We start from the raw sequence: 72,089 nt of genomic DNA, 5'->3' as shown, positions 1-72,089 counted from the left end.
GTTACATGTGTAACCCTTCCACCAGGTAGGTCTGGCAACAACCATGGCCGGGTTCAATATCTTGGGCTATGTCTACACTGTCGGGTTATTGCGCAAGAATGGCTGTTCTTCCGGAAAGCGTCCATACTGCCCACCTGCTCTTGCGCAAGATGTACAGGATGGCGTGGTAAGAGAGGGCTTCTTGCGCAAGACCTACACTCTTTTTTAACAGGTGTAAGCCCTCTTGTGCAGGAGCTCTTGCACAAGACATAGTAGATGTAGCTATAAAAGAAACTTTTAATGAAAGAAAAGTCACATGACGTTATCTTGGGAAAATACCACAACAGAGTTCACTTACGCAAACTCTCTCCGTACCCCACTTCAGATGCCCCACTTACAGCTCTGTCCAGTCAGTGCAGACCCTGACACATCATCCAGATGACTCCCCTCCTTGAGCCTGAGGCTAGGCCACCTTTGTGCTACTCCAGGTCTATGTCTACACTGGCAGCTTCTTGCGCAAGAACTCTTTTGTGAAAGAGCTCTTATGCAAAAACTCTTCCACAAGAGAGCGTCTACACTGCCATGTGCTTTTGCACAAGAGATGTGCTTTTGCACAAGAACATCCATGGCAGTGTAGACACTTTCTTGTGCAAGAAAGCTCTGATGGCCATTTTAACCATAGGGGCTTCTTGCACAAGAAATTCATGTTGGCCTCTTCTGGAAAAGCTCTTGCGCAAGAGGGCTTATTCCTTGTGGGGAGAGGAAAAACTCTTCCGGAAGAAGTCCTGTTTTAAAACGTTATACTGTAACTATACTTCTGGAAGAATGCTCATGCAGTGTAGACAGCCAGCAAGTTTTTGCAGAAAAATAGCTTTTCTTGCTCAAGAAGCTGCCACTGGCAGATGTAGCCCTGTAGTTCATTGACCACTCCTGCCAGCTGGTCATTCCTGCCATCATCCACTCCACCATCATCCATGGCATTTTATATCTAAAATAATAGTGAAGTCATTTTTTAGCGGGCAGTATCTACAGAAATGATGTTTTGTAGCCATCACAGTTTTGAATCAGGACAGCTTGGTGTGTGTGTTTTTTAATAACTTGTAACTGAAATTGACTTGGTCAGTTCTCTTCAGATTGTACATATCAGCTCACTTTTGCCTACAGAGAAAGGCCCCCAGTCCTTCAGCAGGACCTGCACAGACTCATGTTTAGGCCAGGTCTACACTGTGGGAGAAAGTCAACCTAAGATATGTAACTCCAGCTATGAGAATAGCATAGCTGGATTCAATCTACCTTAGGTCAAATTTCTGCAGCACACCCTCTGCAGGGGCTTGATGGGAGAAACTCTCCCCCCAATTTTTCTTACTCCTCATGACTCAGTGAAGTACCAGGGTAGGCAGCGGCACCATCAGTGGTTGATTTAGCAGGTATTTACCAGACTCGCTAAATCGAACCCCGGGGGATCAATCTCTGTAGCATTGATCTCCCAGTAAGTGGAGATAAGTCTTTATATTAGGGTCCCACTATTGTCAACAGGACTCTCCCTAGTGGTATCAAAGGCAGTCAATTCATTTCCTTTTGCAGGACTGACAACTAGTTCTGGCAGTCTAAACTTTGAGATTTCTCAAGACCCTACTATCTAAACTCCATATTTTTATAAATGGCTTCTTTAGACAAATCCTCAGTATCAGGTGGCTAGAAAAAAATATCACTAATGAAGAGCTTTGGAAGCAAATGAAACAGAAACTGATAGGATCGGGATTATGGAACAAAAATGGACGTGTCTAGGACTATTTTCCCTATAAGCTGCCTTTTAATAAACCCTGCTCAGAGGCTCAAAGCTCCCACGCAGGCAGGGCGCTCAGTTGACTGGCGGGGGTGGGGGGGGGGAGAGGAAGAGGGAGGAGTCATCTGAGCAGCTTGAAACAGAGCTGCCTGTTTCCAATGGAGGAGTTCAGAGAGCAGGTAGGGAGGGGAGATAAGCAGGAGGAAATAAGTGTCTGGGAGAGAGTTGTAGCGTTGGGTCGTGTGGGGAGAGGAGGAGGGAGTAATTGGTTGGGAGAAGAAAAAGGGGAAGGGAGTTTGTGAAGTCCCCTCTGCACAAGGAGAGGGAGAGGCAGAAACCCAGCACTTTCCTCAAGCCTCCTAGGCTGGGAAGGAGAGATAAGGGGCTGATTGTTTGGGGTAGGTGGGGGAAAGAGAGGGTGGGTGGGTGCTGGCATTAGGGTGAGTTGGAAGTGGGGAGTTTGTGCTGTATTCTGACTCCCAACTAGATTGCTCATGCAAGTTTGAGAAGCAGGATTTTAGTCTCAAATTTCAGTGGGGAAGGTCTAGGTTGGATATTAGGAAAAACTATTTCACTAGGAGAGTAGTGAAGTACTGGAATGGGTTACCTAGGGAGGTGGTGGAATCTCCATCCCTAGAGGTTTTTAAATCATGTCTTGACAAAGCCCTGGCTGGGATGATTTAGTTGGGATTGGTCCTGAGTTTGGATTCAATGACCTCCTGAGGTCTCTTCCATCTCAATGATTCTATGATTCTATCATCCGAAGGGGCTGGCCAGGGGTTGGACATGAGTCCTACAGGGCAAGGGTGGGTATGGCAGTGCCATCACAATGGCCTTGTGCAAAACTTCAGCTTATAGGTCAAATGAAGTTGGGAGTCATGACCTCACAAAGAGCCCATGACACAGCAGATAAGAGAGTCTCCAGGGTGGGGCAATCTCAGAGACCCTATGTCTTTGCTGCAGGACTGTCCTTGCTGAGATTTTTCCTGGAGGACAGAGAGAGAATTCAAGCTCATCTACATGAGTGTGGGGAAGAGCCTTTTGGAATTTTCTTCTTTCCCACTGTAACATTATGTGATTGAAATACAAATAGACAGATCATTGTCGCAACTGTTATATGTTTGCAGCAAATCTGTACAAAGTATGCCAAGTGAGGTGTCTATGTAAAGCTTAGGATTCAATGGTTATGATTATGTCATTTGTATGCCAGCACCAGTTTTCTATATGAAGTTATGAGTCCTGGCTATGTAGCTGTATTTCAAATGTTTGCTTCTGAGAAGTGCTCCAGTCTCCATTCCCTCAGCCTCCCTCTGACAGCTAAGTTCTCAGAATTGCTCCTGTTCAACCCAGTCCTTCCAGGTAGGGCAAGGAGGGAGCTGGAGCAGAGGGGGCTGGTGGGTTTCTAGTAGTAGTAATGTCATGTGAGGGAGGCTGTATCCTTTCCCCAACTGACTAATGGTGAAGCTGTAAGATGACAGTCCCTGCTAATTGAATCCCACAATTGTCCCCAGGAAAAGTCCTGTCTAGGCAGCAGCAACGTAATTTACCCCCAGCCCATGTGCCTCAGCCCTGCCAAGTCAGTTTGCGAAGGTCCAGTCAGTCCCCATCTGCAGGAAGTTGCTAGTAATGGGGGCCACTCTAAATGGTGATTCTGGTGACATGGACATCAGAGCACTGGGAACTGAGCTGAGGCCCTGTGGGCCAGGAAAGGTTGTCAGACAGCATTCAAGGATTTCCTCCCCTTACCATGGCCAATGGCAGCTTCTACTGATGATGGAATATTTGCAATTAAACAGCCTTGTTTAAAGAGCTGCTTCTGAACTGCACAGGAACAAGCTGCCTGTGGAGGTGATTTCATCTCTTGTCCCAACTCTGGGACTCAGGTTTGTTGCTGCCTTAATGGCAATACAATAGAAATTACTTTCCATGGCCTACAGGTGAAAGACTGCAGGTCCCACTCCCAAATATTAAATAGGCATTATATTTGCCCAGCAAGAACTATAGTCATAACACATATTCAAAAATTAACTGTATTGTCCTCTATTTGGCTTGTACAACCTGCTGGTTAGAATGCATTCATTCAAGACTGGGAAAACAAAATACCTAAGAATACCCAGCAGGCCTAAATCTAGGTAAGTTCCATTGCCAGCTTCTCACTTGCTCCATATACACACCTATTTGGGAGTCTGCATCTGCATTGCTGAGGCGTTTGGTGTTATCTTTCCAGATCCATTAGATATGTCTTCTAAATCAGACACTATTTGGCTACGTCTACATTGGCACCCCTTTCCGGAAAAGAGATGCTAATGTAGACTTCGGAATTGCAAATTCCGTGGGGGATTTAAATATCCCCCGCGGCATTTGCATTTACATGACTTGAAAGTAGGAATAAGAAATCCTCCGGAAAAGGGCTTATTTTCCGGAGAATCACATCTAGACTGGCACTTTTCTTGAAAGTAGGAATAAGAAATCCTCCGGAAAAGGGCTTATTTTCTGGAGAATCACGTCTAGACTGGCGCTTTTCTCCGGCTTATCCCCAAGCCGGAAAAAAGCGGCAGCCATGTAAATGCAAATGCCACGGGGGATATTTAAATCCCCTGCGGAATTTGCAATTCCGAAGTCTACATTAGCACCCCTTTTCCAGAAAGGGGTGCCAATGTAGACATAGCCTTTGAGAGTCAGCCTCCAAGGGGCCAACATGAGAATACTCAGGAGGAGAAGAGAACCTCTCTACAGAACCTTTTCTGGAATCTTCTGAATCAGACTCTGAGAGTCACCACTGCTCTCCTAGGGTACGTCTACAGAGCAGAGTTATTTTGGAATAACATCCGTTATTCCGAAATAACATTATGCGCTGTCTACACAAAAGGCCCATTATTTTGAAATAAGTGCTGTGTAGACAGCACCAAATTTTGAAATAAGCTATTTCGAAATAAGCTATGCAATCTGTGTGGCTCAAATTGCATAGCTTATTTCAAGGTATGTGCTGCTGTGTAGATGTATCCTCTGAGCCCAGAGCCAGATGCAGCCCTCTCATTCTGAGACATGACAGTTTGAGAGCCTCCACAAGGAGGCATCTCTTTTTTTCATCATAATCTCTGGTAAACTTTTAAAAATCTTGTACAATGACCCTCACCCTTATCATTTTGGCAACTGTCTGTTGTCTCCCAAGCCCTGTAAATACGAACACTGGTCCCCGGTTTGTTTACCCCTCAGCTAATATGGACCTTTTAAGAATGCTTCTGTACCTATGCCTCTTTCCACACCTAATTATGCCTGCTGAGAACCAGAACTACACTCTGGAAAGCTGAAGTATCATTCAAAGTCGCTCACAAGAGCTCTTGCATTTTTTATATAGTTTCTAGCCATTCTTTCTTTTAGACCCCTGAGGAAAGCATAATGTTTTCCCCAATTCTTTTCTGAATAATGTAGCTCCATGCCTAGCTTCCTGAGCTAAGAGAATTGTTCATAACTATTTTCAGATATTTCATAAAGAGTTACTCCTGCATCACATGAGTTTTCAGCCTTTGCTTTTTTTTTATTGGCAAACCTCTAAAACCACATTTTTCAAGATTGTGAATCTTCGTGTTTTCAGTCACAGATTTCTCAGGGCTTGGTGTGATGTCAACTTCTTAGGAAATGGAGGTGCATTTGCATTGTTGCTTTTCACAGGAATCTTCTGTTTTAGTTTTAGTTTTGACATCTCTAAGCTTTGGACTGTCCTGATGCTTTTTCTGTGCTCTTCTGCTGGTTTGTGTTAGGTTGTTGTCAAAGGTCTCATGCTGATTCCTGGTTCTTTTGTTGGCTCTGTTGGTGATGTCTCTGTTGCTCTGACTGTGACACCACCAAGAGAGTTGCACAGGCCTGATTAAAAAAACAGATGTTCCAATTTTACATCAAATAAACATTCTATGAAATTCATACACAATTTCCCACCCCTTAGCTCTACAATCTCTCTTTGTCACCCAAACCCATTCACACCTATGTACTTGCTTAAATACAAAGCCATTTAAACAACCAAAAATATAGGCAAAATATATTTACGAGGGTTTGTCCATCTGTCATCTGTTGACATTGGAGAATTTTCCTTTTTAGCTGTATTTTTTTTAACTTTTTACTTTATTTATACTAGGGTTGAAAGGTCTCTCTTATTCTAACTGAACTGTGGGGAAGAGGAGAGGCTTAGTACAAAACACATGAAGCAGTCTTATAAAATTTAAAAATAAAACATAAATAATGATATTTTCCTTCTATTTAAAAATAATATAAAAATTATGGCTTTACAAAACCCATGTTAGCTTGTAAAACAAGCACCTTCATACAACACTATCACTATTAGTATGGGTTTTTTTCCCCTACTACTAGTGTTTCTCCAGAACAAGACAGACATTTTTAATCTAAACACTTTCCCCCCATTCATTCCCCCCCTTTTTAATAAACTGCACACCTATCCATGCACATACCCCTAAATCATGGACAATTTAAACATTAAAATGAATTTTTTCAAAACTATTTAAAAAGCTACACAAAGGACATTTTGCACAGATTAAAATCCCACTGTTTTAAGCATTAAAACCAAACAGTTTGCAACAAAATACTTGTTAAAAACCTCACACTTTTGTACCCATCTTTCCCTGAGGATTCACGTATTTTTCTATACAAAAAAAAGGACACATGGCACATGGTTATTCTGTTTCCTCCCATATTTATTTGGGCCTTTTTTGTTAATATTACTCTCCAAAGGCACAAGACCCCTATACAACTTGTTTAATAGAAAATTTTTAAAAAACCCAACCCAGTGTTAAACACAACTGTAGTTTAAATGGGGTTTTACCTTGCCCGTGTGAGATACAGAATGAAGTCGCTGTTTCCATATGTAGTCCCCTTACTAAAGGTGCTTCTGCTTATTTTCTGGGAAGACCCTGTGTGCTGCAATCTAGCCCCACAGGCTACAATTCCCGTGAGCCCTGGGGGAAAACAGAAAGGAAGTGACTTTTGTTTTGGAGATCTGGAGTCTCTCCACATGTGTGGAGGAAGACTCAGCAATCTGTGGACTTTTCCCTCTGTTTTTGGAGCAGAAAGGGAGCCAGGCAGCTGTGGAGGAGTTTGATCCAGTTCAGGAGCTGTTATATTGCAGTTACAGACTGGGACAGTGAGCCTTTGGAACTGGGATCTAGCAGACTGCTTCTGATTGCCCTAGAGGGGAGGCCCTTTGACTGTACTTGTGGCTAGAAGCTACTCTGCATCCAGCATACAGAAGGAGACTGTGAGTAACTGGGCATCTTTGGGAAAAAGCTGCCTGGGACAGACCTCAGAGATACAGACTAACTCAGGGTTCAAAGAGAGGCAGAGAGGCCAGTCCAGTGAACCAGAGCTGCTGCATAGCTGGGACCCACATATAAGCTACCTACAGAGAATCTCCATTACAGCTGCAGTTCTTCAAGCGCGCCCACGCAAGCAAGAGTCTGGGACTCTGAGTCCAGGGGTGTGCACACTCTGGGGTGGGATAAATATTGGCAGTGCAAATGGCAGCAAGATAAGTTCCTTTTTCTTCTGTGTACTTTGTTAATTGATGTCATTCACTGTTAATTTGTTAAATCCTGTTTCTTTAAGTTAAATAAAGGTTGTTCATTCTAATAAAGTCTATTAGATGTATATTATTTATGATTTGTAATTGTTGTTCTGGAGTTAGATCCAGTTTATTGCTGGAATAAGTTATTGCTGGAGGTTCTCAAGGCACACCTGTAAGTGTGTACAGGGCCAGCCAGGTGGAGGCACCGCCATTGCACATTCTTTATGAGCAAGGTACTGCAGCAAGGGGGTGGATAGGTTTTCCCCAACTAAACAACATCACTACTGGGATACTCAGGCTCCCCTTTTATGTCAAGACCATCAGGCGCCCAGGCACACTTGTGAGTGTGACCCGCTGCTGAGTAACCCGGGGAGGAAAAAGGGAGGTACACATGCTAAACAGATCACACTGTGATAAAGATGTGTATCATTGTTAGAAAAGACAACATGTAAGAAAGAGTAAGAATATTTTTAGAGTTATAAAGCAAGCAACATGTTTTGTCTTGCAGTCCATCAGCAGCCATTCAATGTGGCTTCCATTCTAAAAAGACAGCCTCCAAAACAGCTCAGTATTATTTTGCTAACCTACCTCTTTGTTTAAAAGATAAAACAATACAGACTTCAATGTCTGTAGTTAGCAGGTTGATTTGATCACTACAGCTCTTAACAGACACCCAGTTAGACTAGAAGAAAATTTGACCTTGACACTTGAGCTTTCAGCAGATTCAGGAAATGTGGTTCTAGAACTCCTGCTAAAAACTGATCAGATGTCTCCATCACGTGAGTCTATTTTCAGTGTTCACTAATGGTCCTACTTCTTATTGGCAATGCCTGCATCCTTTTAGCTCCAGGAACATGTGGTGATCAGCATTCACCAGAAATTACAAGTTATCAGAAATTCCATAGTTATTTCCTATATTTAGATTTAGGTAACAATACCAGAGACACTTGAAAGGACAAGGTCAGGGAAAGGGCATGCATCCTCCCCAATGGACTATATTTACTACCACAAAAAGGACAATTACGTACATTGCACAACACCATGCTGCGGGATGCCCACTACCCATAACCCTATGAACTTGGCAGGAGACAGAGACTCTTTCCGCTCCGTGGGCGGCATTCCCAAAGACTTAAATTGATAGAGCTTTAAAAACACCCATCCACATCCTCAATCCGGGGCAATGTGGGTCATGCTTATTATGTGTTTTGAAAACTATGTAATCCCTTCCTGGCACCTCCCCCCATCCCAAATTTGTCCCCCAATACAGTATGCCTTTGTACTTTGCTAACCTGAAAGTGCTACAACTTGTGTATATTCAGGGCAACATGGGACTTGCTTAACCTATGTATCTTACGTGCTATGTAAATTCAGGCTCTTACATGATGTAATATGATCTTGGGCAATATGTAAACAGTTTATATGCACTGATCTTGCGCATTCTGTAATTGATCCTGTGCATCATGAATACTGATCTCTGTACTTCCCCTCTAACCTGAAACGTGTCCCCAGATTCCCTACACTTTTGTTGCCTTTTAACCTGTATTGTGATATGACTTTGAAAGCATTCGCTTCAACAAAAACTTTTTAATCTGTTGGTAAAGATTCACTTTCACTGCTGTCCGCTGTAGTAATGAACTATTAGTGCTTGTGCTGGCTTTAAAAGTTGGACTATGCTTTATATGTGTCAGTCTACTTGTGCCTGTCATTCTTATGGGTCGTATGTGATAAGTTTCAACTACTATGCAGCTGTTGTCCAAGCATTAGTGTGAAGAATTGCAAAAGCAACTAGTGATTTTGGATACTCAAGCTGAGTTGCCTTAAAGGGCTCGATTTTCAGAATGTGGCTGCTCTGAAACTCTGAAAACCAAGCCCATTTAATAAAAAATAAATAATACCTACTTATTTTTATTTTATACTGCTTTTCAGCTGCAGATCTCAAACTGCTTTACAAGGAAGTCAGTATTTCAGGCATCTCAAACTGAACACTCAGACATGTCAGGTTTTGGTAAAATAAATGAGAAATTAACTCATCATCTATGAATAGATGAGCTTCCCTCTTGAAAAACACATGGTCTTTTCCATTGTGTGAAAAATAATGTAGTTGTTTCTTTCTTGTTCAGCATTATTTCCACTTGAGCACGTTGTGCAAAAATAACAAATAAGCACAAATAAAATCACAAAACTAAATGAATATCATCACACCTTTGTTTTGTTCAATTCTGCACCATATGTCCTCGAGGACTAAGTATTTAAAAAAAACATAGTGCATGCATTTCAAAGCAAGCCTGATTCTTTCTTTTTTATTTTTAAAAAATGTTAATTACCCGCTACAACAGACCATAGAAAGTCATCCATTTGTGATGTTCAAAGAACTTGCCTACAGAAAAGTCAGAGTTCTTTTGAAAAAACACAGGTGATCAGTAATGCTGATTAATATTTACTGGTTTACAACAGCAGATGCTAAATAACAATCACACGTACAGCAAAGTGGAAGTCAGAGTGCTTCACAAATTGACAGTCCTTGAAACTTTACTACACGGGCAACTTTTCGGAAGGCTAGGGGGGGCAGCAGCCGTGCACTCTGGGATGTGGCTTGCTTTTCATCCCTTGCCCCGGAACGCCTTTTACCAGCCAGGTGTGAGAGGCATGCATAGAATGCAAGCACTTTCCCTTCACTTTCTTAGTATCCAAGGAAAGGGATGAAAAGCAAGCCATGTCCCAGAGTGCATGGCTGCTGCCTCTCCTACCCTCCCGAAATGACATCCTTCGTTTACTTGATTCTCCACATCTTTCCACCAGACCAGTGGCTCATTTCCAGCCACAGTGCATGGAATACGTGTGAGCTCCGGAAGCAGACAGTGTAGAGGAAGGTGTGATGAGGTAATTTATAAACAGAAAGAAATATATAAAAAAGTTTAAACCACCAGTAAATACACTGAATTAGCGCTCCGTCCTTCACTCTCTAGGTACACATAATCCCCGCTGAAGTAAGTAGGAGCTTTGTGAATAACCAACAGGATTGGGCACTTGAGGGCAAAGATTGGGTTGCCAGGCTGCCAGGCAGATATGCATGCCCTCATACAGCTGTGGAGCCATTTGGAACAAGCTGCTCAAACCTAAAGGCTGACATCGTTTCCCATGGGCACTTATGTGACTCTTCCTGAGGTGGAGGAGAAAGATTAGCATGGCAGCTTATTGTTTGGGCCCACTCCTCTCATGTCCCATCCCTCATGCTCACAGTGTGCTGCCATACAGGCTATCCCTGTGCACATGATGGCTACACCAGGCCCTGCATGTGCTCGTTCAGAGCAGCCCTCCTGGATTCTTTCCTTCCTGCCCCTGGGATTTTGGACCAAACTTCCAAATATATTTAGTTGCCTAATTCTAACTGAAATCAGTTGGAGTTAGGATTTGGGCTTGGTTCTGCTGGTAGGGAGCCATTGTACCTGCAGGGCAGGGTGCAGGTTTGGTGCTAAAATAATTATTTTTGTCTCCCTTCATGTAGTCTACCCTGCAATTGGTTGTAGTTAATGCTGACCTTGAGCATATCCTCCTTGGTTACTAACCTTAGCCCTTACTCAACACCTTAGTCAAGACAACTCAGTTTGTAGTCACTAAAAGACAATGTCTAACACCAATGTTTCAATTAAAACAAAGAATGCATGTACCACACTGGGATAATGCAACTGTTTATAATCTTGTCTTCACTGACAGCACATCTTCACTTCTCCTGTGCTGATTAGACCAGTCATAGATGTGCAAAAATTCCCTCTCATTGTACCCAGTGAAAGCCAGGACAATGCAGATTTAGGGCCAGTGCCTGCCACCTTTCCTCACACAAGCAGCCTCAGTGGTGCCAATGGAATTGCTTACTGAAATATGGGGTTCAAGATCAGGGATGAGAAAACTCCTGAAAAATGTGTGGACAATGAAACTAGTGTTATTAATTCTATAATTACTTCTATCCAAAATGATAACCTGTCTGAAGAGTTCCTTGTAGCATTAAGGCAAAATGATGCACAGGCCGAATAGTCTGTTTAAATAAATCCATATGTGTATTGAAATACTACTCCAGAATGGATTAGTGTATTAGGAACATTAATTTATTTCAGTATTCTCAGCAGCATTGCATAACTCATTCTAAGGGTGCAAGGGGATCTCTTTTGAGACATCTTCTAAAGGGGCTATGCTTCACTCCAGCCCCTTAATTAGATGCCTCAGACTATTCATACAGCGTGTAATAATATTTTGTGCAATCAACAATGAGCCTCTGTATCTGTGTTTTACAAGGTCATGGTGAAAAGGGTGCAAAGAAACTCAAACAGCTATGTGAATAACATAGCTGGAGTCAACGTACCTTAACTTAAGTTACTGTGGGGTCTATGCTATGGGGTGTTGATGGGAGAAACTATTCCATTGACTGTCCCTACTCTTCTCATCTGGGGTGAAGTAATAGGGTAGACAGGAGAGTACTCTGTGGTTGATATGACAGATCTTCACTAGACCCGCTAAATCAACTGCTGGTGGATCGATCACAGAGTGTCAATCCCCACTGTAGTGCAGATGTAGCCCTAGATACAGTTTATAAAAATGGAGAGCCCCTCACCTCCCTGTTTGATGCTAGACCCTTCCTGACGCTGCTCCTCACATCTCTCCTCTCTCCCCACCCTGGCAGAGGTGCAGGATAGAAGAGTGGAGGTATGCAGTGGAGACCTCTAGGACAGTGGAGTGGGGGAGTGGAGGGACAGATTCACCAGGCAGCAGCAGGTGGGGGAGGGGAGCAGGGGATGGAGCAGGGGAAAAGGCGGAGTACAGGCAGGGCCTCTATGCCCCAAGTGTCTGACGGTGGAGTGGCCAGGGGTTTCTTTCTGTGGTCTATTATATCCACCACCCATGTGTTATCCAACATCCACTTACCATGAATTTGACTGGTAAGGTTACAATCAAAAGTGACTGGTAGGTAAATGGGCTTAGGATTTGGGATGGTTGCCTTGCCACAGAACTTTATGTTCAGCATCTTTTTAGCTTCTGAATTGCTGAGACGGAATGCCAAGGAATTGGCTGTGAGCCACCATTACCTAAAGTAGTTTTTCATCATCTTCAGATCAGCAATAAAAATGTGCTCAGCTTCCTTGTATGTTGCAGCCTGTGTTATTAGTGCTGGGTTGTCAGCATGGATGAACTTGTAGCATGTCATTTTGGTCACCTTACTTATATATATGTTAAAAAGGGATGGTGCTAAGTTGATCCATGTGGCAGGCTATTGTGCAGGCTCCACTTTTGGCTAACCTGGGCTCTGAGATGTCATGAGTCAAAATGTGTGGTTAGGAGGATGCATAGCTTCAGTGATAGGCTGTTGCGAGGAGTAAGGGAAGTTGAGAAGAGTGTTTCTCCCATCGACCTCCCATTGTGGTGATGACCCAGAAGATTGATGCAATGTATGTTGACTCCAGCTATGCAATTCATGTAGTTAGAGTGTGTATCTTGCGTCGATTTTCTTCACCAGTGTAGACCTGGCCTTAGGTTCCTAAGGGCAAAATTTACAAAGTATTAAGATGCCTAAAGATGTAGATTGGTGCCTATGCAATTTACAAAAGCACATAAGAGAGTTAGATGCCTAAGTCCCATTGACTTTCAGTTTAGGTGCTTTTGTAAATTCTGCTAGTTGCCTATCTGCATCTTGAGGAATCTAAATATCCCTGTAAATAAGGCCCTATATGTCTTTTGAAAATGGGACTTAGGCTTCTAAGTCGTTTGAAAATTTTATCTTCATTCTTTTGAGTACAAAATTCAATGTTAGTTTCCTCTTTGCTCTACACCCTTAAGTGTTTGCTAGAGATTTTCTTGAAATGCTTAAACTCAATCAGTCATTCTGTAAGATTCCTGAGAATTGTTTTTATCACTGACAGACATGGCAGTGATTCAAAGCTTTTACCAAAGCTTCTGAACAGAGATATACTCTCAGAATTCTTTTTGGGAAATTCTGTGGTCTGTGTTACACAGGAGATCAGACACAATGATCAAAATCATCCCTTCTGGCTTTGGAATCTATAATCTATGATTCCAGTGGTAATATATTTCTTTATGGGAGAGAAATTATTTGACATCAACAGAGAGTAATTTTAAACAGAATTATTATACAACAATAGCAGAAAGCAATTTAAATCTAGTGTTCTCATAGATGTGGTCAGTGTATGGCTTCCATGGGGTTCCAGAAAACAGATGTTCAAATAGTCAGCCAGACCGTTCATCCCACAACTCTCCCAAGACATTGTCATATAGCCTAATTTGGCATTCATGTATTCATTGAAGTTTATGGTGTTATTCTTGTTATATCTTGGGGTGAGTGAAAGGAGATTCAGCCCTGTAATCTTTGCTGCAGCACCAATACTTTAAAGATTTGATTTTCAGAAGTGATGATCATGTGTATTTCTACCTTCAGGGTTTCCAGTTGTCACCCATCATCTCAGGATCAGAGTGCCTTTCATGTAAAAATCAATTAACAAATATCAAAGTCCCTAATGGACTTCATGGAATATCTGGCCAGTTTCCCATTTTAAGGTATTAAAACTCACTTGGTGAGCTTGTATATTTGATTTGTTTGCTAGGGTTTTTGTCATTGTTCACTGAGATTATTATTTTTTAGAAGTATGGGTGGGGGGCAAGTAGAAAAATATAAGCTGAGCAACCACAAAGCAAAAAGGCCATCCTCAATGAGGGCTGGCTCTTGTACTTATGCACTGGGTGTCTGTATGGACTTGTGGGGTCACTGCAGCTTTGGAGCTATAATGTGTAACCCCCGCGGATTTCCCTATTACGATCGCTGAAATTAACATGCCCCTTCCGGAAAAGGGGCCAGTGTAGACGTAGCCGCTATGTCTAGACTATGGAGTTTTTCCAGGGAACTTGTCTGCTCTTCTGACGTTTTTTGTGGAAGAGCAGAAGCACTTTTTCAAAAGCCCTGTGTTCCTTATGCCACGAGGAGGAAGGGCTCTTCCGAAAGAGGAGGTTTTTCTGAAATTTGGCTCAGTGTAGACGGGCCAAATTTTGGAAAAGCCTCTTCCAACAAAACTATCGGAAAAAGGTACACAAATTATGGAGCGCAATTGGCGTACCTTTTTCCGATAAAAAGTGGCAGTGTAGACATAGCCCGAGAAGACAGGATACTGAAATACATGAATATTTGGTCTGACCCAGTATGGCTACTCTTATGTTCTTAGTAATGCTTGTATTTGGACCAAAGGAAGATGAATATGGTCAAAATAGGCATATCTTTATAAAGTTGGATAATTACTTTTTGAATTTAGCTTCAAGTGTATTATTAGCAATTATTGTTGTAAGCTGTGGATGGGATCAGGTTTCTGCTCCACAGTAATGAAGAGCTTAAAAATCATTTGAAAATAAGCCATCCTGTACAATATTTGCTTTGCTGCCTACCTGTTTGGAACTGACAAGGAGAGAAGTGTAACACAGCATATGAGTATGAAAGCTATATATTATTTCCTAGTAAACACAGACATAGCAACACCACAACAGTACCAATTGGTTTCCTAATAGTAAATAAACCATTCTCTCCCATTGTCAGCCAGCAGTGGAATCTGATACTCCCTGCACTCCAGTTTCTGATAATAGTGTTTATTACACACCCTCCAGAGGCTGTTACCAGGCTGATCTAACAGACATTAACATCAAGCTATCAACTTGGTAAATAGATTTGAGATGCTTTATTGCTACTCGCTGGTTGTGTAGTAACACCAGCCAGTTTTAGTGCCAGAAGACGTTAGGTCATGGAAGGTTTCTCTCCAGAAAGCAGGTATGTTGTATTTTCTTCTGGGTTTGTTATGAAAAGGAATATGGTGGCTGGGCACAATAAGAGCTCTGGAAACTAAAGGCCATCTACTCAGCTTTTAAAAAATATTGTTTGGATAGTACATGCCCTAAACAGTTTACAGTCTAAGTCAGGCAGGTTAAATACTTTGGGATTATGCAGGACAACATTCCATTATATGAAGGCTTGAAGACACATTTGGTTTGGTATTCAATATAGGAAAGGTTGGAGAAAGAAGTAGGAAACAGAAGTGATCTATCTGTTCTGTGGAAGGGACAGAACCTTATCTGGTATAAGACTACACAAGCTCCATTGTCTTCAATGGAGCTATCACAATGAAAACCAACGGAATCTCTAGCCCATATGTTCCAAACCATTGAATTCCCTTTTCATATTTACACACATTGACATGGTTATATAAATAATAATACTACTTATGGACAAATCTAGATGTGACTGTTTAGTTGTAAGATGCAGACTACTGATTCTAAGTGTTTTTAAAAGGGAGAAAAAATATATTCTCTTATTCAAACTATTTCTCTTTGTTAAATTAGATTGTAGGTAACTCTTCACCTTGCATCTCATTCTGAGTTACCACAGTATGCAGCATTTGAAATCGTGGACTCTGACTGCTTTGGACAAGGCAATGTTCACCCATAATAAGAATTTTATATACATGCCAATAGATGGCAGTCCATCTACATTTCCTGTGCCTGTTTCAGATGGGAATTAACCGAAAAAAAAAAAGAAGGGGGGGAGAGAGAGAAAAGAAAGACAGAAAGCAAATGATTTTTTTCCTTTTATGTGTCAGAGTTTGAAAGCTAAATGTTCAAAAGCCCCGGAAATAAGAATTTATCTAAAAACTAGTCTACTGTATGCAACCACAGCACAAATTACCCCATGCTATCCTGTCAGATTTAATCTGCTTGAATCATTTTTGTAAGGACAGACAGGGGATTTGGTTGCCATGCTAGCTAGTAAACTGAGATTAGCAATGTGCTAAACGATACTGTTTGTTTAATCTGAGAATTAGTTTATTGACTGACTCGTACATAACGGACTCTGAGTAGATATCAGAAGGGTAAAAAAAGTAATCACATCCACACATTACTTGATTCATGTAAAATAATCTCTATTTGCAAGATTTGGGATCTGATTCTGCTCTAGTGTGCGCCAGGGAAAGTCAAGAGTAACTCCAATGAAATCATGCCAGTGTAACATTAGTACAAGAGACAGCAAAAGCAGATCCTTTGTGTCCTGTTTCATCGCAATTCAGGGCCTATAACATAGTTTAGGGAATTAAAAGTCGTTCCCCCACCATTGAATGGCTTAACCTTTGTTCAACCTCTTATGTTGCTGAAATAATTTTACTTTCTTTACCACATCAGATTGCTATACATATATTGCTATACATATTGCTATACTACGCACTTTGCCAATGGGCATAGAAAATTGTACAGTAAAAGAATCAGTAAGAAAACCAATAAAATACCATCAGGGCTAACTGGCAAAATAAAAGTGGTGGTTAGGAGCAAAGAATCATACTTTAAAATCTGTATGTGAAATCCTAGTGAGGAAAGTGGAAAGCAACATTAGCTTTGGCAAGTCAAAGTGTAAAGTATAATTAGGTAGGCCAAAAAAGAATTTGAAAAGCAACTAGCAAAAGACACAAAAACTAACAGCATTTTTTGTTAGTATATCAGACGCAGGAACCCTGCCAAAAAATTAATGCTTCCACTAGGTGACCAAAGTGCTAAAGCACTCAAAGAAGACAAGGCCACTGCAGAGACACTAAATTAATTCTTTGCATTGATCTTCACCACAAAAGTTATGAGGGAGATTGCAACACTGAGGCATTCTTTTTAGGCCACAAATCCAAGGAACTGTCCCAGACTGATGGGGTCAGTTAAGTGTTTTTGGAACAAATCGATTAAACAAACAAACAAACAAACAAACAAACAAACAAATGAATAATAATTAATTAATAATAAATAAAGTCCCAGGACCAGGTGGTATTCACATAAGAGTTCTTAAGGAACTTAAATATGAAATTGCTGAACTATTAACTGTGTTATGTACCGTATTTTAGCGAATATAACCCGCGGGTTATATTCATTTTTACAAACCCTGCACCCCTCCCCCGCCCATGGGCTATGTTCGTACTCGGGGTATACAGTGGTTTTTTTTTTTACTCACCTGCACAGGAACTGAGAGTGAGCGCTCCCCTGCCCAGAGGCTGGTGCTTCCTGCGGCTGTGCAGGAACCAGGGGGTGAGCGCTCCCCTGCCTGGAGGCTGGTCTGGGGTGTGAGTGCCTGCAGGAACCAGAGCAGTGATGCTGACTAATTTCCCTCTGGCTCCCGGCACAATAAATTAGCAAATATACCCCTGGCACAGTTTGAAAGAAAAGTCTTGTATACCCCATAGGTTATACTCGTGTACGGGGTATACAAGACTTTTTTTACTCAAATAGCATATCCACGGGGTATATTCGGGTGTGCGATATATTCAAGTGCAGGGTGTAGTCTCTAAGATATGGCAATCTATTACTTCTATCAGACTCTGTGTAAGATGACTGAAGGGTAGCTAATGTAACATTAATTTTTAAAAAAGGTTCCAGGGCCAATCCTGACAATTACAGGCTCGTAAGCCTAACTTCAGTACCGGGCAAACTAGTTCAAGCTATAGAAAAGAACAGAATTATTAGACATAAAGATTAACATAATTTAAGGCACAATCAATACAGCTTTAGTAAAGCCTCACCAGTCTATTAGAATTTTTTTAGGCTACGTCTAGACTGGCCCCTATTACGAAATAGCCATGCTAATTTCCAACTTTGGAATAGGGAAATCCGCGGGGGATTTAAATATCCCCCGCGGGATTTAAATAAACATGTCCGCCGCTTTTTTTCCAGCTTGGGGAAAAGCCGGAAAAAAGCATCTAGACTGGCGCGATCCTCCGGAATAATTCCCTTTTCCGGAGGATCTCTTATTCTTACTTTCAAGGGCTTTATTCCGGAGTATCACGCCAGTCTAGACGCTTTTCCCCAAGCCAGAAAAAAAGCGGCGGACATGTTTATTTAAATCCCGCGGGGGATATTTAAATCCCCCGCGGATTTCCCTATTCCAAAGTTGGAAATTAGCATGGCTATTTCGTAATAGGGGCCAGTCTAGACGTAGCCTTAGTGTGTCAGCAAGCATGTGAATGAGAGTGTTCCAACACATGTAGTGTACCTGGACTTTTAAAAAGCCTATGAAGAGGATTTCACACCAAAGGCTCTTAGGCAAATCAAGCAGTCATGGGATAAGAGGGAAGGTGCTCTTCTGGATCAGTAACTGGTTAAAAGACAGGAAACCTATAAATGAAAAAGTGGAATATAGCTGGGACCTGTGTGGTTCAATATATTAATTAATCTGAAATAATGAGATAAATATGAGGTGGCCAAGTTCCAGATAATACTAAATTATTCATAACAATTAAATCCAAAGCAGACTAAGAAGAGTTACAAAGGGATCTCACAATGTTACTGGGCAAGAAAATGACAAATGAAATTCAGTGTTGACCAATGCAAAGTAATGAATATTAGAGATCATAAGCCCAACTATATATATAAAATGATGGCATGTAAATTAGCTGTTGCCACTTAAGAAAGGGATCTTGGAGTCATTGTGGATAATTCTCTGAAAACATCTGCTCAGTGATCAGGCCAGTCAAAAAAAAGCTAACTGACTGTAAGCAACCATTAGGAAATTGATAAATACAAAAATAAAATACCACAATGTTAAAATATACATCTATGGCACACCCATACCTAGAATTCTGCATGCGGTTCTGATTACCCCATCTTTAAGAGGAGCATTGCCAGCAGATCCAGATATGTCATTATTTCCCTTTATTCGGCTCTGGTGAGGCCACATGTGGAGTATTGTGTCCAGTTCTGGGGCCCCCACTACAAAAAGGATGTGGACGCATTGGAGAGGGTCCAGGGGAGGGCAACCAAAATGACTAGGGGGCTGGAGCATATGACTTATGAAGAGACGCTGAGGGAGTTGGGTCTGTTTAGTCTGCAGAAGTGAAGAGTGAGGGGGGATTTGATAGCAACCTTCAACTTCCTGAAGGGAGGTTCCAAAGAGGATGGAGAGAGGCTGTTCTCAGTAGTGACAGATGGCAGAACAAGGAGCAATGGTCTCAAGTTTTGGTGGGAGAGGTCCAAGTTGGATATTAGGAAAAACTATTTTAGTAGGAGGGTAGCCTGGAATGGGTTACCTAGGGAAGTAGTGGAGTCTCCATCCCTAGAGGTGTTTATGTCTCGGCTTGACAAAGCCCTGGTCGGGTTGATTTACTTGGGATTGGTCCTGACTTGGACAGGGGGTTGGACTTGATGACCTTCTGAGGTCTCTTCTAGCTCTATGGTTCTATGATTCTATGATTCTATGAATGTGTTAGAGGACTATGAAATAATGAATGTAGTAGAGAAAGTGAATAAAGGAATTTTCTTTACCCTTTCATATAGCACAAGAACTAGGGGCTATCCGATGAATATAGTAAGCTACAGGTTTACCACAATCAAAAAAAGCACTTTTCACCCAGTGCAGAATCAATCTGCAGAACTTGTTGCCAAGGGATGTTTAAAAGGCCAATAGTATGACTCGGATCAAAAAAGAATAAAATGCATTCATAAGGATAAGTCCATCAATGGCTATTAGGCAAGTTGGTCAGAAATGCAACCCCATGCAAAATTGTGTCCATAGTTCTCCAGTTGCCTGAAGCTGAGACTGGACAACAGGACGGATCACTTGAGATACATCTTCCTGTTCTGTGCGTTCCCTGTGGGGCACCTGGCACTGGCCACTGTCGGAAGGTAGGAAGACAGGAAACTGGGCTAGATGGGCCATTGCTGACTCATTATGGCCATTCCTATGCTCTCAACAGGAGCTGTGTACAATCCTACTGAGTTTGCTAAATTGCAAAACAAAATGACACATTCTTATTGAAGCTGTTCAAGGGGGAGGGATACTAAACCAGCAAATGTGTTTCAATTAGAAATACATATATCAACCCCAAATCATCAGGTTCAAGTGTAATTCAGATGCAGCCAAATAAGTTCCCAAACAGAAAGACACCAGCGGGGCAATCCATGGAAGAGTTTCTGAGTGGATCCCAAAGCTTGAGAAAAAGCACTTGATATAGAAGGGATCTGCTTGGCTGTGTCTAGACTGGCCAGTTTTTCCGGAAAATCAGCCACTTTTCCGGAAAAACTTGCCAGCTGTCAAAACTGGTCACTTGAATTTCCACAAAAGCACTAATGATCTCATGTAAGATTGTCAGAGTTTTTGCGGACATACTATGCTGCTCCCATTCGGGCAAAAGTCCTTTTGCGCAAAACTTTTGCACAAAAGGGCCAGTGTAGACAGCGGAGATTTTTTTTCTGCAAAAAAGCCCCAATTGCGAAAATGGCGATCGGGGCTTTTTTGCGGAAAAGTGCTTCTAGATTGGCCACGGACGCTTTTCCACAAAAAGTGCTTTTGCAGAAAAGCGTCCGTGCCAATCTAGACACTCTGTTCCGAAAATGCTTTTAACGGAAAACATTTCCGTTAAAAGCATTTGCGGAAAATCATGCCAGTCTAGATGTAGCCCTTGGGTATAAGTGCAGAGTCCCCTCTGCCAATCAGAAGGCATATCACATATTCATGCTATTCTTAGCTCTTAGTGCCAGCCTTGGCTATACAAGAGCCAAGCCCTGCGGCACATTGCCTTCTAAAGGGCTTTTGTCCAGTAGATCCATATTAGCAGTTCCCCTGGCTACACACCTGTTGCTCCCTGGTTCATCCACAACCCCCTTCCCTTCAATGCACTTTGGAGCACAGAACTCAACTGCACATCACACACTTGTCTGCAGCAACCCCGACTTTCCCCTCCCACACCTGACTTTATGCTATATTTCCTCTGGGTTCCATGTTTCCTCTGGGTTCCATGCCAATTAAAGTGATGTCTGTTTAGTCCTGAGCCATCCAAACTTGCCCAGGCTATTCAGAAAGAAATCATGATCTTAAATACAATACACTGATTTCCATTTGATTCTTAGCATCCTGTAATTTATTCTGTCTTTCCTTTCAGCAGCAACTGAAATATACCAAGATTAAATAGGCTTTAATCTACAGCCATTGTTAACTAGAGAATGCAGGTAGCATAGAAAATAAATTGCATCTGTTAGAAGGTCCCAGCATGAAAGCAAAGATTTCTTCTGTGATCATCCCCCACCTTCTGAATACACACTAAAATGGCACATAACATATAAGCCACAGTTATCTGTTTTAAGTTGCAATCAGCTTTATTTTTTTCCCCTTGGGCTGCTCCTAGTTGTCTGATGAATAAAACAGAGTATGGAGATGATGCTAGAGATGATACTGACAAAGAAGGCAATGGCAATCATTCTGGCAGACCAGAGAGCACAAAGCAAGAGTTGTTTCGTCCTCAATTCCCTGTTCTACAGGCTTCTGAGTGTGGCTACGTCGGACTGCCTGGGAATCCAAAGAATGGCAGCTACAAGGTACAGAATACAGTGTCAAGTTCTTTGCACTGTTCTTTCCCTTCACAGGATGTGAGCTTTTAAGTGTAATTTACTTCAATACAGATATTTTTATAAGTTCTTTTGTGCCATAGATTATTAGCTGGTCCTTTTGCAATGAGAACAGGTCAGTTGTATCCAAAGGTGAGAAGGAAGGTGAGCAAATCCACTTCTCCTTTTACAGAGCCTTTCCCTTTAAAAAGAAGTGGAAGACCAAGTGAGAAAAACTAGAATCTTTAGCTTTAGGAGCTGAATCCCTATAATCCAAAGCCAATACCAAGTGACCTACTGAAGGGTTTCTGTTTAAGCCATGACGCCTGCCACTACCTCTCGTCTCTGACCTGAAGGGATTGATTGCCAGTTTCTGGAGCATTAATAAATTTGTTGAGCTTCTTTGCTGCTAAAGTGTGGGCATGAAATGTTCCCTGTCTGAAAGAACTGAAAAGAAATCATTGAGCTTGTTTTCATGGCCTCACCTTAGGTGCTGATCCAGAGGATTTATGCCATCTCTGAAATTAATGGCAGCAGAGCCTACAAACATTGCTTTTTTATTTATTTTTTCTTAAAATAAGCTGGTGGGAAAATGAAACACCAGACTGAAAATATGTTCCCACTTTTAAAAATGTAGTTCACAGTGCAACAGAGGTAGCTGTGTTAGTCTGATTGTGGTAGAACAAAAAAAGCAGTCATGTAGCACCCACTTCTTCAGTGGGTCTGCCCCACAAAAGCTCATCACCTAATAAATGATCTTGTTAGTCTTTAAAGTGCTACGTGACTGCTTTTTTTGTTCACAATGCAGACAGTGATGTAAATATTAAATCTGGCACAAGCGTCTGGGCCTTCCCAACAGGCTTGCTGACGGGGCTGGAGGGCGGGTAAAGGAAGGCCAAAGGGGACAACTACCTGGGGCCTGGTAATTCAAAGAGGCCCAGGACTCCTGGCCATCGCTGGTGCTACTGCAGCAGCAGTGGTGGTGGTGACTGGAGCCCTGGGCCCTTTCACTTGTTGGAGTCCGACGTGATGCAGGGCAGAGCCCTGGGCCAGCCCTCCTCATCTTGCCCTGGGATCCGGTGAGTCTGTCAGCCTGCCTGCCTCTCAAATCAGCACTCCTGTAATTCTGTAATGCTGTGCTCAGGATGGAAAGGCTACAACTTCATTAATGGCATAAAATTATCCAAATAGGTCACAGTTAATCAACCATGTTACATCAGGTTAATGGGCCTAAAATTAATAGGATGTTTTGCATTCTCTTTGATAAATATTTGCGCTGGAATTCAGTGCTCAGCCTTACACATGGGATAAGAGGGATAAGAGAGTGATCCAAATACCACTGAAGCCAGTGGGAGACTTTTCATTAGCTACAGGGAGCTTTTGATCTAGCCCTGATAATGTAAGCATTGCAAGAGGAGCGCTGTAGTGTTCTAGTGGACAAGACATTGGAAGGGGAGTGTTTGTATGTGTTTGCATGATGCCTTGCACAGTGGAACCCTGGTCTTACTTGGAGGCTCTAGACAGAACTGTAATGCAAAGAAGATGAAAGCGCTTTAGTAAGGCAAAGCACTGTGCAAGATTCCTCTCCCTTCTGCCCTGCCTGCTATGGACCTTTGCTATCCCTATTATTTCAATCCTTGGCCCTTTCTGCGCAGAGGCAGTCAAGCCCATCAAACTGAAGCAAATGACTCCCTATTACTTGCACCCCACACAAAGACCACAGCAAAAGGCTCTTTCATGCACTATTGAGTTTCCTGTAGGAAAGGCTTAAAGTTCTTGTTGTAGAGCTAACTCAGCCACGTTGCCTGTCCTGTTTCTTTATGGGAACACAGGTACGTTTAACAACATGAACATTCATAGAAAAGCTATCCTTTTGAAAAGAAAAGCTGGAATAAAAGATGCAACACAGGCCTTGCAGTTAAGGCAATGCTACTCAATTATTACTTTTCTATTGTCCCCATTGTGAGAGTTTGATAGACAACATCATAACCTGGGCCCATATCAAGGGCATGGCAATTGCACTTACAGCCCAGGGTTCCAGATAAAAAGTTTAAGATCATAGGCTCCCATTCCATGAGTGCTCTGGGATTGGAGTACCCCTAAGGAAAAAATAGTGGGTGTTCAGCAGTCGCTGTCAGCCTGAAGATCAGCTCCTCCCCCCATACTCCCAGTGCCACCTGCCCACTGTGATCAGCTGTTCTGTGGTGTGCAAGAGTCAAAAAGGAGGTTGTAAGGGAAGGAGCAGGGGTGGGAAGAGACAGGGCAGAACAAGATGGGACGAGGAAGGGGTAGAAGAGGCAGAGTGGGGGTGGAAGCTTGGGGAAAGGATGGAGTGGGGTGGTGCCTGGTGTGAAACAGGAGGAGAGCACCCCCTCCCAGGATCAGAGGATCAAGTCATTATCTATGCTTAAGATGTCCACTGATGTCTTGGTCTCGCTATTGCATAGGTAGGATATATTTACATGATCCTCCTCTACCTTTGCAGAGGAAACCCAGCAGGGCTCACAAGGAAACTCATAGGGAGTTACACTTATGTGTTCCAAAAAGAAGCCTGCCTCACCCAACATTTTAATAATGGAGGAATGGTACTGCCTTGGTATCACATATGAATGAGTCACTATTGAATGCCCACTAAATGTGCCACTGACAGGTGACAAAAACATGATAGGTCCCCCAAAAGGAGGGAGTGCCTGTTCTCAGAAAACGGGTTAATTTGATTACAGTCTGTAAGTACAACAAATATTTAGTGATGGGTGTCAGGTTGTCTGGATGTGAGTGCCAAGCTCTGAGGAGATTGTTACAGACCATGGCACAAACCCCACACTAGCTGTGTGTTCTAGAATTAAATTCCACAAACCAAGTATCAAAACTGAACTCCTCAAGCACTCTCATGACCTTGACCTGGAGTTGCAGACAGTTCCCTTGGGCACTCGAGTCTATCTTACTACCCAGCCAAGTTTGCATTTCTGATAGATGGTCCCTTACCACAAAAATCACAACCACATTCAGGTTACGCTCAGTCCTAAAAGACCAGTCTTTTTCCCAAGGTCAATTGTACTTTAGCTCTCTCACCAATAGCCTTGCCTGTAATAAACAACTAAAGATTTATTAACTCTGAAAAAGAAATATGTTATTTACAGGGCGAAAGCAGGTAAATATACTCTCACAAATGAGTTACAGGGAACGTCTAGACTACAGGCTTTTGTTGACAGATACTGTTGACAAAGCTTCTGTCAACAAAGAGCATCTAGACTACATCCAGTTCTGTTGACAAAGCAAGCCACTTTGTCGACATGAGAGTGTAGACGCAAAGGAGAGTGTAGATGCGATAACACCTTCTGTCAACAGAGTTCTGTTGACAGAAGGTGTTATTCCTTGTAGAATGAGGTTTACCACCTTCGACAAAACCCTGTGGTCTAGACACACCTAGTGTAGATGCAGGTATAGTTTTGTCAACAAAAGGCCACTTTTGTCAGCAAAACCCTGTAGTCTATACATACCAACATTCCAGATTTCAAAAGGTAAGAACCTGACGTAAGGTACAAGCTCTATATGACCGGTTAGGGCTAACCCAAGTTTAGCAGCTTGAGGATCTCTTGCTTATGCTTAGAAATACTGCCCTCTCCAGTGATACAGTGCCTCCTGGTTAGGGATTTTTATTCCTTTCCCCCAGGATTCAGATTATGAAGGGATGAGGGTCTGTGCATTTCCCCTCTTTGTGAATGTGTGTGGGAGCAATAAACAAAGACTTTTGTTCACTGAGATTTCAAAATGGTTAATGTTGGGTAGGAGATGACACCTTTTGTTGCAAATTAGTATTTCACATTTGCTAATCCTTCTCTCCTGACTGAAGGGGTTTCCAATTTCACAGTAAACACTTAACATGGGATAAAGATATTGTAAGTGAGATTAATGGGTGGAGCAATTCACAAGCATTTAATAAAGTCCAAACACTGAACACCTTCTTATAAACCCAATATCTGTTTTAACAATGTGAATACACAATTGTGCCAAACTCATTTCTGCTATGCATTTGTCAGTATTTGGTGAGGCCTAGGGCTTTTGGAATGAGCTGGCACCTGGTGTGACAACATCACAATGAGATTTTTTCTATATAGCAGAGAAAGATATAACATAATCCAGTGTTTGGGAGTTGAAAGTTAGACAAATACAGATTGGAAATAAAGCACACATTTTGAAGTGAGGATAGTTAACCTTTGGAACCTTTTGATAGAATCATATGATTGGAAGAGACCTTACAAAGTCATCAAGTCCAACCCCCTGCCTCAAAGCAAAACTAATCCCAACTAAATCATCCCAGTCAGGGCTTTGTCAAACTGGGATTTAAAAACTTCTAGGGATGGAGATTCCACCACCTCCCTAGATAACCTGTTCCAGTGCTTCACCACCTTCCTAGTGAAATAGTTTTTCCTAATATCCAACCTAGACCTTCCTCAAGAATTGTAGTAGATTCTTCATCTTTGCAATTTTCAAATCACGGTTGGATGTTTTCTAAAAAGACATGCTCTAAGAATTATTTGGGGAGGCGCTACAGCCTATGTGATACAGCAGATCAGACTGCATGATCACAGGGATTCCTTCTGAGCTTAGAATCTGCAAATCCCCAACAGGAATTGGGCTTTGGTGTATGGGAACAGGTTGGAAATAGGGCACAAATGGAGGATACTCATATTATTTTCTGCTTAATTGAATCTAGGATCACAGACACTAAAATTCCCCATAGCTAATCTATGACAATACGGCAGGGCATTCAGGATTGTTTCCATAGCTTCACAGACCCTCCCCTCCTGATTCCTTTTAATTGTAACTTTAACTATGAATTTCCTGGGTTTGGTTTTAAGATAGTTACAATGTCCCCCTAAAATTGTTTACCCATAAACTACTGATGTGTACTCACAATTTAAACTCCATTTTAATGTAAAGTTTTTGTTGTGGAGATTATATAATGTGTGTGTGTATGTGTGCCCACACACATGCAATGGATGCCTCTGGTTGCATTTTCAGTGTGGATGTGATGAATGTCTCTAACACACTTGCTCCCTATACCCCTTGTGACTCATGTCCCTCATTTGGCAATAGTGTCTAGTAGCTCAGAGTCTATGGATTGGCAATGGCACCTAGTGGTGTAAGTCCACAATTAGCAGAAGCACCTAGTGATTCAATTCTGTGGGTTGTCAATAAATGAATGCACCTCCCCCACTACTCCATTAGGTTCCAGCCCCAGGCCTTGGAACTGGCAGGTTAAGTCTGCAGCATGGCCAATACTCCAGCCTCAGTTACTTCCTACTGCACTCCCTGCCTCTCCAGAAGCTCAGTGCTATAAGAGAGTTTGATGCCAGTGTACCATTGTTACAGGTATAATTGACTTGAAAAATCTCTATTATGGATCAGCAAAACTCATTTGGTCAATATCAGACTTACTCAAGTTATATGTCTGAAAACTCAGGTCGGAAGTTGTTGAATTCTTCCTCTTAGAGAGACAGTGAATAAAGGAGCTGAAATGGAGAAGAGAACAGTTATAATGAATGTCACCAAATTTCCATTTGTGACAGCTTAATTTTAGTGGCAGAGGATGAGAGGTGTGAAGTGGAGGGTGAGGAAGAGAGGTTCCATCCCAAATGCAACACCTGTATCAGCAACTTCCTTCCTGCTAAGAAAATATACTTTTTTAAAAAATGAATCATCCTTGAAAAAAATTGATAGAAGTTCACAAATGAAATCTAGTTTTTGCAAACTCTTCAAACTTAAAAAATAGCTCAGGGGTTTTGAGAACCTGCAAATTCTATCATCCTCACCGATCCCTGAAGTTTTACTTGTAGGATTTTCCATCCTGTTTTCAGCTCTGGGTACAAACAGCTACTCAAAGCCTGAGTTAAGCCATTAAGTGGTCAACAAAAATCTAAAAAGGGAGATACAGGTGAGCTGAATGGCAAGTCCATGTGCATTAGGGTTTCTCTGTGGAGTGTTGTTCCAAAATAAGCACTTGTGAGTTTAAGTTGCTTTGTCAGTTGTCTTTCCCAGAGACAAGTTAGTAAATGATTTCATTGATCTGTAGTTCTATCCAGAGCCTTATCATTCTGTGGGCCAAGCAATCGAGGCTGCTGGGTCAGGGGGGGATATTCTAATGGAAGGTAGAGGCATGATTGCTTTTACTGTTATCGGTGCCCATAAAAAGGTGTTTTTTTTATTTTTTGCTATGTTTTAAGTTAATTTGTATTCTGCCTATTTTAGGCTTTTCTGTGCTGCTCCTTGCCAGGGTTTCTGAGTGCCTCCCTGCACTAATGGATCTGCCCACAAAACCCCAGTGAGGGAGGGACGTAGTAGTACCCCTGCTCCTGAGATGGGGAAACTAAGACACAAAAAGATCTTAGGGCCGATTAAAAAAAAATGCTGAGCACTTCTAGCTCCAGTTGAGTCATGGGAGTTATGGGGAGCACCTCTGAAAATCAGGTCCTAAAGGACTTGTGCAAAGTCATGCCAGAAGGCGGTGGAAAAATTGGGAGTAGAATTCAGATCTCCCGTGGCCTGTGTCTTAACCACAGGCCCATACTTGATATTATAAGACATATACAAACATGAAGGTTATGTGGGCACACTTAATTTGGCCCCATTCCGTATGCCAAGGGTTCCCAAACTTTTTGACACAGGGACCAGTAAATCCATTTATGAGCTTTTGGAGGACCGATAACATTAATTTGCATATTTGCATATTAAGAACATAAGAACGGCCGTACTGGGTCAGACCAAAGGTCCATCTAGCCCAGTATCCTGTCTACCGACAGTGGCCAGCACCAGGTGCCCCAGAGAGGGTGGACTGAAGACAATGATCAAGCGATTTGTCTCCTGCCATCCCTCTGACATTAAGCAAATGATGAATATTCAAATAAGTTGTTTCTGGTCCTCCTAAAGCCCCCTGTGCCAGCTTTAGCAAAGGTTTTGATACTGTCACCCACAATATTCTTGCTAGCAAGTTAAAGGAATATGAATTGGATAAATGGACTGTAAGACAGACAGAAAGCTGGCTAGACCAGGGTTTCCCAAAATTTTTACTTTAGTTGGAACCTGGTTTTTTTCAGTACTGTTTTTTTGCAGCCCAAAAATATAAATAAACATTAAAAAAAGAATGAAAAATTAATTAAATTTTCAGTGTTTCACCCGTCTGCATCCTCCACTCAGCCCGAGCCAGGGCTTGGGGGACCCGACGCCACACAGGCACTCCGGGAGGCGGGAGCGGGAGCAGGAGCAGGAGCAGGTTGGGGGTAGGGTATCTGGCTAGGAGGGAAAGTGCAAGGAGGATAGGGTTGCCAGGTATCCGGTTTTGTACCAGACAGTCCGGTATTTGAGGCTTCTGTACGGGACATATAAAATGTCTGGTATTTTCTCATTAGGTACATTTTATTAGTATTAGGTGTAGTTGTAGTTAGTATTGTAGTTGCGAACTGCCTGGCTGGTAGATGTGCTCAGGCTGCGTGAGTGTGTCTACCAGCCAGACAGTTCACAACTACTCGAGGAGGGCTGTGGGGGGGGGGGCAAAATGGAATCCCCAGGGCCAGACTCACTTGTGCTTTGCTCCCCCCCGCTGCCCCTCCAGTCAGCCCCACTTCCCCCAAGCCCCTCCTGGCTGTGTCCCTACACCTCAGTGCTGGCTGCCCATGGTGCATGGGTTCGCACCCAGCACCTCTCTTGGGGCTCGCTCTGCTGTGAGAGGAGCAGGAATGGCCCACCTGAGCCAATGGAACTGCATGCAGAATTCATGCTTTTAGAATCACCGGTCAATTAGCAGCTTTACCCTGGCTGCTTTTGTGCTTTCCTCTATTGCTTTTTACAGACTGGAAATGTTGACTCCGTGCTCAGCCGCAGGGCCTGCCCCCAGTCCACAGCTGTTCTGCAGTATGCAATTGGCCAGCAGGGACAGCAGCCAAACATGAATTGCAGACCACTCAGAGTGCTCTCCAGGACTCCCACAGGTCTATGGGCCCCACTTTGGGTATGTCTACACTACAAAGTTAGTTCGAACTAACGAATGTTAGTTCGAACTAACTTTCATAGGCGCTACACTAGCGCTCCGTTAGTTCGAACTAGGAAAACCTCATTCCACGAGGATTAAGCCTAGTTCGAACTAGCTAGTTCGAATTAAGGGGTGTGTAACCCCTTAATTCGAACTAGTGGGAGGCTAGCCCTCCCCAGGTTTCCCTGGTGGCCACTCTGGCCAACACCAGAGAAACTCGTATGCCTCCCTCCTGGTCCCGGACCCCTAAAAGGGCCACGGGCTGGCTACGGTGCCCGTGCCAGGTGCAAGCCTGCCAGCACCCAGCTAGCAGACCCTGCACCTGGCACGGATCGAGCCACCCACCCGATGCCCCCCAGCCCTCCCCCTCTTCCCGGGACCAGGCTGGCTGCTCCCGGGAGCTTGCCTGGGACCGCAAGAGGCGGGCACCCGCCTGGGCTAGTGCGGACATCGTGGACCTCGTCCATGATCTCCGCACTAGGCACAGGAAAGTGGCTGGCTAGGGCAGGATAGCTGCCAGCCTGGCCACCCAGGAGCAGGTGTGCAAGAGAATCAAGGGGGTCCACTGAGACCCGCGACCCTGAGCCCTGAGCTTACAATGGCCGTCCTGGGTCAGACCAAAGGTCCATGTAGCCCAGTAGCCTGTCTGCCAACAGTGGCCAACCCTAGGAACCCTGGAGGGGATGGACCGAAGACAGTGACCAAGCCATTTGTCTCGTGCCATCCCTCTCCAGCCTTCCACAAACCTTGGGCAGGGACACCACTCCTACTCCCTGGCTAATACCACTCCATGGACCCAACCTCCATGACTTGATCTCACTTCCCTTTAAACTCTGTTCTAGTTCTAGCCTTCACAGCCTCCTGCAGCAAGGAGTTCCACAAGTTGACTCTTTGCTTTGTGAAGAACACCTTTCTGTTACTAGTTTGAAGCCTGCTACCCATTCCTTTCCTTTGGTGTCCTCTAGTCCTTCTATTATGGGAACTCATGAAGAACTTTTCTGTATGCACCCTCTCCACCCCACTCCTGCTTTTAGAGACCTTTATCCTGTCCCCCCTCTGTCTCCTCTTTTCTATGCTGAAAAGTCCCAGTCTCTTTAGCCTCTCTTCATATGGGACCTGTTCCCAACCCCTGATCATTGTAGTTGCCCTCCCCTCTCCCAGCCTCTCTCTTCCCCTCTCCCACCTCCTTTTCCCAGTCTCCCCCAGTTTTGTTCAATAAAGACAGATTCCATTTTGGAAGACACGTTATTTTTATTTTGTACATCAAGAAGAGGGGCTAGGGAAAGGTAAGTGGAAGGAGGTGAGGGAGGAATGGGGCACGAGCCCCCGATGGGGAGGACTGGGCTGGCTCTGCGGGTTTCTGGGGGTGGAAGCTCTCCTGCAGCCCCCCAATTTCCTCCTCTCCCCAGATGGCAGCCTGCGGCAAGTGCAGCCGGGCTGATGGCCGAGTGCTGTGATGTGCCCAGTGTGGGTAGTCTGGGCAATCCAAGCCAGGACTGCTTTGCAAGCGGGGCACCCCTGAGAACTGTCTGTCCGGGTTGGGGGTCGGGACCCTTTAAGCACAGCCCTTGGCTAGCCTGAGACAGCATCTCCACGCTCTAAGTCCTCCTCTGATGCCCTGCCGGCACTGCTTCCGGCCATCTTTAAGCCTGGTTCAGGGTCCACTTAATGTGGACATGCTAGTTCGAATTAGCAAAACGCTAATTCGAACTAGTTTTTTAGTCTGGATCCATTAGTTCGCATTAGCTTAGTTCCAATTAACTAATTCGAACTAAGTTAGTTCGAATTAACGTTGTAGTGTTGACATACCCTTTGAGAATTGCTGTTCTAAGTACATGGACTGAGGAGATAAAATAAGGGACTGTGGCATCATGGTTTTGCCTTTTTGTGATAAGAATATAGAGAAGATGAAAGATTCATCTGGGGAGGCTGGTCCAGGTTTACAGGGAAACCAGAGTATTGTAAACTGTAACATCCAGTCGGGTTAGAAAACTGCTGCTCTAAATACTGCTTGGGGTAATAAGGTTTAAAATTTAGATTGTGTGTTTATCTTTTATTTTCTTTGGTAACTATCTCTGAGCTTTCTTGCATACCACTCACAGAGTATGTCTAGACTACATGTCTCCGTCGACAGAGCCATGTAGATGAGTTTACTAGACATAGGAAAATGAAGCGGCGATTTAAATAATCGCCGCTTCATTTACATCAAAATGGCCGCCGCACTGTGCTGATTAGCTGTTTGGTGGCACAGCGGGGCAGTCTGGATGTGCTGTGGTCCACAAGGGAAGCCTTTGTCAACTGCCTCATGAAATGCGGTTTACCGGAGTGGTCGACAAAGGCTTCCCTTGTCAACAGCAGTGTGTCCAGACTGCCCCGCTGTGCTGCCTAACAGCTGATCGGCACAGTGCAGCGTCCATTTTGATGTAAATGAAGCAACAATTATTTAAATCGCCGCTTCATTTTCGTATGTCTAGTAAACTCATCTACATGGCTCCGTCGACAGAGCCATGTAGTCTAGACACACCCACAATCACTTAAAATCCATCTTTCTGTGCTTAATAAATCTGTTTTATACTTTACTTCATACACTGTATTTTGCTTGAAGTGCTTTGGAAACCTTGGCTTCTTTTACAAGGTTGGTAATTAAACACATACTAGCCGGGCTTCTGGCCAGGACAGGACAGTATAGCCCAGAAGTACAAGGCAGGGGAGCTGGGTGGGGGGAACTGGCAGGAGCTGTTCTATTGTCAGTTTATGAGTGGCTGGGAGAAGCGTTTGTGTAACTCAGCTGAGTGTGTCCCTGCTGATGGACATGCAGTACCTGCCAGAAGTTGGCAGCTTGTCACTGCCTGTGAGAGGCTGGTGAGACAGAGGGTTTGGCAGTCCCATTGTTCAAGGCTGCACTCCAGGGATCCTGTCACATTAAGTCCCTGCTGCTGACCCAAGGGATAGCTGTCAAATCCCTAAGCAGCCCTTATAAGATCTTCCCTTCTCAGCGGCACCAGGGTTCTGACACCCAGCCAAGAGGACAGAACGTGTGAATTGATCTGGACGATCACCTCTCATGACTTACCATAGGCTCCACAGTTTTCCCCCTGAAAAGCTCCATGGATTTCCCATCCTATTGCTGCTTTGAACCTCCCTCTCCATCCCTTTCTACTGGCAGTAGCATGCTCCACCTTCTCCAAGCCAGCCAGCGTAAATGCACTTAAGGAATTTTCTGTTGTTTTTGGTCACTGAGAATTCAGCATTCTTAGCTAGCTCACCATGTGTGTAGACAGGAGACAGGGCCCTGATGGCTGGACCAGAGAGAGGTTCACATGTCTGCTAGTGCCTCCAAGCTCATAGAACCTTGTCCTTTAGCAGGAGAGGTTTATGTTTTTAGATCTAGATGTAACCCCCTGTGATAGGTTCTACAAACCCCACACTACAGAGAGAAGAGTGAAGGAGCAGCTCTGGGCCAGCAAGCTCTGCCCAGCCATGCCTGTTGGGCATGCTAGCAATGAAGGCAGAGTTTAAAAGGATGCAGCACAGCAGGAGTCCCACATGACCAGGAGGAGACCTTGGCACAGAGCTGCAGGCTGCTGAGTGGGAGACAGAAGAGCCTACTGTAATGGGAGAAGAACCTCAGGGACTCTTTCAGCTGAGCACACACTGCAAGCCAATAGCTAGGCTTTTCTCAAGTTTGTTGCCTGTCTGAAGAACCAAGTGGGAGAGGAATGCTGAGAGCCAGTAGCTGGCCCAATACGCTCATCCCTTAAACATTAACTCCACCAAGAAAAGCCGGCTGGAGGAGAGTATTTAATTGCACAACCAAAATGACTAGGGGGCTGGAGCATATGACCTACGAGGAGAGGCTGAGGGAGTTGGGTCTGTTTAGTCTGCAGAAGTGAAGAGTGAGGGGGGATTTGATAGCAGCCTTCAACTTCCTGAAGGGAGGTTCCAAAGAGGATGGAGAGAGGCTGTTCTCAGTAGTGATGGATGGCAGAACAAGGAGCAATGGTCTCAAGTTGCGGTGGGAGAGGTCCAGGTTGGATATTAGGAAAAACTATTTCACTAAGAGAGTGGTGAAGCACTGGAATGTGTTACCTAGGGAAGTAGTGGAGTCTTCATCCCTAGTGGTGTTTAAGTCTCGGCTTGACAAAGCCCTGGCTGGGTTGATTTAATTGGGATTGGTCCTGCCTTGGACAGGGGGCTGGACTTGATGACCTTCTGAGATCTTTTCAAGCTCTATGGTTCTATGATTCTATGATTCTAGGGGCGGGCCAGTGATGAGCTAAGCAGCTAATTATCCCAACAGCTGGGAGGCAAGTTACAAGCACTGGAAGAAAGTGCAGAGGAAGGAGGAGGGGTTGGCAAAGTCATTAGGATGTGAGGTTTCTGACTGGTGATTGCTCCCTCTGGAGAAAAGGCTGAGGGTTGAAGGACAGCATAGTTAGGCATGCTACACAGAGGTAGTGATGGACTTGGAGATGGTAACATTAATGAAACTCACAGAGGTATTGATAAGAAAGAGGTGTCCAAAACTGTGAAGAACCTGGGGTGGGAAAGGGGCCTGCTGCAACACGTCAAGCAGTGGTGTGTGTTTACCGCTGCAGCCTAGGAACGGCCATGTTGAATCTACATGTTAGTGACACTGGTCTTTGTTAGGTTGCCAGTGCAAACATCCTTACTCTAGCTGCATTGGTGAAGACTGAAAAAGTCCTTGCCGTATGCTGAAATGGCAACAGACTGTTTGAAGTCAGGGCCGGCCCAAGCCCTTTTGGTGCCCTGGGCCCGGGCACGCGGCACCGCCCCTGGGCACATGGTGCATGTGCGGGCCCGCCCGTGGGGCGCAGGCCTGCCCCCGGGGCGCAGGGCACAGGCGCTGCCCAGCCTGGCCCAGCCAGCGCTGCTGGTGTGTGCGCTAGGCCATGCAGGGCCCTGTGGCCATGGTGGGAAGGGCACTGCTGGTCGGCGCTGTAGGGCCGGAGCTGCGGGAGCTGGGCGCGCCTCATCTGATGGCAGCTGTAAGGGACGCTGTGCACCCCTTACAGCTGCCATCAGGCACTCCCCATCGGTTGGTGCCATGGGCAGCTGCCTGACTCGTCCATGCCTCAGTCCGGCCCTGTTTGAAGTCATCATTTCTAACAATAGATTAACACAGTGTTGCCACCAATTTCCTAACTCGATGCTCAGCTAGTCTCGATCTAAATTGTTCTTCACATATACACCAGGTGTTCTCCCCTAATTGGCTTACGTGTGCTAAACTGCCTACACAGTGCATACTTACAGAAAACCCAATAAAAGCTTTGTGTGTTTCTCTCCAGTAAAGCCCCATAAAATGCAGAATGCAGATGTCAGACTGTAAATTGCTTTCACCTCTTGAAACACACTCTCTCCCCTCAGACAATCTCCTTTCTTGTTTCTTTGATGTATTTTCTCTTTCTTGGCACCCAGGCAAAAAAGAAAATTTGCCTATTCATTCCCTCCTCCAGTTTCTTTCCTCTCTTTCCCTCTCCCAGTTATAGTGGAAGACAGATGTTCATCCAGGGATGAACTGGGCACAGCAGTGCATCAGCTCATCATGAATATCTTTCTCAAAGCTTTGTTCCCTCTGCATTCAGGCATCCTACTGTGTCTCCCAGCTCAGAAAAAATCCCTCCCTCCTATCTATCTTAGGTAATTATAAGGTGGCCACTGGTATCTGAACATCTCACATTCTTCAATAAATGTATTCTCACAACAACCCTGATGTAGGGGAATGCTATTATCCTCACTTAACAGATGGGGGAATGAGGTAAAGATCCTCAAAAGTATTTAGCTGTCTTACAATAATCTTCTATATAACTGGCCTCAGTGATTTGGCCACAAAGTCTGTGGCTAAAAGGGGAATTGAACCTGGAATTCTTAAGTTGCTTGAATATTAAATGTTCTTAAATTGCTTGGGATTCCTAATAGCTTGAATATTGGCCCATCCTTCCTCCTACTCAGTAGTTATCCTTTTCTGACACATCTGACTTTCTAAGTCTCCTCTAGATTCTCTCTGGTATGGTTTCCACTTCCTCCATGTCAACACCTGTCACCAAGGGAAGGTCAAGGTAATGGGGCAAGTAGAGGGCAAAAAAGAGGCCTAGACAATAAGGGTATATCTACACTACAACATTAATTCGAAATACAGGCAGTCCCCGGGTTACGTACAAGATAGGGAGTGTAGGTTTGTTCTTAAGTTGAATCTGTATGTAAGTCGGAACTGGTGTCCAGAGTCAGCCACTGCTGAAACTGACCAGCGGCTGACTACAGGAAGCCCGAGGTAGAGTTGCTCTGCCCCGGGCTTCCTGGAATCAGCCGCTGATCAGTTTCAACAGGCTGAATCTGGGCGCCAGTTCCGACTTACATACAGATTCAACTTAAGAACCCCAGGTGTCCCCAAGTCAGCTGCTGCTGAAACTGATCAGCGGCTGATTCCAGGAAGCCCGGGGCAGAGCAACTCTACCTCGGGCTTCCTGTAGTCAGCGCTGGTCAGTTTCAGCAGCGGCTGACTTGGGGACGCCTGGGGCAGAGCAGCTGGGGTGCTGCTGGGTTGCTCCAGTACTGCCGCTCCTCGGCGCTACTGGACCAACCCAGCAGCAACCAAGTTGCTCTGCCCCAGGCGTCCTGATTCAGCCGCTGCTGAAACTGACCAGCAGCGGCTGAATCAGGATGCCTGGGACAGAGCAGCTGGGGTGCTGCCGGGTTGGTCCAGTAGCGCCCAGAGTGGCGCTGCGGGACCAACTGGCAGCGCCTCAGCTGCTCTACCACAGGCGTCCAGAGAAAAGCCTGGTCTGCTGGGGGGGGCGGGCACGCACTAGCTGCGCCCCTCTCCCCTCCAGCAGACCAGGGAGACGTGGGCGGCAGACAGAGACGCACCGCGGTCCCACCGCCTGGGTCCTCTGTGGCTTTGCTCCGCGTCTCCCTGGTCTGCTGGTCTGCTGGAGACCACCAGACCAGGGAGACGGGGAGCAAAGCTGCAGAGCACGTGGGCAGCGGGACAGCCCAGACGCGCCTCGGCTGTCCCGCTGCCGGTGTCCTCTGAGGCTTTGCTCCCTGGCCTGCTGCAGATCCTTTATTTTCATGTACACCTGCTCCTGGATGCGCATGTGGCCTTTGGTGGCCAGGCTGTCAGCCATCCATCTGTAGAATGGCTGCATTCCACCATCTAGTGTGGAGATCGTGGACATTGGAGGCCTCCCCCCCAAATCTCAATGAGGTCCACGATCTCCACACTAGACCAGGAAGGCACCCACCTTCTCCGGCCCCTAGCAGGCTCCTGGGAACTGGCAGACTGGGCCCGGGGAGCAGTGGAGGGCTGGCTGGCACTGGCTGCCTGGTTCATGGTGGAGCCACTGGGTCAGGGGCAACAACTGCTGGCTATGTTGCTGGCAATACTGGAGCTGGTACAGGCACTGTGGCCAGAGTCTACCCCTTTAAAGGCTCTGGGGCTGGGGGAGAGGAGAGAAAGTTTTCCTGGTTGTGCCCAGAGTAGCCACCTGGGCACCCTGGGAAGGGCTGGAGGCCCCCTATTTTGAAATAAGCATCTACACAGCTCTTATTTCGAATTAGCTATTTAGAACTTGGCATTATTCCTCACAGAATGAGGTTTACCAAATTCGAAAGAAGCACTCCACTATTTCGATTTAATTTCAAAATAGCAGTTTGGCTGTGTAGATGCTAGGAAAGTTATTTCAAAATAAGGGCTATTATTTCTAAATAACTTTGCTTTGTAGACATACCCTAAGTGACCAATACTGTTGCTTGGCTACAAAGATAGATGTAGACACAACGCAAGATGCTCACAACATTCCAGCCTGGGTCAACCCACACCTGCTACAAGTAATAATCTCACTGAGCTCAGGTTGAAGTTACTGTTTGAAAACATTCAAATGTATGACGTATAACGTTTATTAAGGATGATGAAAAGAACTTGTCAGGGCACTGCTGGCTCATTCAAAAGGAGGCTTGTTTTTCAGTTTACACAGAAAAACTGCTGCTTGCAAACTGGTTGGTGCTCAATCTAAGGGTCCTCGCTTGTGCCTTTGGGTACGTAAGCACTACCTTGGTTAATTAGGTCACAATAGCAAGGTCCCTTGTGAACTTCATTGAGATCTCAGCCCATCCTGACAGTCAGGCTTGACTACAAGAATTTTGTGAGATCTGGCATAATATCTCTTCCTGCAAGTATTATTGTCCTACCATCAGCTGCCATAGGTAGTTAGCCATTCTGTTTTGGAGGGTTTGCCTCTCACTTCATAGAAATCAATAGCTGCCTGTGGGAATGTTGGTCCCTTAATAAGTGGCTAGGTCAACTATATCTTATAAGTTTGGACAGAGTTTTCAGTAGACTGTGGGCATTAAAGAGGATTTTATTTTGTTGTAGCTTTATGTTTGGAGTTGGGAGCTCAGGGGAGAGGATGTGGAGGGCTGGGATTTGAAGAGCAGTTGTTTTAGCTATAGTGAAAAAGCTGTGTCAACGAGGAAAAGCATGGTCCATTGAAGTCAGTGGTGGATAGGGACTTAGGAAGCCTGGGTTATACTGCTTGTTTTGCCACTGATCTTTTCTGTGACCTTGTGTCACAGATCCACAGATCCAGAGCTTTGAACAGCTCTGGAGTAGTCCCTGGGAGATGCCCTTAGTGCGCTAGACCCCTTAGGGTCACATTGTAAGGTAAGCCACTTGGCTTCACCACTTCCTTGGACCAAATCTCAAGAGTCTTTGACACTTCTGCTTTATGCTGTGAGATTCCTTCAGTGAATCCACCCGAGTTGGATCCCTGAGTGAGACTCATACCCCCTGGCTGCAGGGGCTCTCAGCCAGCGTTGTAAAAGCAGTTATGTTTATTAGATGTCTGGAACGCCGTGTAGAAAGCCAAGAGAACAGACAGTTACAGCATGGTGCCTCTTGGTCAACCCAGAGTCCACTGCCCCCTCTTTTGTTCCAGTTCAGCAGAGTTTTTAGCTTCCAGAAGCCCATATTTAACAACCCCCCTTCTGGTCCTTCCTCAGTCATTTCTTCTTGTTCCCAGGCAAACACGGCTGGCGTCCATCAGAGATTGTTGGTGCCTGGGTATCAAATATCCAGGCAACTAGAGTGACCATTGTCTTCTTGGACCAAAGCCACCCTGTCCATAGGACGGTTCAGGACAGTCGCCCTAGGATGGGGCCTCTGTGGTGGCTCCCTCAACCATCCCATGGATGGGACCAGGGCATGGGGCAGCAGTAGGGGTGGCCCCCCATTCACCACAGCAATGGGAGCTGAGTTGTCCAGCAGCCTGCTCTGCTCCTCCCTGCCACACTCTCCTGACCCACTGAGCTCCATTTCTTTGTGGTTGCAGGATGCGGGGTGCAGTGGGGCAGGAGGATGGCAGGTATACACAATATTCATATAAAATATTGCAGAAAATTCCCACTTCATCACACCTTGGTTGAATACTTTACCTCTCCAAACTGTGGTCTGTCAAGTTTAGAGTATAAACTTTCAGAGGAGGGACTCTATTCCAGTGTTGGTACAGAACCAAATACAATAGAGACCCTCAATCATAGATAGGGCCCCATAAAGCAATACTGTAATGTTAATAATAATAATAATTAATAATTAATAATGAGATTGCATGGAAATGTAAAAATATCAAAGTGAAACCAATTAGTCTCACTGAGTTCCCCTTATTGGATTTTATTTTGTTTTTAAGGAATTGGTTTTTAAAATCTCATGAGATTGCATAGCAGCAGTTTAGGGTTTAATTTGGGTGAAAAAACATTTGTGATAAAAAATAAACTGAAGACAAGGAACACAGGTGTGAATCAGATTTAAAGGAACATTTGCTGGGAGAGACAGTCAAGCTGCTTGCTTTGAATAATATTCAAAACGAATATACACTTCAGCATTCCCAAATAACGTTTTTTCTAGTTTGGTCATCATTTCTGCTCTATGATTGGGTGACAAATTTTTTAAAATAGAAAGAGTAAAGAAGAACAAACCTGTAGTTTGAATCTTCAGCTGTACAAATATTTTTGCTAAGATTTGTGAAAGATTTGAAATTCACATTTTGAAGATATGCCTGAAAGTAAAAAATAAAATGTCCCCATTAGAGTTGACTAGAAAATAATAGTTTCCATCCCAGAGGAAATTCCAGTATTTCAACATTTGTTTTTATAGCAAATCACACAAAAAAGTCAAAATATCATTTTTTTTCACAGAAGGAGGAGCTCAGAAAAATGTTGATTTAGAAATGTCAACACATTTCATTCTGATACTTTTTCGATCAAAATGAAACGTTTCAATATTCCCGAATCAAAACATTTCATTTTACTATGTTGAACTGAATTGGAAATGTTTTGTTTTGAGTCTATTTGATATTAAATTACATCTCTCTCACAGTGTCTTGTGGGAGTTGTAATTTGGGAGATTCTTGTCACCATTCTTCCATATGGATTGGGCTCTCTGGCTAAAGTACAAATGTATTACATGACTCAGTGAGAGGAGACACTACAGTGCATCATGGGAGAAACAGTCTGAGCTCTTTGGCAAGACTGTAATAGAGATTGAGGGGGTCGTATACCCAAACTACAACTCCCATGAGGCTCCATCCACACCACTCAAGCAAATGCAGTTTAATGTCCAATTTACTCAAAACAAAATAGTTTTGTTCCTTTTAGAAAAACAGCAATGTTTTAATTTGTGCCTGATGTAATGCAAAATATGTTGTTTCAATCTTCGTGTTAAAAAAATCAGTAAAATGGAAATTTTCCTGGTGAAAATTTTGATTCTGCAGAAACTGCATTTTTAACTGAAAATCATTTTGATAGAAAATTTCTGGCATCAAAACTTAGTAAGCAAGGGTATGTCTACACTGCCACCCTAGTTCGAACTAGGGTGGCTAATGTAGGCAATCGAAGTTGCAAATGAAGCCCGGGATTTAAATATCCCGGGCTTCATTTGCATCTTGCTGGGCGCCGCCATTTTTAAATCCCCGTTAGTACACGCGGCACAGAGTAGGTAGTTCAAATTAGGCTTTCTAATTCGAACTACCGTTACTCCTCATGTAGCTGTGGGCACGGAGTCCGCACTAACTGGGATTTAAAAATGGCGGTGCCTGGCAAGATGCAAATGAAGCCCGGGATATTTAAATTCCGGGCTTCATTTGCAACTTCGATTGCCTACATTAGCCACCCTAATTTGAACTAGGGCGGCAGTGTAGACATACCCCAAGAGTGTAAAAACATGGCTGAACAAAAATTCACTTCAGCATTCCCAAATAATAGAAAAAGCATGCACATTTTTTTTCTCCCTATTTATCCAGCACTGGTTGTCTCATTAAAGAGAAAAGGCAAGCGTACAAAATGATACGACTATCAACTCACATATGCCTAAACTCATTATAAAAGCGATGTTTGGGCTGCCTCTCAGCCAGCTGATGTAGAGTAATGAAAGATGATTGTGTCTCTGTAATATTTGTAAGAGACACATTTATTTGTTCATTTGAGCCCCTTATTTATAGGTATTTTTGGTATGTGTGTGTATGTGTATGTGTGTGTGTGTGGGGGGGGGGAGGGGGGTTCAAGAAACCTTCCTAAAACATCTTACAAAATGTATTAAATCACCTTAGGGAAAATGCAATCACTTCTTGCCACAATTGAGAGATTGATTAAGCTGTTTGTGCCTCCTTTGCATAAAAAGCCCAATTTTCTCACATTCCCTGTCATCAGGTCACATTGTCAAACCACATTTCAAATGTCTCCCTTGGTCACCTTCAAGAACTGAGACAAGCTTGTTTTTTTAGCAGGAAAAATGTGTCTCATAAAATCTCATTAGCCCAATGATTACCTTGGATACCTTGGATGAATTTAGTCTTGTTACCATAATAATTATGAATTCACACCAAGTCCCTTTTCAGTTTGGAGAGGGCACAGTTCTGAAAGATATTTTTAATCCAGACCACCAATTACAAAAGCCATGAATATTTCTGTAGCAGACACAGTTCATATTAGACAAACCGGATACCACCTGCTGTAGAATTGTATTGTGTTTATCAATTATTCTTATACTGGTCCAGAGCATCATTTATATTCTGTGAATCCAGTCATGGAGCCAACATTAAGTTATTTCAGATCTGGCTGTTAGGTCACTACTTAAAAAAATCACTGAAAGTATCCCTTTGTAAATGGAAAACAGGATGGAAAATTATGTAAGAGTGACTTTCAGCATTAGCAGCGCTCCCAATGGAATGACTATAATCACAAATTATCATTAATTTGCATTAGTTATTATTAATAAGGCAATAATTTATAGCACCGTACATGTATACTCAAGTACCGATTCCGCAATATACTTCTCTTGCCTTTGTCAGGGTTACTAACTTTCTGTTTTCAGAGAACTGAACATTTCTCCCTGGCCCTGCTTCCAAGGCCAAGGCTGCTGCCCCACTTCTTGCCTAAGGCCATGCCACAGCTCAGTTCATCCTTCCTCCCTCCATCACTCATTCTCCACCACCCTTGGTCCGTTGGTCATTTTCAGTGGGCTAAGGCAGGGAGTTGTCGCGGGGTAGGGGGCGGGGGGGGGGAGTCTAGGTTGCAGGCTACATGTTGTGCTTAACTTAGGTAGCTTCTGGAGGCGGGGGCATCTATGCCTTACTCCTAGGCCTAAGGCTGTGCAAGTGGCCCAAGGCACTGTCTCTGCCTGCAAGCACTGCCCCCACAGCTCCCATTGGCCCCTGTTCCCAGCCAATGGGAGCTGCAGAACTGGCGCGTCTGTGTGTGGGAGGGAGTCAGTACACAGAGTCCCTGTGGCTGCCTTTGTGCCTAGGAGTGAGATGCAGATGCCAGCAGCAGCTTTCCAAGAGCTGCACTGAGCTGGACAGGCACCTTGCATGTCCCCATTCAGGCAGCCAACTGGATTTTTAATGGCTCAGTCAATGCCTTTTTAACCAGGCATTCTTGTTGAAAATGAGCAACCCTACCCTTTGTCCTTAATTCAGCAAACCACTTAAACACATGGTTAAGTCACATTGACTTCAATGGCCCTTAAGTATGTGCTTGAAATTACGTGTTTAAATGTTTTGCCATATAGGGATAATTAAAATACATGCCTAATATTAAGCACTGGTTTAATACTTTCATTAATTGGAGCCTCAGTGATTAGCATACTAGAAATGCATGGATGGGAAGATGGATCAATGGGCACATTTGAGCCTGAGTTTTAATGGTTTGCACTGTGTACACAAAAGGAAAAAATTTCGAAAGCACCTAAGTCCCATTCAAAGTCAATGGCATTCAGATGCCTAAATCACTTTAAAAAAATCATTTAAAAATAACTCTGAATTTTATTGAAAGTCCATGGGAACTAGGCTCCTAATTAGAGTTCTGCCAATAGCTGATGTTTGGTTCTCTAGAAAAAAATGTTTTGGGTCAAATTTTGCTTTTTATTCAATCCAAAATGAAACATTTTGTTTTAATTTCAAGCTTCTTTTTAAGTTTTAAACAATTTAATAAAAAGATAAAGGAAATTGCAAAGCTAAAAGTTGTTTCAAATAAAAAATAGCGAAACAAAATGTTCAATTTTTCCCCATTTTTTGTTTGTTTTTCAACTGAAACAACTCAGCGAATTTGAATGTGAAGTCCAGAAACATTTTAGTAGATCCTATTAGTCAAAATGTTTCACCCAGCTCTACTCTTACCTAAATAGATCAGTTTTGAAAGTGAGACTTAGATGCCCAAGTCAGTTAGATTCTTTTGAAAATACAACCCAAAGTAAGTTTAGCTCAAGAGTGTAACTGTGTCCATCAACAGTGTTGATGTTAGTTAACACAAAAGTATAAGGAAAAAATAGCTTCATATGAAGTTCTTCATTCTTGTCAACTGAGTTCTATCATTCTTTCTTTGAAATAAATGCAGAAACATGATTTTGTTAAGTAGTAGAAACGTGTAGAAAATAATTAAATTTAGAACAAACATACTTATATTAGCTTTTAATAAAAATGTTTTCTTTTGTGTTATAGTGTCTCCATAAATTCCGCAGGGCAGTTCTGGTCATCCAGGTCATTCGCAATCTCATTAAAATATACAGGTAAGTATTTTTCTGCAGCAGATGGAAATGAAATCCTGCAGTTAACAATAACAGAGATCAAACTGAACAGGTTTTTTAAAATATTTGATTTACACTTAGCCACTCCTGAAAAGATGAGCAGACAGCATTGTAAGTAGGTTGAAGCAAAATAATGATGTGTTTAACATTCACACAATAAAGAGTTTGCTATTCACATCTGCCAGAGAACATTTTATATTTCATATATTTGTATCCATAATTTAAAACCAGACTGACAATTTTCAAGAAGTAATTTATGCAGAGAATTTGGTCTTTTTGTGTATGAAGCAGGCTTAGGTTTCTGATTAAATAAATGTTTTCTGAGCCCAAAATTCCCTTTCTGAAACCATTCATATTATTGCCCCTTTGTCCCAAGCGATGAGCCAATAATTGAGGTCTTATGGGTTATATTTGTTAGGAGGAGAAATTGATTCTATTAGTCACATTTTAACATTGCCAAATGGATTTTTTTAAAATTTTGATTCTGAAAAGAAATGTGAATTTTCAGTTTTTCATCCTGATTAGCAAAGAAAACAATTGTTGCAATGTTGGAATTTTCCACAGTATACGTATTCCAAATTTTGGTCAGCTTTAACAATAATATGTTTATACTTTCTTACCCAGCTGTCTATAGCTTTATTTGCATTTATTATATCATGGTGTAAAGGTTTTATATACACTAGTTTGGGATGACTGCTTACTGCCACTTGTTGGGGGTGGATTAATTATGTTGATGAGAGAGCTCTCTCTCATCAACTTAGAGCAGCTACACTGGTGCATCTGTACCGCTGTAAACTCTCTAGCGTAGACATAGCATGAGTGACTTGAGGTGGGAATTGGGATAGCCCTGGGATAACACTGCTTGAACTGTGGGCTGAGCCCAGGTCAATGTATTGAACTATCTCTGCTAACTTAGCAGCAGCAAACCCCTCTTACTGGAGCTGAGCTTCTGTTATCGGTGATCCCAGGGCATAAACATTGGTTATCAGTGATCTCAGTGATAAACAAAATACATTTCTGCAATAAACCCATCTGCACACATTAGGAAGTTGTTGTCCAACAATGGCTACATGATCCCCCCTCAAGGGCAGGGAGGAGACACAGCAAAATGGGCCAGATTCCTTGTAATCTGGCTCCTTAGAGCAGCAATCAAGTCTGGCACAAAGAGGCTGAAGGGAAGGTGCAAAGAAGAGTTGTGCCAGGCACAGAATGACCTTGTCACTATCTCCTGTTGTGGGGGGCATTTGAGAGAGGGCTGGGCATAGTGGACTGAATGGAAGAGGCTTGTGAGGAATGGCAGGAAGCATGGCTTGGGCAGGCTTGCAATCTGCTGATTCAGAGTTCCTCGACTGTCCTACAGGATCACTGAATCTCAGGCAGTGGAAAGGGTAGCCAGCAGAGCTGCTCTATTCTGTGCCCAGGGCAGTGCTGGCTTTGCAGCTTCTGAATAGAGGAGGTATACGCTTCCTCCCTTTGGTCTCAGATCTGGCCCATGAATCTGCCCTGATTTTTGAAAAACGGGAATGAGAAAAATTTTGGACTGAAAAAATACCCAGTTTTAAGTTACTAGGAAGGGAGCACCAAACAGAATGAATGTGTTTTTAAAAGGCTCAGGTACCCTGAAACTACAGTTTAATTTACTGATTTTTTTTCTTATTGGTGATAAAAATTCAAGTTCAGTAAAGAGCATGTGAAGATAAATGCAGAGCGAACATTGCAACCATCAATTGAAGAGATAGTCAGAACTGTCAATGGGAAACTAGCAGGATTTATTGGCCTGATTTCCAGAGGAGCAAAGCACCTGCAGTTCCAGTTGTCTTCCGCTGGAGATGTGGTTGATCAACACTTCTGCACATCAGACCCCAAGAACTATCACATTCTTTCTCTTCCTGTAATTGGGCATGTCTCAATAAAAGTTGTAAACCAAAGGAAATATAAAGTCACATTCTTAGAGATGAAAAATAAAATCACCATTCTTAGAGTATGGATTATTTACCTCCCGCTCTGCTCCCTCCCCCCCAAAAAAGATATTTCCAAAATAATTCAACATAAAAGTCCACTCTCAGCCCTCTGATCTGGTTTAGTTTATATCATTGTTACTCTACTCAATGTAAGGCTTTTCCCTCCATTCTGGTTGTAATTAGGGGCCAATATTTTAAAACTTTGGAACCTACAATTTGGCACCTATGTCTATATTTAAACAAAAATGCTGAGCTCCTATAGCTATTGACTTCATTAAAAGAAAGGCTGCAGAGCACCTCAGAAAATTAGTCCACTTATACATAGTGGTCTAAATATTAGGTCTGAATGGAAAATTTAAATGATAAAATCATTTTTATTGAAGTATTTTGGTAGTCATTTTCAAATTTTAATTAAAAAAAGATTTGAAATTGTTTAGTATGAGACTTTTTGGCTTTCTGGTGGAAAAAAATCATGAATTTTGAATAAAGCAGACACTTCCTACAAAGGTGTTTGTTTAATTGAAAATCAAACTTCCCACTGAAAAAATGTTTTGTTAGGAAAATTTAGACTTGTCCGATTAAATACAGTTGTGGGGGCCTAATGTTAAGTATTCAAATTTCAAAAATTTGGTCTAAGTTCCAGGTCTCAGATCTCTTTTTCCAAACTCTAACGCTTTTTTCCCAATGCTACTCCCACTTTCTTAATTGCCTTAGTGGGGAGACAAGCCAGGTGTCTCTCTGAATAAGCAAAACCTGCTTAACTCTTCCCAGCAAAGTCATCAGCACAGTATAGTTTTCAGGTAAACGCTGCCGGTTTTATACTAAAAACTTCATACTGTTCATAGACACATTTAGGGCCTCCTGTTAGTTTTGTTAAATCTTGCTTTCATGCTTTTTTTTCTTCCCAGTAAATCTGGAAGTCTCTATTTTGGGATTTAGCATTTTCTGAGCTATTTTTGTAAAGATTAAAGCTAACAATAATTGACAAGAAAGGGTTATACCTTATGCTAAATGTCAATTATTTGTGTAATGCGGAAGGTGCAATGAATAAAATTACCCCTTTCTTTGGATGTTGCTAAATATACATTTTAAAGCAAGGTTTTGAGATTACTACAATTTTCCTTATGTTTCATGCAGATAATTGTGCATGAATCAACAAAATCATCCAAAGCCCAAGATTTGGTGGTGATGGGGGACTTCAACTATCCAGATATATGTCAGGAAAATAACACTGCGGGGCACAGACTATCCAATAAGTTCTTGGACTGCATTGGAGACAACTTTTTATTTCAGAAGGTTGAAAAAGCTACCAGGGGGAAGCTGTTCTAGATTTGATCCTAACAAATAGGGAGGAACTGGTTGAGAATTTGAAAGTGGAAGGCAGCTTGGGTGAAAGTGATCATGAAATCATAGAGTTCACAATTCTAAGGAAGGGTAGAAGGGAGAACAGCAAAATAGAGACCATGGATTTCAGGAAGGCGGATTTTGGTAAACTCAGAGAGCTGATAGGTAAGGTCCCATGGGAATTGAGACTGAGGGGAAAAACAACTGAGGACAGTTGGCAGTCTGTCAAAGGGACATTGTTAAGGACCCACAAGCAAGCTATTCCGATGTGTCGGAAAATATGGCAAAAGACCACCTTGGCTTAACCACAAGATCTTGCATGATCTAAAAATAAAAAAGGAGTCATATAAAAAAATGGAAAGTAGGACAAATTACAAAGGATGAATATAGGCAAACAACACAGGAATACAGGGGCAAGATTAGAAAGGCAAGGGCACAGAATGAGGTCCAACTATATACGGGAATAAAGGGAAACAAGAAGACTTTTTATAAATACATTAGAAGCAAGAGGAAGACCCAGGACAGGGTAGGCCCACTGGTCAGTGAGGAGGGAGAAACAGTAACAGGAAACTTGGAAATGGCAGAGATACTCAATGACTTCTTTGTTTCGGTCTTCACTGAGAAATCTGTAGGAATTCCTAACATACTGAATGCTAGTGGGAAGGGGGTAGTTTTAGAAGGTAAAATAAAAAAAGAACAAGTTAAAAATCACTTAGAAAAGTTAGATGTCTACAAGTCACCAGGGCCTGATGAAATGTATCGTAGAATACTCAAGGAGCTGATGGAGGAGGTATCTGAGCCTCTAGCTATCATTTTTAGAAAATCATGGGAGACAGGAGAGATTCCAGAGGACTGGAAAAGGGCAAATATAGTGCCCATTTGTAAAAAGGGAAATAAGAACAACCCAGGAAACTACATACCAGTTAGTTTAACTTCTGTGCCAGGAAAGATAATGGAGCAAGTAATTAAGGAAATCATCTGTAAAGACTTGGAAAGTGGCAAGGTGATAGGGAACAGCAAGCATGGATTTGTAAAGAACAGATCATGTCAAACCAATCTGATAGTTTTCTTTAATAGGATAACAAGTCTTGTGGATAAGGGAGAAGTGGTGGATGTGGTATACTTAGACTTTAGTAAGGCATTTGATACGGTCTCACATGATATTCTTATCAATAAACTAGGTAAATACAACTTATATGGGGCTACTATAAGGTGGGTGCATAACTGGCTTGATAACCATACTCAGAGAGTAGTTATTAATGGTTCACAATCCTGCTGGAAAGGTATAACAAGTGGGGTTCCGCAGGGGTCTGTTTTGGGACCGGCTCTGTTCAATATCTTCATCAACAATTTAAATATCGGTATAGAAAGTATGCCTATTAAGTTTGCATATGATACCAAGCTGGGAGGGATTGCGACTAATCTGGAGGATAGGGTCAAAATTCAAAATGACCTGGACAAATTGTAGAAATGGTCTGAGGTAAATAGGATGAAGTTTAATAAAGTTGCTCCACTTAGGAAGGAACAATCAGTTTCATAAATACAGAATGGGAAGTGACTGTCTGGGAAGGAGTACAGCAGAAAAGGAGCTAGGGGTCATAGTGGACCACAAATTGAATATAAGTCAGCAGTGTGATGCTGTTGCAAAGAAAGCAAACATGATTCTGGGATGCATTAACAGGTGTGTTGTGAGCAAGACATGAGAAGTCATTCTTCGCCTCTACTCTGCACTGGTTAAGCCTCAGTTGGAGTATTGTGTCCAGTTCTGGGCACCGCATTTCAAGAAAGATGTGGAGAAATTGGAGAGTTCAAATAAGAGCAACAAGAATGATTAAAGGTCTAGAGAATATGACCTATGAGGGAAGACTGAAGGAATTGGGTTTGTTTAGTTTAGAAAAGAGAAGACTGAGGGGGGACATGATAGCAGTTTTCAGGTATCTAAAAAGGTGTCATAAGGAGGAGGGAGAAAACTTGTTCATCTTGGCCTCTGGGGATAGAACAAGAAGCAATAGGCTTAAACTGCAGCAAGGGAGGTTTAGGTTGGACATTAGGAAAAGTTCCTAACTGTCAGGGTGGTCAAACACTGGAATAAATTGCCCAAGGAGGTTGTGGAATCTCCATCTGTGGAGATATTTAAGAGTAGGTTAGATAAATGTCTATCAGGGATGGTCTAGACAGTATTTGGTCCTGCCATGAGGGCAGGGGACTAGACTCGATGACCTCTCAAGGTCTCTTCCAGACCTAGTATTCTATGATTCTATGATTGCTGTTGTATTAATTGCAGGGACTATGCAGAATCCAGAGCTGAACTATTATCCTTTGCTCAACTACAGTTCACTGGATCCCGGACAGAGACTGAAAACCTCCTTTTTGACTCTTCTTATTTTAAAGCTAAAGTAGAGGTACTGTATGTAACCATGTTTAAATAAGGGGTGGATCATTGAAGCTTGCATTTGAAAGGCCTGATCCTGCACACGTGAGTCATTTTGCTGATATGAGCAGGCCCTGCTATGCAGACCGTTCAATAGGAACTACTCAGGTGATCATGTGCAGAGGTCTCTGGAGGAACAAGTCTTAAAGCAATTTATTTCAGGGATGCACTTATAAAATCAATGATTTTAGAAACACAGCTTTATGAGCATTATAATTTCAAGGCATGCCAAAGGCTTGGGGATCCTTTGGGAAAGCTCTCCAAAATTTGTGAGATTTAGTTGAGTCTGTGCTCCTTACTGAAGAAAACAAACCAACCAACAAACAAAAAACCATTCAAACCCTGGAGATTGAAGAATAACTGTAGAATGAAAGTCTGCCAACTACCTCATCTTCACTAGATGATACTTGTTCTGCTTCTGAAAAATAGAAGTATTCTGCTCAGTGTAAAGCCTCTGAAGATTAAAGATGACTTGCAGAAAAAAAGTAATACATTCCACTGACCTCACAAATACATACTGGATGTTTCTACCAACCACTATCAGTGGGTGTAAAATGGCTGTTTATGTGGGCCCTGATTCAGCAAAACATGTGAGCATATGCTTAACTTGAAGCTTGAAGTAGTTCCATCAACTAACATTGGGATGGGGTTTATTCTTCCTGACAGAGTTGCTACTCTTTGCGGCTTAAGAGAGTTAAGCACTACAATGCTATTGAGAACTAAGCCCCTAAATCCTGTGGATGTTTAAAAATTTAAAAATTCAAGTCTTTGACTGATACCTCACTTTTAATTCTGGCTAATCCATGATGCTTCTGAGAAAGGCGCCTCACCCTATTAGCAGGCAAATATGCTGCACCAGGCCTCAGGTCATGGACGGTAGGTATTGAAGGCCAGTAGTGGTTAAGCCTCCCCTAACCCAGGCTGTGGCCCTGCCCATGATCTGTTCTGAGCCTCTGTTCTCATACCTGTGTCACCATAAGCCAATGGGGGCTCAGTTCCTGCCAGTGGCCTGGAGTTCAGCCCAGGGGTTGGACCACCTAGCAGCTTGGGCTGGCTGAAGAGTTGAGCCAGCCAGCACAGCTGGGATGGCTCTGGACAGCTGGTGTGGCAGGGAGGGTCAGCCAGGGCTCTGCTGGGCTTGGGATGCCAGTGGGGGAGGAGTAGTGCTTGGGGCTCCAGAGGGTGAGGGGAATGGGCCAGTGGTTAGCCTCTCTGAAGGAGAGTTCACTTATCGCCCATGCGCCTAGTGCTAGTTTTTTCATAAGAAGGACTTTCCCTTCCCAGTTCTAAAAAGCAACCAGTTCATGCCTTAAAGCACAAGGGCTGATTTCTGACCTAGTTTGCACATGTAAATTTCCAACATGTGCCTCCCTGGACTCTCAACACTATGGGTTGGGTAGGTTGTTCAGTAACCCTAACTAATTGACTGGGGCTCTTTCTTTCCATTTTACTATTTCAGACAACTATCAGCAGTGAGGCTCAGGCCATCCTCTCAGGGCCACCACAAAACCGAACCTCCGAAGACATCAAGCTGGTAAGGCCAGAGAAAGCTGAGTTGTTATGCAAGTGATATGGGACTGTGCTTCGAAGCATGAATATGGATCCTCAATTTCCAGAAGTACTGGGAGTGTTTGGAACCAGACCAAAACATAAAGGCTGTGTCTACACTGGGCCACTTATTCTGGAAAATCAGCCGCTTTTCCGGAATAAGCTGCTAGCTGTCTACACTGGCCCTTGAATTTCCGGAAAAGCACCGATGCTCTACTGTACAAAATCAGCTGCTATTCCGGAAAAACTATTCTGCTCCCGCTCGGGCATAAGTCTTTATTCTGGAACACTGTTCCGGAAAAGGGCCAGTGTAGACAGCCCAGAAGTCTTTTCTGGAAAAAAGCCCCGATCGTGAAAATGGCGATCGGGGCTCTTTTCCGGAAAAGCGCGTCGTCTACATGGCTACAGACGCTTTTCCGGAAAAAGGGCTTTTCTGGAAAAGCAGCCTGCCAATGTAGACGCTCCTTTTCTGGAAAAACTGAAAACGGAATAGTATTCCATTTTAAGCATTTCCGGAAATTCATGCCAATGTAGACACAGCCAAAGAGTCAGTTTTTGAGCTGTTGTAAATTGTCACAGCTCCGCGGACTTCCATGGAGTTACTCAGCTCAAGAGATCGATTCTGGCTTTGAATTTCTCCCCAGTTAGAGGGTTGTTCAGATCTGAGATGTTTTGACTTGGTGAAAACCCTGCAAAATCAAGAGAGAGAGAGAGAGATTGAGAATATCATTGGCAGAGAATGGACTAGAAGCAGCTGTCTCAGGCAGATTTATTCCGTTCAGATCAGACACAGAGCTGTGAGTGTTTGGAAATAACTCACTTTACTGTATATTTAACTTCAAGCTTTCCATTTGTTTGGAGGCAATCAGAGAGTTGTGCTCAAACAAGGCTATTTTCACCCAATTTTTATTCATGAAGCACAGTAGTCATGAGACACCACTATTGAACTGTCAGGACAGCAGACATGCCTGTATGTAAACTGAGTTATTTTCAGAATGCAGCTCCCTTCATGAACATTAATATGTTCACAGAGAAAGAATTTGAAAACAAGCCACAGTGTTGTATGTGGTAGCCTTTAAACTATGAGGTGTGATAGCTATTACTCTACATGATACTTCTGAGTAGTGCCTAACATAAGTGACTCCTTTATCTGCCATGCTGGATCTCCAGGAGAGTATTTCTGTTCTGAGATTTTGAGCTTTCGATCTAGTCTATATAGATCTTCTATACTCAATAAGAGAAACACAAAAGGGTGTAATTTTTGCTCTGCCAGCTGTCATATTTCCTATTAATCTGACTTACTCTTTTATTTTTAATTCCTCTTTAAGTGACTGCTTATTTTTGAGCAAGTGCACATCCATGTTTTATTTCTAGTATTTAAAATTCTAAATAATTTAGTAGAGCACCTATCTACCTGGGGGTCTATATATGGCTTCATGTCCATCCATGGCTATTAAGATCAATTGCAGTTGTAAAGCTATCCCATGACTATACCAGAGCTACTCACTCATGGACCCTTTCCCACAGAGCTGCAGTGAATCACCCGAGGCAATGTCTTCACTCAGCAGATCGATCTCCCAGAGTTTGATTTAACAGAGCTAGTTCAGACCCACTAATTTAAACTCAAAGGGTGGCCCCACCGGTGTCCGGTTCTCCAGCTACTGCAAGGAATAAGGGAAGTCAATGGGAGTGTTTCCTCTCATCAGCTTTCCACTGTGGGGACAGCAGGGAAACTTAAATCAAATAATGTTGACTCCCGCCACATAATTAACATAGCTGGAGTTGTGTATCTTGATTTGGCCTTCCCCTTCAGTGTAGACCTGGTCTCAGGCATGCAGCAACAACCCAGCTGAACTACTCTCACTGTTCCCACAGAGCCTGCAGTGACTCAGCCTTAAGGCACCAGTCTATCTTAGTGTAGAGCCTAGGTCAGATGACTCTCCCTCCAGGTTCAGGTATTTCTACACCTTGTTAGAACTGCAGATCAGGAAACAGTGCCTGAGAGCAGTAGGAATATAAGATGAGAGACTATAGCTATTGTTCTAGTACCTGCACTCTCGGGAAAAATACCTTTGGATCTTAGTGCCAACTCCCAAGAGGCTTGGGATCTTAGAAGGTGCTGAACACCTGTAACTCTGGGTAACTTTCACTGGTCTTTGGGCCCCACCGTCCGAGAAGCTGGCCAATATTAAGGACATGTTTGGCATCCTCAATTTCCACCGAGGTCAGTGGGAGCTGAGGATGCACAACATCTTGCAGGAATATTCAGTACTTTGCATGATGTAGTTCCTGGGGTCTCAGCCTGGATGACATGATCACCTGACATGACCCTTATTGTTAAATGGGAAGGAGTCTCAGAGAGATCCTGGTTAGATGATAACAGGAGTCCTAGGAAAAACACTAGTTAGCCCAGTATAGAAAAGAAGATCTTGATATGGAAAAGGTTGGAAACTATTGATGTGGACCAAGATTTCCAAATATGACAAATGATTCAGTTGCCTCACTTTTTGTCAGCCCAACTTGAGAATCCATAGGGAGGCTTGGATTTTCAGTAAGTGCTGAGCACCTGTCCTCTGAAAAATTAGGCGCATTTTCAGTGTTTCAAGTTAGTGATCTAACATACTCCAAAATCACTAGTCATGTTTGAAAAGCTTGGTAATACATCTTAAAAACTACAGGTTGCTCTAGCCTCCACCAAGGCTGCACCCGTTTCCACAGTCCCTGAGGGTATGTCTACACTACAAAGTTAGTTTGAACTAACGGACGTAAGTTCGAACTAACTTTCATAGGCGCTACACTAGCGCTCCGTTAGTTCGAATTTAATTCGAACTAATGGAGCGCTTAGTTCGAACTAGAAAACCTTATTCCATGAGGATTAAGCCTAGTTCGAACTAGCTAGTTCGAATTAAGGGGTGTATAACCCCTTAATTCGAACGAGTGGGAGGCTAGCCCTCCCCAGGTTTCCCTGGTGGCCACTCTGGCCAACACCAGGCAAACTCGTCTGCCCCCCTCCCGGCCCCGGACCCCTTAAAGGGGCACGGGCTGGCTACGGTGCCCGTGCCAGGTGCAAGCCTGCCAGCACCCAGCCGGCAGACCCTGCACCTGGCACGGATCGAGCCACCCACCCGATGCCCCCCAGCCCTCCCCCTCTTCCCGGGACCAGGCTGGCGGCTCCCGGGACCTTGCCTGGGACCAAAAGAGGTGGGCACCCGCCTGGGCTAGTGCGGACATCGTGGACCTCGTCCACGATCTCCGCACTAGGCACAGGAAAGTGGCCGGCTTGGTCAGGACAGCTGCCAGCCTGGCCACCCAGGAGCAGGTGTGCATGAAAATCAAGGGGGTCCACTGAGACCCCTGAGCCCTGAGCTTACAATGGCCGTCCTGGGTCAGACCAAAGGTCCATCTAGCCCAGTAGCCTGTCTGCCGACAGCGGCCAACCCTAGGGACCCTGGAGGAGATGGACCAAAGACAGTGACCAAGCCATTTGTCTCATGCCATCCCTCTCCAGCCTTCCACAAACCTTGGGAAGGGACACCACTCCTACCCCCTGGCTAATAGCACTCCATGGACCCAACCTCCATGACTTGATCTCACTTCCCTTTAAACTCTGTTGTAGTTCTAGCCTTCACAGCCTCCTGCAGCAAGGAGTTCCACAGGTTGACTCTTTGCTTTGTGAAGAACAACTTTCTGTTACTAGTTTGAAGCCTGCTACCCATTCCTTTCCTTTGGTGTCCTCTAGTCCTTCTTTATGGGAACTAATGAAGAACTTTTCTGTATGCACCCTCTCCACCCAACTCCTGCTTTTAGAGACCTCTATCCTGTCCCCCCTCCATCTCCTCTTTTCTAAGCTGAAAAGTCCCAGTCTCTTTAGCCTCTCTTCATATGGGACCTGTTCCCAACCCCTGATCATTTTAGTTGCCCTCCCCTCTCCTAGCCTCTCTCTTCCCCTCTCCCACCTCCTTTTCCCAGTCTCCCCCAGTTTTGTTCAATAAAGACAGATTCCATTTTTGAACACAATTGTCCTTTATTTTGTACATCAAGAAAAGGGGCTAGGGAAGGGTAAGTGGAAGGTGCTGAGGGAGGAATGGGGTACGAGCCCCCGATGGGGAGGACTGGGCTGGCTCTGCGGGCTTTTGGGGTGGAACCTCTCCTGAAGCCCCCCGATTGCCCTCTCTGCCCAGATGGTAGCCTGCGGCAAGTGCAGCCGGGCTGATGGCTGAGTGCTGTGATGTGCCCAGTGTGGGTACTCTGGGCACTCCAAGCCAGGACTGCTTTGCAAGCGGGGCACCCCTGAGAACTATCTGTCCGGGGTGGGGGTCGGGACCCTTTAAGCGCAGCCCTCGGCTAGCCTGAAACAGCATCTCCACGCTCTACGTCCTCCTCTGATGCCCTGCCGGCACTGCTTCCAGCCATCTTTAAGCCTGGTTCAGGGTCCACTTAATGTGGACATGCTAGTTCAAATTAGCAAAACGCTAATTCGAACTAGTTTTTTAGTCTAGATCCGTTAGTTCGAATTAGCTTAGTTCGAATTAACTAATTCGAACTAAGTTAGTTCGAATTAACGTTGTAGTGTAGACATACCCTGACTGTCTGTAACCCATATCCCACTAGTGCTGGCCAGTGGGCCTTTAAACTTTGTGACTTCTACTCTTTAAAGCCTGATCTTGTGAAGTGCTGAGCATCTTCCTTGAGAAGCTGAATGTTCTTGACTTCCTCTGAGTGCACTTTGCAGGATCAAACCTTCATGAGATGTTGGTTCATAAAGACAAAACTACATTTGTTTGCACACTTCAGTTCCCCATTGACTCCAAGGAGAACAATCCTATTCACCTTTGCTCTCTACCTTCTCCCTCAATCTCAATTCTAGTTTATCTGAACAGTGTAATTTGTTGATTCCACTTCTTTTCTCTCTCCCCAATTGTAGGCCATGATGTCTTTGCAGGCATCAGTCAGCACTTTCTCTGAATACCCAGTCCACATCCAGGAAAAACTAGCTCAGATGGGTTGGTATGAAAGGTAAGTTTACTGTGATACCACTGGAGATGAAGGTAAATGTATGGCAATTCCCGCTGACTTTGGTAAGTGCAGAGGAAAAATAACTGATGGCAGAGTTTAATCTCAAATAGGCAAAAGATTAAGGGAAAACAGAGAAGCAGCAAACAGGAATTGAAGAGAGGTAGGAAATAAAAGAATAGGATGCCATTGACAATTGATGGAGATTAAAACAAAGAAGGCAAGTACTATGAAATTAACTAAGTATGCATGAGTTAAGATAATTAATTGAATGACTGAACTCTCAAGATCTGCACACAAGCTAGTTCTAACTATGTAACAATATACTCTCATTGCTGTTACTTTTATTCTTTCCTTCCTATTGTCTGATATGTCTTATCACATCTCCTCTTAAATTGGGCCCCAAATTCTACAGTTCAATCTGCACAGGTGGGCACTTTTTTCCAAGTCAGTGGGTTTCCAAATGGATGAGACAGGTTGCCCATGCAGACCTGACTGTAGGATTTGGGAGTAAGGTTATTACCTCTTCAGGCTAGGGAACTAGTCTTCCTAAGTGTTTACAGAAAGTTCAAAAAAACTGGATCCTGATTCTGACATAGCTCTTTGGGCACTAACATATAACATCAATAACTTGGCAATAATGTATCTACAAAACCTTAGAACAGACTGATTGAGGATGTTTGTAAACCATAACACTGAACTCAAGTGTAAACCCTTCTCCTTAGCTTTCAGTGTATTCTGCTATGTTGCCAGCTCTCATGATTTTGTCACAAGTCTCATGTCATATGGTATTTTCTTCAAGCTCAGGTGCCAGATTTCATTGTAATAACCCCACAATTTCTAGGTCTCAGGGCTGTGGAGTAAAGCCTACAAATATAACCCAGCTGCACTCTAGAAACGCAGAAGCAGGGAAGGAAAGGTGGTTTAGATGTTAAAGCCTAACCTGGGATGTGAGACCCAGGTGTAATTTCCTGCTCCATCACAGGCTGTGTGACTTTGGGCCAGTCATTGAGTGTCTGTGCCTCTGCTCCCCATCTGCAATAAGGATGTTAGTCTGAAAAACATTCTCACTTGTGAAGTGCTCAAATACTATGATGGTGGTGGAGGCATCTATTTCTCTTAGATAGAAATAGCAATAGCTCCCTACTGATAATTTTTAAAGTCTAATGATTTTCAAGCAAACTTAATGATTTTCCAGGGCTTGGCTCATGATTTCTGAGTATTGAGGGTTAGCATTAATGTCCACCTCCAGTCAGTACCTCTTTGTCTAAAACACCCATAGAACAAACTGCTTCCCATGGGGAATTTCCTTATCTTTATTTCATTATAAAACTTGCAGCCTTTGGTCATTTGCTCACTTATGGGCCTAAAAATGACTACTTAATATTTTTTCATTAAATGTTGTGCTGTCTTTCTTCCATCGATATCATTTCTTTCATTCTGATTTGTCACTCCAGCGAAGCAGAGTGGAATGAGCCATTTAGCCATATAATAAAGTAACAATGAATGAGGAAAGAGGAATGCTGAATTGGTGCTATTATTTAAAAAAAAATCCATTCAGTGATTGCTTTCTCTTCATGGAGAGCTTTGTGCTATTATTTCACTAAATGACACTTTGAATATAATTGCTTTGATTCAGAGCACTGGAATCTTACAGGTAACAAATTACTTTGCCCCCCAATGAATAATAATTCAATTATTCGGCGGGTTTATAACATTCGAAATAACCTATTCTCATTTCACAAACATCATATTTACTGCTGGAAATAAACCGTTTCTGCAAAGTGAAATATTGCATCTATATATCTTAGCTCATGTGAGCTTACAACTGGATGAACACATAATACATGCATTGGTATTTTTAATAATCAACGGACCTCCCAGATGCTAAGATGCTTGGTATTCCATTTCTGTAATTCATGAATATCCTGCTTATTTTCTACCTGGTGCTGTTCTTTAGATGGAGATTTTAAAATTAACCTCAAGCAGTGATTTTTCATAGACCAATCCAGATTCCAATCTCAACTGTGCCACTATCCATGAAGATTCACTGAAAACACTGGAATTACTCCAGCAAAACTAGATTCAGATTCTTTCCAATTATCCAAGGAAACACTGACTAGGCATGAACCTTGTGATGAATGGGAGAGGTACTACCCTTTTCTGGACATTGCAGATAACTAAATAGCTTATTAGGGTTAAAACCATAAACAGTGAGTCCTAGGGAGCCTCCAGGAATGCTACAGAAGCAGAAAGTGAGTTGGCAGGAAGCCTGGAGAGCTAATGGAAACAGTGTGTGAGGTTTTGAATTGGAAGCAGTGAACTTCCTCTTCCAGTCTTTGTTTGACTAGAGGACAATACAGGAGACATGAATTAAGTCAGGAAAACAGGCATGGGGCAGCCAGCGACATCTATGTCTAAGGAAGGAGTAAACCTCAGAACAACAAATATGTGAGTAGAACAGGGAATATTTAGTCAGATGTGATCAGGTTATTTTCTTTATTCTGGGGATTGTTGCACTTTTCTGTACAGAGCACATATAACTACTCTCCGCTTATACTGTAAAATTCATTGGGTATGTCTACACAGCAATGTTATTTCGAAATAACAGCCCTTGTTTCGAAATAACTTTCCTAGCATCTACACAGCCAAACTGCTATTTTGAAATAAATTTCAAATAGTGGAACGCTTATTTCAAATTTGGTAAACCTCATTCAACGAGGAATAACACCACATTTGAAATAGCTATTTCGAAATAAGTGATGTGCAGACACTTATTTCAAAATAGGGGGCCTTCAGCCTTCTCAGGCTACCCTGGTGGCCACTCCATCCTCAACCAAGAACACTTCTCTCCCTCCCCGCCTCCACAGAGCCCTTAAAGTGGTAGACTCTGGCAACAGTGCCTGTGCCAGCTCCAAGCCTACCAGCCCAGAGCCAGCAGTCACTGCCCCTGACCCAGTGGCCCCAAAACATGAGCCATCAAGCCACTGGCAACCAGCCCTCCACTGCACCCCAGGAGCAGTATGCCAGCTCCCTGGAGCCTGCCAGGGTCTGGAGAAGGCAGGGGCCTTCCTGATCCAGGGTGAAGAACATGAACGTTATTCAGGTTTGGGGGAGATGCACCCAATGTCCATGATATCTGCACTAGATGTAGGAACATGGCTGTCTATGGCCGGATAGCTGCCAGCCTGGCCACCAAAGGCCACATGAGAACCCAGGAGCAGGTTTGCATGACAATCAAGTCAGTCTGGCGAGACCCCCAACCCTGAGCCCTGAGCTTCCCCTCCCCCTTCTTCCACTTGCTTCCCCCTTCCAGCTCCCTCCTCCCAAGTTCCTCCTTCCCCTCTCCCACCCTCTCGTCTCCCCTCTCCCGACTCCTTTCCCCTGTCTCACCAGAGTTTCATTCCCTCCCCCCCCCCCATTTTTGTTAAATAAAGAGATTTTGTGTTAATGAAAATACATGTATTTTATTTGACATCAGGAAGGGGGGTTAGGGAGGGATAAGTGAAAGGACATGAGGGAGGAATGAGGCACAAGCCCCCAGTGGGGCAGATCAGGGAGGCTCTTAGGGTATGTCTACACTACCACCCTAGTTCGAACCAGGGTGGTTAATGTAGTCATACGAACTTGCAAATGAAGCCCGGGATTTGAATTTCCCGGGCTTCATTTGCATGTTGCCGGGTGCCGCCATTTTTAAATGTCCGCTAGGGCTTTATTCCGGAGGATCGGGCCAGTCTAGACGCTTTTTTCCGGCTTTTCCCCAAGCCGGAAAAAAAGCGGTGGACATGTTTATTTAAATCCCGTGGGGAATATTTAAATCCCCCGCGGATTTCCCTATTCCCACTTTCAAAATTAGCATGCCCCTTCTGAAGAAGGGGCCAGTGTAGACGTAGCCCTTGTGTTCCTCAGGGTGGAAGCTCTCACGCACGGCCTCCTGGATATTGACAGCCCCCTGACGGACCTCCCAGATGGCAGCCTTCAGCAAGTGCAGCCAGGCTCACAGCAACGCATCCAAGAGAAGCCCCAGAGTGCCCAGGGGCAGCTCTGGCTCCATGTTGCAGAGTGCTGTGGTGTCCTGAGTGAGGGCAATCAGAGCATGCAGAGACAAAATGCTTTGCTGTCCCTCACTGAGGTAGACAAGGAAGCATGGAAACCTGAGAACTGGCTGTCCGGGGGGGTCCCTTTAAGCACAGACCTCAGATAGCCTCAGGCAGCAGCCTCACACAGTAAGTCCTGACCTGGTGCCCTGCTGGAACTGGTTCCGGCCAGCCTTACATGCGATTCAGAGTCCACTCAGTGTGGACGCGCTATTTTGAAATAGCAAAATGCTATTTCGACATGCATTTTGTGTGTAGATGTGTTATTTCAAGGTAAACTATTTCAAAAAAACTATTTCGCAATAAGATATTTCAAAATAACACTGTAGGGTAGACATACCCTTTGTGTTTTAATCTTTATTTTTTCAGTTGCAATGTAATACCTATCAATCAAGTAATGTTTCTCTAAGTATGTTTTCTTTGTTTTTTTTTAACGAAATCACTTTTTTAAGATCACAATCTGATTCCTATGTTCTAGAAGGCAGGAGGTTCTTTGTGCACATGACTAATATTGCAAGGCCAACTATTAAGAAAAATTACAGATTTTTCATTCTCTCTCCTGAGGGAGGTTAATGAGCATACAGTAGGTACAAATGCACTTTCCTGGGTTCTCCAAGGGGTTTTTGCCTTTGGATGGTGGCAGCAATACCAAGTCAAGGCCAGAGAATCTGTGACCTTGGAGAATTTTTAAACAGAAGTGCCAAGGTATTGTAAAATTCTCTTGTGGGCTCCCACCTTCTGCAGGTGGAGTGTCAGAGTGAGGAACAGCCTTGACAAACCCTCTGTCACATAGACTATGTCTAGACTGCAGAATTTTTCTGGGATACCAGAGGTATTCTGGAAAAACTCTGCTGTGTCTGAAAATATTTTTGGAAAAGCAGATATGTTTCTTCAGCATCCCTGTAAACCTCGTTTTACGAGGAAGAAGGGATGTTCCAAAAAAAGGTTTTTTTCTGACATTTCCCCCAGTGTAGACAGGCCAAATATTGGAAAAGCCTCTTCTAAAAAAAGAATCGGAAAAAGATATGCAAATTGTGGTTCACAATTTGCATATCTTTTCCCCAAAAAACCCCTGCAGTGTAGACATAGCCTTACACTGGTATATATCAGGCATTAACACCACTTAACTCAGGGTATGTCTACACTACCCTTCTAATTCGAAATAGGAGGGTAATGTAAGCATACCGCAATTGCAAATGAAGCCCGGGATTTGAATTTCCCGGGCTTCATTTGCATAAGCGGGGCTCCGCCATTTTTAAATCCCCGCTCGTTTGAACCCTGTGCCGCACGGCTACACGCGGCACGAACTAGGTAGTTCGAACTAGGCTTCCTAGTTCGAACTACCGTTACTCCTCGTGGAATGAGGAGTAACGGTAGTTCGAACTAGGAAGCCTAGTTCGAACTACCTAGTTCGTGCCGCGTGTAGCCGCGCGGCACAGGGTTCGAACGAGCGGGGATTTAAAAATGGCGGAGCCCTGCTTATGCAAATGAATCCCGGGAAATTCAAATCCCGGGCTTCATTTGCAATTGCGGTATGCCTACATTACCCTCCTATTTCGAATTAGAAGGGTAGTGTAGACATACCCTCAATGACTACAAAACTGGTACATGTGAGGGGAGAATTTGATCCGGAATGGTGAAAGCTCAACTGAAAGTTGGACATTCAGGGTAAAATTTTTAAAGATATTGTAGGGGACTAAAGATGCAGATAGGCAGGTAGAACTAGATCCATAAAAAGATCAGTTTGGCTTAATAGAGAAATCTTTGGAGAGCTTAAACACAAAAATAAAGCTTGGAAGAAGAGGAAACTTAGACAGATGACTAGGGAGGAGTTTAAAAATATTGCTCAAGCATTCAGGGGTATAATGAGGAAGGTCAAAGTGCAATTAGAGTTGCCGCTAGCAAGGGAGTGAAGGGTAACAAGAAGGGTTTCTACAGGTATGTTCGCAACAACATGAAGGTCAGAGAAGTGTGGGACTTTACTGAATGGGGAAGGCAACCTAGTGACATGATGTGAAAAGAGCTGAAGAATTCCATTCTTTTTTTCACAAAGAGGAAGTAACTAGGCTGTTTTCAGGGGTGTCAGATAACATAACAAAGAGCAACTGTCTTAAGCTGCAGTGGTGGATGTCTAGGCTGGATGTTAGGAAAAGCTATTTGATTAGGAGGGTGGTGCAATATTGAAATGGGTTATCTAGGGAAGTGGTGGAAATTCCATCCTTAGAGGTTTTTAAGACCAGGCTTGACAAAGCCCTGGCTGGGATGATTTAGTTGGGGTTGGTCCTGCTTTGAGCAGGGGGTTGGGCTAGATGATCTCCTGAGTTCTCTTCTAATCCTAATCCTCCAGAATTCTATGATTTATATGCTCACAGGCCACTTTAGAAACTTACCTCCAAATTTAGATCCTCAAAACCCCTTCTCAGCTGCCGCTGAACCTTGTAGGTGTATAAAAGTTTTAAATTCCTGAGTTTCCATTGTCAAATCCCCCATGACATCTAAATTTCTGTCAGTGGGCATGTTCAAATCCATTTGTGCGCTGACACCATCAACTGCTCGGCACCCTGGTTCACATATAAACCGTGATGAGATTTGCAAACTAAGTGCTACCTCACCTAAGGAGCCCTATCCAGGTGTTTAATTATATCACACAATGTGTAACAACTTGAACAGGATAGACTGAGACCTACTCCCTAATACCTGAGAAGCCAGTGGCTAGGATGCTCTCATAGAAGATGGGAGACCTTGGTTCAAGTCCCTGCTCCAAATCAGGGAGAGTGGGGATTTTGGACTATGCCTCAAGGTGCTTGGCAATCCCCATGCTTCAGAAGGAGTTAAGCACCTAAGTTTACTTTCAGGAATCTCTTAGGTACTTCAAATTTAGGCTCATCATCACAACACCTAATAGAGGCACAGGCTTTCCAGCGTGCTGGGAGATGATCAATTCCTGCTCTTCCTCAGGACACAGCTCCACCCTGCCTCTTTCTGCCCTGACCCCTGTCCATTTCTCTCTCATTCCATCCCTTCCCCCGAGTACACCCTACCCTCTCTCCTCCCCTGCCCCAGCATGCCACGGAACAGTAGACGGGAGACGTTGAGAGGAAAGGGGAGAGAGGCACTGAAAAGTGGGGCCATCAGAGGACGGAACGCACAGGAGGAGGGGGAGGAGTTTATGGGTCCTGCCCCCACCATTTTTCCTGTGGGTTCTTCACCTAAGAACACCCACAGAGACTGCACCTGTGATAGCTAAATTCCCTTTGCAAATCCCGCATCTAATGGATTTTCAAAAGCGCTGAGGCCCCTCACTCCCTTGAGGGTTAAGGCACCTAAATGCCTTTTAAGAATCTGGCCTGAAGTGTTAAATCACTTTTGAAAATGAGACTTATGCTTTTAAGTCCCTTGGGTGCTGCTTTTGAAACCATTTCTTGTGTGATGCTGATACAAGTATATAACTTTATAACTTGCAGTAACAGAGCCCCACAATAAGAAAGTTTATTTCCAGTGGCACCAAAGACTTGTGTTAACTGGCCATGAGCGATAACTACAATAAGGCTAGGGATGAATGCCTTTAAAGGAAGATGAGGAAAAAAAAGAGAAGGAAATTAAGCTCTATATCTTAGTTCGATATGAAAAGACTCAATTTTTCTCTCCAATATTCAGAGACATATCTCCATAAGTCTCAGAAAATCCACTCGAGCATGTGCATGCACAAGCATAATAGGTTTTTCTAGGTATGTGGAAATGCAAGCCCACATACTATCAAGTAGAATCAAGCCCCAGAAGTTATTGACCTGATTTCCAGATGAAATGACCTTCAGCGTCATTGTGGTATTCATCATCTTTGAAAATCAGGCCATTTAATTTCTTATTTCATCATGCTTATTAATACTTTGTTATATACTAATTTTCAGGCTAGGAGCTCTGCAAACCTGAATGAAATCCCAAAGCTGAAGTGTAAAGTAGGTAATTTTATCCCCATTTTACCAAGGGGCAAACTGAGGTCTAGAGAAGTCAGTTGACTTGCTTATTGCCATGTGGGTAGTTGGCAGCAGAGAGGGAATAAAGAATCCTGAAGTTCTAATCCTTTTGCTAGGGCCTGTTTCAAATCAGTGGGACTATTCACATGCTTAAAAATTAAGCAGTCAATTAAATCTTTTCAGAACTGTTGTCTATACTTGTACTAAAATCTAACTTATTATCCTGTTGTTGCAATTCTGTTTATTGTAGATACATTTAACCAGTACATTTATCACTTATATTAAATCCTGGTTCCATTAAAGTTTATGGCAAAACTCACTTGAAGTCAGTCTGTGTATAGGTTCTCTCATACGTTAGTACTCTCTCTCTCTCTCTCTCTCTCTCTCACACACACAGAATTTTATGGACTTATTGTCACAGTTAAATGCCTTGTTTTATGCTGGTTGAGGATGACTGTTACAGAGCCTGCAACATTTGCCAAGATGATAAAACAGTATGTGACAGTTATTCTTATCAGCTTTTCCACATGATCAAAGAAAATGACCCTCTGACTGGCATGATGAAGATGACCTAAATTCTACTTCTAGCGAGAGCTGTCAGGTCTCAGGAAAATGGAGCAAGGATTTAGAATTAAGTATTTACAAAGACACTTCACCTGACAGCATATTGTACATTTAACTGCATTCTAAATATTTCCTTTCACAGTGAAGAGTAGGTTTTTGATCCCTTGCAACTGAGAAGATGAGTTTAGAGCAGAAAACCCATACTCCAAATGAAAATTCATACATGAGTGTATTATAACCAAATACAAATACATTCTGCAGAAGGCCTTAAAATCAGAACCCTTGGCTTTTTCTGAGCCATTATGGGGGTTTAGGTGTATTGCAGATCAATACAGTAATAGCCCCATTTGTATTTTAAACAGGTCTGTTTTTAAAAAGGGGCATAAAGGTTTTACTGCCATTTAAACAATATTGATTTTATAACTGCCAAACATGGAGAAAAATGGAATGTGAAGAGGGACTGGAGTTTCATTTTGCACTGAATGTTTCATATACAACAAATCAAGAAGCATATTCAGGGAGTATAAGAAGATAAAGAAACACATTAATAAAGATAACAGTGGTCCTTTTACTGAGTCCTTTTTCAGATGAATTGCCCGTTGGCATCTCCCAGTGATCTGCCTTCTTCTATCTAGGGGTATGTCTACACTACAAAGTTAATTCGAACTAACAGACATTAGTTCGAATTAACTTTGATAGGCGCTACACATACAAACCGCTAGTTCGAACTTAATTCGAACAAGTGGTGCGCTTAATTCGAACTAGGTAAACCTCATTCCATGAGGACTAATGCCTAGTTCGAATTAAGCAGTTCAAATTAAGGGCTGTGTAGCCACTTAATTCGAACTAGTGGGAGGCTAGCCCTCCCCAGCTTTCCCTGGTGGCCACTCTGGGCACCACCAGGGAAACTCTTCTGCCCCCCTCCCGGCCCCGGACTCCTTAAAGGGGCACGAGCTGGCTACGGTGCCCATGCCAGGTGCAAGACTGCCAGCACCCAGCCAGCAGACCCTGCACCTGGCACGGCTCGAGCCAGCCACCCGCTGCCATCCAGCCCTCCGCCTCTTCCCGGGACCAGGCTGGCGGCTCCCGGGAGCCTGCCCGGGGCCACAAGTGGCAGGTGCCCACCTGGTCTAGTGCGGACATCGTGGACCTCATCCACGACCTCTGCACTAGGCACAGGAAAGTGTCCGTCTAGGGCAGGATAGCTGCCAGCCTGGCCACCCAGGAGCAGGTGTGCATGAAAATCAGGGTGGTCCAGTGAGACCCCCGACCCTGAGCCCTGAGCTTAGAATGGCTGTACTGGGTCAGACCAAAGGTCCATCTAGCCCAATAGCCTGTCTGCCGACAGTGGGCAACACTAGGGACCCTGGAGGGGATGGACCGAAACAATGACCAAGCCATTTGTCTTGTGCCATCCATCTCCAGCCTTCCACAAACAGAGGCCAGAGACACCATTTCTACCCCCTAGCTAATAGCACTCCATGGACCCAACCTCCATGACTTTATCTCACTTCTCTTTAAACTCTGTTATAGTTCTAGCTTTCACAGCCTCCTGCAGCAAGGAGTTCCACAGGTTGACTATTTGCTTTGTGAAGAAGAACTTTCTGTTATTAGTTTGAAGCCTGCTATCCATTCATTTCATTTGGTGTCCTCTAGTCCTTCTATTATGGGAACTAATGAAGAACTTTTCTTGATGCACCCTCTCCACACCACTCATGCTTTTATAGACCTCTATCATATCCCCCCTCAGTCTCCTCTTTTCTAAGCTGAGTAGTCCCAGCCTCTTTAGCCTCTCTTCATATGGGACATGCTCCAAACCCCTGATCATTATAGTTGCCCTCCCCTCTCCCACCCTCTCTCTTCCCCTCTCCCACCTCCTTTTCCCAGTCTCCCTGAGTTTTGTTCAATAAAGAGAGTTTCTATTTTTGAACACACGTGTCCTTTATTTTGTACATCAGGAAGGGGGGCTAGAGAGGGGTAAGTGGAAGGGGGTGAGGGAGGAACGGGGTACGAGCCCCCGATGGGGAGGACTGGGGTGGCTCTGCGGGCTCCTCAGGGTGGAAGCTCTTCTGCAGCCCCCCGATAGACCCTCCCCCGGATGGCAGCCTGCGGCAAGTGCAGCCGGGCTGATAGCCGAGTGCTGTGATGTGCTGAGTGTGGGCACTCAGGGCACTCCAAGCCAGGACTGCTTTGCAAGCGGGGCACCCCTGAGAACTGTCTGTCCCGGGTGGGAGTCGGGTCCCTTTAAGCACAGCCCTCGGCTAGCCTGAGGCAGCAGCTCTATGCTCTAAGTCCTACTCTGATGCCCTGCCGGCACTGCTTCCGGCCATCCTTAACCTCTGTTCAGGGTCCACTCAGTATGGACATGCTAGTTCGAATTACAAACGCTAATTCGAACTAGTTTTTAAGTCTGGATGCGCTAATTCGAATTAGCTTCGTTTGAATTAACCAATTCGAACTAAGTTAGTTCGAATTAGCGCTGTAGTGTAGACATACCCTAGCTGTTTATCCCACACTCTAGGCTTTTAACAAGCATAAGCTGGAATTTTCAGAGGAATATAGGGATGTGTCTAGACTACAAGGTTTTGTCGACAAAAGTGGCCTAATTTACATCTACACTACCACCACGTTCTGTCGACAACAAGTTGATAGAACGCGGCAGTTTTGTCGACAGTGGTATACCTCCTTTTATGAGGAAGAACGTCTTTGTTGACAGAGATCTTGCTGTCCGGCAGCTAGCCAGAGCACTCGTGACAGCCGTGACAACCATGTCCCAGCCTGAGGGCCCCCCTGGCCCTTCTCAGGACAGAGACGAGGACCCACCCAAGGGCACCAAAAAGCAGGCACCAGCCTGGTTAGGGCCAGAAATCAAAAACCTCCTGGAGCACTGGTCCCAGAAAGAAGCCCTGCAGGCCCTGCAAACACGCTGCAGGAATGCTGACATTTACGAGCACCTGGCTCAGGGACTGGCCACCAAAGGGCATCACAAGTCAGGGCCAAGGTAAAGGAGCTGCGGCAGGGATATGCCAAGGCCCAGGACCAGAGCTCCCACTCTGGGGCAGCCCCTGAGATCTGCCCTTACTACCAGGAGTTGGAGCACATCCTGAGCGATGGGGAAGTACAGACTCCACTGTGTGTGGTGGAGTCCGGGTTACCCCACCACATTGTGGACTGACCCCTCCTGAGGGAGGAAGACCAGGCAGGAAAGGTGGGAGAGCTGCACCAGAAGGAGGAGGAAGAGGAAGAGGAAGAGGAAGAGGAAGAGGCGGCAGCAGGGATCCAGACCCAAGAGGCTTCCCAGGAGTCCGTGGACATCAGGGAGGTAACATCATGTGAGTGTTCTGAGGTGTCACCACACACAGGCGGGTTGGCAGTGTGGGGGGCCAGCTGGCCTTATTGCCACTGTGGGGTCCCTGTGAGGCTTTCAGGCTGCTGCCCAACTCACATGAGTCTCCTGTCCAAAGGAGAGCCCTTGACAGCCACGGCATGCCCTCAGGGACAGTAGGGATGCACACAGACAGTGATTGTCTCCTCCTCTTTTCCTCCACAGCTGGACCCTCTACCCAACAGGGGAGCACCACACCTGCCGCACCACCATCCCGGACCAGTGGCACCCGCAGGCACTGGCGTGTGTACATGGACCTGATGAGGGAGCCCGTTGTGGCCCTGCAGGACCTCAACAGGACCCTCCAGTGGAGGGTGCAGGCAGAAGCTGAGTGGCGTACCAGGCTGCTGGATGAGCTGGTTCAGCAGTGCACTGACATCTGTGCCACAATGTGGGAGCCCTTCACCTTCCCTGCCCCTGCCCCATGTCACGGGCACCACTCCTCCTGCACGCCAGGCCCCTGCTCCCCCTGCTCCTCCAGCCCCCCTTCTCCCCCAGCCCCTCCAACTCCCTTTTCCCCCCTTCCCCCAGATCCCCCAGGCCTCCTTCTCCCCTTCCTCCCCAGCCCCCCCAGCCCCTCCTGCTCCCGAGCCCTCACAGGCCCAACAGCTGCCCCCCACTCCTGCCCAGGCCAGGACTAGGTCTCGCTCCACCCAATCCCAAGGCCGTGGCGATACCACGACACAGGAAGGTGGCAGGACCCTGTGATCAGGGAAGCAACATCCTATTTGAGCCCCCCCTCTCCTCTCCAGGTTTTCAGTCCCCTACCACTCCAGTTAAAGGTCATTTCAGTTATATAACAAAATCTTTATTTTTGAGTGAAAGATTTACCTTTACACATTTGAACAGTATACAGAGAATTTTTTTAAACAGTTAGCACATTTTCTTTACTGATAGTGTTTCTAATAAAAAAACTAATGTCTGTGTACAAAGAAAACCGGGCATGTATGTATTCTTCATGGGAAGAGGGTGAGGGTAGTGGAGGGACAGGTAGGGGTGGGCCAGGCCAAACCCCCCATAGGGGAGACCCTGGGGAGAGTCAGTGTGCTCCTTCTGAGAATCTCTCCCACAGGGCCTCTCGGGTTTGGACACCAGCCTGGTGATCCTGGTGGATGGCAGCCATCTGCGGCTGCTGAAATGGCCTGGTCTCATCATCAGCACTTGTCCCTCACCCTGGTAGGAAGGCCTCCCCTTTCCTCTCCACCAGGTTATGGAGGGCGCAACATGCGACTATGACCTCCGGGATGTTGCGTTCACCCATCTCCAGGTGTGTGAGGAGGCAACGGAACCTCCCTTTCAGCTGGCCGAAGGCACATTCCACCTGGATGCGAGCCTGGCTAAGATGCATGTTGAAAAGCTCCTTGCTCGCATCCAGGTGGCCGGTGTAGGGCTTCATGAGCCATGGCATCAGGGGGTTGGCCACGTCGGCCACTATGCACACCGGCATCTGCAGGCCCCCTAGTGCTAGGTGCCGCTGGGGGAAAAATGTTCCTGCCTGCAACCTACAGTAGAGGTAGGAGTTCTGGAATATGTGGGCATCATGTGCCTGCCCCGACCATCTGACACAAATGCCCTTAAAGTGTCTCTGGTGGTCGACCAGGGCCTGCAACACCATTGAATAGTAGCCCTTCCGGTTTATAAATTGGGCTGCTCCATGGGGCAGTGCATGGATTGCAATGTGTGTCCCATTGAGGGCTCCTCTGCAGTTTGGGAATCCAAGCGTTGCAAACCTAGCAATGATGTTGTCCAGGTTCACCAGCCTCTTCAGCAGGTCCACATTGATGGCCCTCACCACCTGCAGCACGAGGCAAATAGACAGACAGAACCCAGGGAGTTAAGTTACCTAAGTGCCTGGGAGGAGAACCCTCCCCCCGTCAAACCCCCCTTCCCTTTTCAGTATGCTCCCCTCACCCACATCAGTGCAGGGGTGGCCGAGGAGCAGCCTCCGAGTGCCACTCTGTCCCCCACTCCCTCTTGCCCTTGTCTGGCAGTCCACCTTTCTCAACCCCCCCCCCCCCACACACACACTCAGCAGGGCCTGTCCCCTGACAGTGACTTACCTCCATCAACACAGCCCCAACGGTAGACCTCCCCATGCCAAACTGGTTTCCCATGGAGCGGTAGCTGTCGAGGGTGGCCAGCTTCTACAGGACGATTGCAACCCACTTCTGCAGGGGGTGGGTGGGCCACAGGTTGGTGTCCTCATGTTCCAGAGCAGGGGCGAGCCAGGCACACAGCTCCAGGAATGTGGCCTTCCACATCTGGAAGTTGTGGAGCCAGTGGTTGTAGTCCAGAGCTGCATGACGAGATGGTCCCACCAGTCTGAACTTGTCTCATGCCTCCAAATCTGCCTGTCCCCAAAAAAGTTAGGGGGCAAGGGCAGAGCTCCTGCATCCCAGAGGAGGGTCTCCTCGGTGCGGTCCGGGTCCATATGGGGCAGGTGACTCATGACAGCATCATGCAGATGCAGCAGAAGCTACAGTATGGCAGCATGGGGCCATCGCCTGCCAGGGGCGGCCCGTGGCTATAGGCCAACTCGGCCATCGCCTAGGGTGCCGCCTTCAATGCCGCCCGATGACGATTTCACCCCATTGATGGCCCATTGATGGCTGTGCAGGTGGGGGCACTGATTGCGCATTCTGCCTTGTGCCAGCTGCCGCAGCCCACCTCAGGCCACTCCTGTTGCCTGCCCAGGGGCAGCTCAGGCTCCATGACCAAATAAAAGGTGAAAAGCAGAAAAAAACCCAGAAAATAAACTGCTGTGGTGTCTGAGGAAGCAGGGCAACCAGAGCAAGCACTGCAGCAGCTTTGCTTTCCCTCTAGGAGGTAGGCAAGCCAGAAGCAGGAGCAGAGCAATGGCTGTCCAGGGGGATCCCTTTAAGCACTCGTCTCTGAAAAGGGCATGCAGCAGCACCTGGAAATAAAGGCTACCTCTATGCCCTGCTAGAAACACTTCTGGGTGCCTTATTTTGTTGACAGAGCGTCCGGCAGTCTGGACACTCTTTTTTGAAAAAGAGGATCGATTTTTAGATCCGCAAAATGTAATCTAGACGGTCTTTTTCGACAGAGGTCTTGTCGACAGATACTGTCGACAAAGCCTCTGTCAAAAAAGTCATGCAGTCTAGACACAGCCTAAGGGTATGTCTACACTACCACCCTAGTTCAAACTAGGGTGGTTAATGTAGGCAACCGAAGTTGCAAATGAAGCCCGGGATTTAAATAGCCCGGGCTTCATTTGCATCTTGCCGGGCGCCGCCATTTTTAAATCCCCTACTCCTCGTGTAGCCACAGGCACGGAGTCCGCACTAATGGGGATTTAAAAATGGCGGCGCCCGGCAAGATGCAAATGAAGCCCGGGATATTTAAATCCTGGGCTTCATTTGCAACTTCAGTTGCCTACATTAACCACCCTAGTTCGAATTAGGGTGGTAGTGTAGATATACCCTAAAGGAATTATTTGGGGGTAAGAAAGATTGTTAGAGGTCCCAACTGACTTTCAGTGAGACTTGGGATTCTGAGTCTAGAGCCCCAAAGAAGTTTCAGTGTCCTAACTCACACAGAGATAGGTACTGAAATACCTTTGAGGATCTGGGTCCTGTGTGACTCAATTACTTAGAAAACTGGACTTAGGAACCTAAGTCCCATTAAATAGCTGTGTAGAGAGTCTCTGGGTTAAGCTAAAAGGGGTAAAAAACGAGGGTGATATCATGCTAGGAGTCTACTACAGGCCACCTAGCCAGGTGGAAGAGGTGGATGAGGCCTTTTTTAAACAATTAACAAAATTATCCAAAGCCCAAGATTTGGTGGTGATGGGGGACTTCAACTATCCAGACATATGTTGGGAAACTAACACAGCGGGGCACAGGCTATCCAATAAGTTTCTGGACTGCATTGGAGACAACTTTCTGTTTCAGAAGGTTGAAAAA

The 72,089-nt window shown here is 44.4% G+C and overlaps 1 long non-coding RNA gene across 1 annotated transcript; it reads left to right on the top strand.

Moving 5' to 3' along the window:
* The first annotated feature begins 21,544 nt into the window (after positions 1 to 21,544).
* On the top strand, positions 21,545 to 45,759 carry LOC142827153 (uncharacterized). Its single transcript, XR_012901617.1, has 3 exons — positions 21,545 to 21,713; positions 43,761 to 43,828; positions 45,522 to 45,759. It is a non-coding gene; the product is annotated as an uncharacterized LOC142827153 (long non-coding RNA).
* Positions 45,760 to 72,089: the final 26,330 nt, after the last annotated feature.

Source organism: Pelodiscus sinensis, chromosome 1 (genome assembly GCF_049634645.1).
Source record: "Pelodiscus sinensis isolate JC-2024 chromosome 1, ASM4963464v1, whole genome shotgun sequence".
NCBI classification, from domain to species: domain Eukaryota; kingdom Metazoa; phylum Chordata; order Testudines; family Trionychidae; genus Pelodiscus; species Pelodiscus sinensis.
Note: the sequence above shows the minus strand (reverse complement) of the source record. Positions and strands in the feature narration are given on the sequence as shown.